Below are 72,089 nucleotides of genomic sequence, written 5' to 3'. Positions count from 1 at the left end.
CCTATTGGCTGTCCAAATCAGCCAATAGGATGAGAGCTACTGAAATTCTATTGGCTATTCAATTATGTCACAAGCCAGTGTACAAATAAATATTTTCACAGTCTCTGCTTAAAAGACTGATTTACATATTTGAGCAGGCTGCTTCAAAGCAGAGAGTTAATTACTCATAGCAGTAAATCTTCTAGGGACAGAACATCCTCAGCCAGACTGACTACAATCTCCGCAGGTGATCCGGGGGTGGGACTGACAGCTGTTAACAGTGATGCCCCTCTCTCTGTGTGCTGGGTTATGATTGGTTGCTAAAATCATTGCTAGGGGGTGTGTTGTGAGGTGACAAGAGAGATGGGCAGTTTTCAAAACCACTTGGCGTGGGAAAAAAGGGAGAGTTATTCCAAGTTGCTTGAACTATACAGGGGTCGATTACCCAAGAGCTCTCTAAGGGACTATAACAAGACTGTGCAAGAGGACTATTTGTATTTATCTGAATAGTACTGACTGTGGCTGATAGAACAGGGTAGTTTTTCTCCTAGCCCCAAAGTGAGTGTGTTCTTTCTGTATTTTGTGTACTTCTGTGTGTGTTTGCCTATTTTTAGTGAATAAAGTACAATTTATTTCACCATTCGTTTTGCTCATTGAAATTATCCCAGTTAAACAACGGTATAGAATGCTGGTCTCCCGTGACAGCATCTAAAAGGAAATTGGTGGCAGTGGCGGGATCATTGAGCTTTTATGTTTAAAATACTGTGGGGTCTAACATAAAAGAGAGCTTGCAGATTGCAAGCCCTCAAAATGAATAGTGACTTACACACGTTACACAGATTGGGAAAGGCATCGGTTCTTTCTGTCACTTAGCTTAGTGCCAGCAGGCGAACATGGACCAGAATTGTGGACCGGTGTAGCAGCTTTGGGCTACCAATGGACGATCGGTCCAAGACAGTGCTGGAGCAGGACTTGGAAGCTCATGAAGTAGAATTTGCTTTTCCGAAGAGTAAGGGCCACTCAGCTGCAGTGGCAGCAGCCAGCAGACAACCTGGGGTGCAGGAGATTAATCCAGCCCCGGTGGTGGAAGGACAGTGAGGAGGGTGAGGGTGACCATCTGGATACTGATGGACTTGTTTTGGGGAGTGCTACTGTGGTTACTGGACTCACCACCCCTGGACTCACCGCACTCTGGGCCTCTTGGGGAGAGGGGGTAACAACCGATAAGCAAATTTGGATGTTGGCAGCCATTCATGGAACAGCACCCCACTCCCACCTTGTCAATGGGGAGCAGTCAGCCCCCCTAGTGGACCACCACAGAGATTTTGAGATCCAGTGTTGAAGATACCGTGTGCCACCCTGGGATTGGGTTTTGAGACTAAGTCCATTGTTATCCGGGAAGGCTAAAAAGACTTTGCAGTCCATCCCTGGTGAGGATGGGGATGATTATGGCCATGTGAAAGCTATGACCTTGACTCAGTATGCACTCACCCCAAAAGCTTACAGGGGAAAGTTCAGGACTGAGGAAAAGTTACCCCAAGAGTCCTACGTGGAATATGGGGCTCGCATGGCCTTGTATGGGACTCAGTGGGTGGAGGGATGTGGGGTTGATAAATACCACACCCTGCTGGACTTAATGTTCCAAGAACAACTTTTGTAGCAGTGCCCCTCGGATGTGAGGGCATGGGTTTTTGACTGTAGACCTAAAACCCATGTGGAAGTTGCTAAGCTGGCGGATGAGTTTGTGGTCAGTCGGCAGTAATTCACAAAAAACTGACTCCTAAACATGTGGCTGTGCTAGCTAAAGGAATTACAAATACCGCTCCGTGGGCACCAAAGCCAGCTGAAGCGGGTTCCCCCAAAGCTGCAGAATTTAAGCACGAGCAGCGGTGTTACCATTGCAACAAAGTGGGTCACATCCGACCAGATTGTCCAGATCAGGACAACTACAGGGTACCCCGTCAGGGGCAAAGCACCCCAGCTGCAAGGCCGGTCGCCCATGTGCAGCTGGCACACACAGAGGAACCAAGTACAACCGTAGCACCAACCCTGAGGGAGACGGCAGCAGAGAGATCTGTACTTGGCCCTCTGGGCCCCACAGCAGAGACGGAAGGGCATCAGGTTGAACCAGTAGGGATACAGCCCAACAATGTCCGACAGAAGCATCTGCAAACGGTGACTATTGGGGACCGACAGGCAGACAGTTTGTTGGACTTTGGTGCCACCGTGACCCTGGTCCGACCTGATATGGTCAAGCAAGAGGATTTAATCCCGGGACCTGAGATGCAAGTGACCATGCTGGATTTAGGACTACGGTCCCTTCAAATTGCCAGGGTCTTTTTATATTGGGGAGCTGGAAGCGGCATGAGGGAGGTGGGTGTATTACCTGGATTGGATGCAGAGGTACTACTTGGCAATGATCTGGGGCATGTGACATGTGTGTTTACCACAGAGCTGGCTCCTGTTGCAGCGATCACCAGGAGCCAGTCAGCAAGGATTACCAATACAGAACCCGTCGTCCCCCTGCATTTGGGACCAACAGTTCAAGAGGTCTCTGCAGACCAGGCAGGTAAGCCAGACTGAGTCATTAGAGCCCCCTGACTTATCTTCCTCTTTACCTGTCCCTGGGTCCCCCAACTTAGAGACTAAGGGTGGGTGGCCAGAATTAGGGACACAGTTTAGGGATGTGGTGTGGTCTGATCCCAGTTTGAAGGGCATGAGACTTCGGGCATCCCAGTCTGCCTCTGCCGGGGGGTCAGACCATTTCTTATGGCACCGTGGGCTTCTTTATAGGGAGCAGACAGATGTGGGTCTAGATAGAGTCTGGACTGGTAGTCGACAGTTAGTGGTCCTCATGAAGTATAGGCAACAGTTGTTACAAGTAGCCCACTCCATACTACTAGCAGGGCATCAGGGGGTAACTCACACAAGAGCCCGACTGTTGCAGCGGTACTACTGTCCGGGGACATCCAGGGCTGTGGCAGAGTCTTGCCGGTCTTGTGATGCCTGCCAGCGAGTGGGTAAGGCAGGTGATCATATAAAGGCACTCCTGGTCCCATTACCGGTAATTGGGGAACCATTTTAGCGGGTAGCTATGGATTTAGTGGGACCCCTTATGATTCCCAGTTGGTCGGGCAAACGATATATCCTCACGGTGGTGGATTTTGCCACCCGGTACCCTGAGGCTGTAGCGCTTGCCTCTATAGATGCTAAGGCAGTGGCTAAGGCACTGTTAGGGATTTTTACTAGAGTAGGTTTCCCTAGTGAGATCCTAACTGACCAAGGGCCGCAATTCATGAGTGATTTTCTACAGTGTCTCTGGGAAGCGTGCGGGGTGAAGCACCATCGCACAACCTCTTACCACCCCCAAACTAACGGGTTGTGTGAGCGGTTCAATGGTACCCTGAAGCAGATGCTGCAATCTTTTATGGAGGCTGAAGGGAAGGGCAGGGAGATTCACCTGCAGAATTTGTTGTTCGCGTACCGAGAGGTACCGCAAGAATCTACCGGGTTCTCTCAGTTTGAGCTGCTATATGGGCACAGGGTGCGGGGACCTCTCGACTTATACCGTGAGGGATGGGAAGGGGAGACTACCACTACTGATGTGTCTGTGCTCCAGCATGTGGTAGATCTCAGAGACTGGTTGGAATTGCTTATGGGGTTAGCACAGGCTAATCTCAGGGAGGCTCAGACCAAGCAGAAAGCTTGGTATGACCAGCATGCCCGTAGCCGGACATTCATTTCCAGTCAAAAAGTGCTTGTTCTAAAACCCACTCGGCAGAACAAACTAATGGTGGCCTGGTCTGGACCGTACCCAGTCCTCAGAGCGATGAATGAGTACAACTATGTTGTACAGTTAGATAGCGAGACAGGAAGGACAGGGACCTATTACATAAATATGCTTAAGGAGTATTTTGCACCAAGTGTGGCATCAGTGATGGCTATCTGTAGCCCACCAATGCTCTACCTGACCTCCTAAGGGAAGCTAGGCAGGGGGAGGCACAGTCCATCCAGGTAGAGATAGGGACCCAGCTTAGTGCGCAGCAGCGTGAGCAAGCGCAGGCTATGTTAGAGCAGTATAGAGCAGTATAGTGCCCTAGCCAAACCCCTGACAGTTCTGACCCAAAAGCGATGTCCCAGTCTGGTAGCCTGGTCTCCCGTCTGTGAAAACTCCTTTTAGGAGCTGAAGACCGCGCTGGCTAGCGCTCCAGTTATAGCCGCACCGGACTACAGCAAGAAATTCTTGGTGCAGACTGATGCCTCGGACTATGGCATAGGGGCTGTGCTCAGCCAGGTGGGGGAGTGTGGCAACTGGCTCATTGGGGCTGTCCTGTCTGGAGAGTCCATCCGCAATGAAGATCTGGCCCTATTTGTCAGCCAGATCTTCATTGTGATCACGGATCACAACCCCCTGAGCTGGCTGCAAAGGGTGCCTGGGGAGAGCGGTAAATTGCTGTGCTGGAGTTTGGCATTACAATAATTTAATTTTTCTATTCAGCACAAAAAAGGCAGTGAGTATGGAAATGCGGATGGACTCTCCAGACAGGACAGCCCCAATGAGCCAGTTGCCACACGCAGGGTCGGGCGAGTTAAATCGCGTGGATGAGGCAGTCGTAACATTGCCCTTATCTTATGGGGGAGGTGTGACGGAAGAGTGGGTGCCCAGGCTCACTGATGGGGGGTTGGGCCCACATGGTTTCCCTTATTCTGTGTTTTGGGGCTCGCCTCTCATGCATGTATGTCAATAACAGTGGTGTATTGCTATTTGTACAAATTATGTCACAAGCCAGTGTACAAAGAAAGAGTTTCACAGTCTCTGCTTAAAAGACTGATTTACATATCTGAGCAGGCTGCTTTAAAGCAGAGAGTTAATTACTCATGGCAGTAAATCTTCTAGGGACAAAACTAGTATCTGGTCCATCTATTACCCTCAGATCTGGCACTTCAAAAGGCTGCATTTGTACACCCTCAGCCAGACTGAATACAATCTCAGCAGGTGACCAGGGGGTGGGACTGTCAGCTGTTAACAGTGATGCTCCTCTGTGTGCTGGGTTATGATTGGTTGCTAAGATCATCGCTAGGGGGCGTGTTGTGAGCTGACAAGAGAGGTGGGCAGTTTTCAAAACCACTTGGCATGGGAAAAAAGGGAGAGTTATTCCAAGTTGCTTGAACTATACAGGGGTTGATTACCCAAGAGCTCTCTAAGGGACTATAACAAGACTGTGCAAGAGGACTATTTATAATTACCTGGATTCTACTGACTGTGGCTGATAGAACAGGGTAGTTTTTCTCCTAGCCCCAAAGTGAATGTGTTCTTTCTGTATTGTGTGTACTTCTGTGTGTTTGCCTATTTTTAGTGAATAAAGTACAATTTATTTCACCATTTGTTGTGCTCATTGAAATGATCCCAGTTAAACAACAGTATAAAGTGCTGGTCTCCCATGACAAGTAATTAAAAAGAGAATCAGATGTTGCTTCATATTATTAACAGAAATGTAACTTATTTTCAAACTTTTTCCCTTAAACTCTTTTTCTTAAAGGGACATGATAAACAAATGTTAAAGCACTTTAAAGTGATACAGCATAGCTGTAAAAAAGAAAACTATTTACCTCAAAATTTCCTCAGTAGCCTCATCCTTTTATAAAGGGACTTTAGGAAGCCAATAAGGATGCTAGTCCTGAGACTTGGACTTGGATTATCAAATTTGCTTCTTCTTATCCTTTGCTAAAGGAGCAGCATTGCACTACTGACAGCTAGCTGACCACTTCTAGTTAGCTAATTACAAGAGACAAATGTGTGCAGGAACCAATCAGCAATTAGCTCCCACTAGTGTAGGATACGTGCATAGTATTTCTCTTGTAAAGGTGTATCCAGTCCACGGGTTCATCCATTACTTGTGGGATATTCTCCTTCCCAACAGGAAGCTGCAAGAGGACACCCACAGCAGAGCTGTCTATATGGCTCCTCCCCTAACTGCCACCCCCAGTCATTCTCTTGCAGCTCTCGACAAGAAAGGAAGTATCAAGAGAGATGTTGTGACTTAGTGTAGTTTTTACCTTCAATCAAAAGTTTGTTATTTTTAAACGGTACCGGCGTCGTACTGTTTTACTCTCAGGCAGAAATTAAAAGAAGAATCTGCCTGGAGGTTTGATGATCTTAGCGGTTTGTAACTAAGGTCCATTGCTGTTCTCACACATAACTGAAGAGTATGGAAAGAAAACTTCAGTTGGGGGGACGGTCTGCAGATTGCCTGCTTTGAGGTATGTTCAGTATATTTTTTTCTAGAGAGATGATAAGGTCTAGAAAATGCTGACAGTGCCTGGTATATTTAAGGTAAGCCTGATACAGTGATTTAACAACTGGGATCATGCTTGCAAAAAGGGATAATATTCATATTAATTCTTATATTACTTAGTGTAAAAAACGTTTGCATGATTTATAAAAATAAAAACGTTTTTTCTCTGAGGGTGATAAATCTTTATTTGGGGCCTAGTTTCCACATGGCTTGTTAGATTACTCCTAGCAGTACTTTTTTTAAGGCCCTCTGACTTTGAGTGCATGGTGGGAGGGGCCTATTTTTGTTTTCAGTCTGAGACATCCAGCTTCCCTGAAGGAGTCCTCTGGCTTATTGGACCTCTATAGAGGGTTTTGTTCCTGCAAAAATCGTTTTTAAGGGCAGGTAGGAGCCACAGCAGAGCTGTGGCAGTGTGTTTGACTGTTTGTTAACAGGTTTAATGTTTTTCTAATTCGTTTTTGGGCCTGAGGGGTTAATCATCCATTTGCAAGTGGGTGCAATGCTGTTTTAGTCCCTTATACACACTGTAAAAATTTCGTAGAGTTTACTACTTTTTTTTCACTGTTTTGCAGTTTATGTGTTATTTTTTTTTCTCTTAAAGGCACAGTACCGTTTTTTATTATTGCTTTTTTCACATTTATTAAAGTGTTTTCCAAGCTTGCTGGTCTCATTACTAGTCTGTTAAACATGTCTGACATAGAGGAAACTCCTTGTTCATTATGTTTAGAAGCCATTGTGGAACCCCCTCTTAGAATGTGTACCAAATGCAATGACCTTTCTATAAGTTTTAAAGATTTATCACCTGAGGTTTCTGAGACTGACAAAAGGGAGGTTATGCCACCTAGCTCTCCCCACGTGTCAGAACCTATAACTCCCGCTCAAGGGACGCCAAGTACATCTAGCGTGTCCAATGCGTTTACTTTACAAGACATGTCAGCAGTTATTAATCATACCCTCACAGAGGTATTGTCCAAACTGCCAGGGTTACAAGGAAAGCGAGACAGCTCTAGGGCTAGAACAAATACAGAGCTTTCTGACGCTTTAGTAGCTATGTCTGATGTACCCTCACAATGTACAGAAGCCGAAGCAGGAGAGCTTCTATCTGTGGGTGACATTTCTGATTCAGGGAAGGCGTTACTTCAGTCGGACTCTGAAATGTCAGCATTTAATTTTAAGCGTGAACACCTCCGCGTGTTGCTCAGGGAGGTTTTAGCGACTCTGGATGACTGTGACACCATTGTAGTCCCAGAGAAATTGTGTAAAATGGACAAATACTTTGCAGTGCCTGTTTACACTGATGTTTTTCCAATCCCTAAGAGGTTTTCAGAAATTATTACTAAGGAATGGGATAGACCAGGTGTGCCGTTCTCTCCCCCTCCTGCTTTTAAGAAAATGTTTCCTATAGATGCCGCTACACGGGACTTGTGGCAGATGGTCCCTAAGGGGGAGGGAGCAGTCTCTACCCTAGCTAAGCGTACAACTATTCTTGTCAAGGACAGTTGTGCTTTCCTAGATCCTATGGATAAGAAATTAGAGGGTTTCCTTAAGAAAATCTTTATACAACAAGGTTTTATTCTCCAGCCTCTTGCATGCATTGCCCCAGTCACTGCTGCAGCGGCTTTCTGGTTCGAGTCTCTGGAGGAGGCTTTACAGGTAGAGACACCGTTGGATGATATCCTTGACAGGCTCTTAAGTTAGCCAATTAATTTATTTCTGACGCCGTTTTTCATTTAACCAAGCTAACGGCTAAAAATTCAGGTTTTGCCATTCAGGCACGTAGGGCGCTATGGCTTAAATCCTGGTCAGCTGATGTCACTTCAAAGTCTAAACTTCTCAAGATCCCCTTCAAAGGGCAGACCCTATTTGGGCCTGGACTGAAGGAGATTATTTCTGATATTACTGGAGGAAAAGGCCACGCCCTTCCCCAGGATAGGTCCAACAAGTTAAGGACCAAAAAGACTAATTTTCGTTCCTTTCGAAACTTCAAGAGTGGCGCAGCTTCATCTTCCTCTTCTACAAAACAAGAGGGAAATTTTGCCCAGTCCAAGCCAGTCTGGAGACCTAACCAGGCTTGGAACAAGGGGAAACAGGCCAAAAAGCCTGCTGCTGCCTCTAAGACAGCATGAAGGAATAGCCCCCGATCCAGGACCGGATCTAGTGGGGGGCAGACTTTCTCTCTTCGCCCAGGCTTGGGCAAGAGACGTCCAGGATCCCTGGGCTCTGGAGATTGTTTCCCAGGGATATCTTCTGGATTTCAAAGCTTCATCTCCTAAGGGGAGATTTCATCTCTCACAATTATCTGCAAACAAGATAAAGAGAGAGGCATTCTTACATTGCGTTCAAGACCTACTAGTTATGGGAGTGATCCACCCAGTTCCAAAGGAGGAACAGGGGCAAGGCTTCTATTCAAATCTGTTTATAGTTCCCAAGAAAGAGGGAACTTTCAGACCAATCTTGGATCTCAAGATCCTAAACAAATTTCTCAGGGTCCCATCCTTCAAGATGGAGACTATTCGAACCATCCTACCTATGATCCAGGAGGGTCAATATATGACTACTGTGGATTTAAAGGATGCTTATCTACATATTCCGATACACAGGGATCATCATCAGTTTCTCGGGTTCGACTTCCTAGACAGGCATTACCAGTTTGTGGCTCTTCCCTTCGGGTTAGCCACAGCACCAAGAATCTTTACGAAGGTTCTAGGGTCCCTTCTGGTGGTTCTAAGACCGCGGGCTATAGCAGTAGCCCCTTACTTAGATGATATCCTGATACAGGCGTCAACTTTTCAAATCGCCAGGTCCCATACGGACATTGTTCTGGCATTCCTAAGGTCTCACGGGTGGAAGGTGAATGAAGGAAAAAGTTCTCTCTCACCTCTCACAAGAGTTTCCTTCCTAGGAACTCTGATAGATTCAGTAGAAATGAAGATTTATCTGACAGAGGTCAGGTTGTCAAAACTTCTAACTTCCTGCCGTGCTCTTTATTCCATTTCTCGTCCGTCAGTGGCTCAGTGTATGGAGGTAATCGGATTAATGGTAGCGGCAATGGACATAGTTCTGTTTGCCCGCCTACATCTCAGACCACTGCAACTTTGACATGCTCAATCAGTGGAATGGGGATTACACAGATTTGTCCCCTCTACTAAATCTGGATCAAGAGACCAGGGATTCTCTTCTCTGGTGGCTATCTCGGGTCCATCTGTCCAAGGGAATGAGTTTCCGCAGGCCAGAATGGACTATAGTAACGACAGATGCCAGCCTTCTGGGTTGGGGTGCAGTCTGGAACTCCCTGAAGGCTCAGGGTTCGTAGACTCAGGAGGAGGCCCCCCTTCCGATAAAATTCTGGAACTAAGAGTGATATTCAATGCTCTTCAGGCTTGGCCTCAGCTAGCTGTGGTCAAGTTCATCAGATTTCAGTCGAACAACATCACGACTGTAGCCTATATCAACCATCAGGGGGGAACAAGGAGCCCCCTGGCAATGTTGGAGGTTTCAAAGATAATTCTATGGGCAGAGGTTCACTCTTGCCATCTCTCAGCTATCCATATCCCAGGAGTAGAGAACTGGGAGGCGGATTTTCTAAGTCGGCAGACTTTTCATCCGTGGGATTGGGAGCTCCATCCAGAGGTATTTGCCCAGTTGATCCAACTTTGGGGCAAACTAGAACTGGATCTCATGGCGTCTCGTCAGAATGCCAAGCTTCCTTGTTACGGGTCCAGGTCCAGGGATCCCAAGGCAGCGCTGATAGATGCTCTAGCAGCGCCCTGGTCCTTCAGCCTGGCTTATGTGTTTCCACCATTTCCTCTGCTCCCTCATCTGATTGCCAAGATCAAGCAGGAGAGAGCTTCGGTGATCTTGATAGCCCCTGCATGGCCACGCAGGACTTGGTATGCAGATCTGGTGGACATGTCATCCTTTCCACCATGGACTCTGCCGCTAAGGCAGGACCTTCGACTTCAAGGTCCCTTCAAACATTCAAATCTAATTTCTCTACATCTGACTGCTTGGAGATTGTACGCTTGATTCTATCAAAGCGTGGTTTTTCCGAATCGGTCATTGATACCTTAATTCAGGCTCGAAAGCCTGTCACCAGGAAAATCTATCATAAGATATGGTGTAAATATCCTCATTGGTGTGAATCCAAGGGTTACTCATGGAGTAAGGTCAGGATTCCTAGGATATTATCTTTTCTCCAAGAAGGATTGGAGAAGGGTTTGTCAGCTAGTTCCTTAAAGGGACAGATTTCTGCTCTGTCTATTCTTTTGCACAAAAGTCTGGCTGAGGTTCCAAACGTTCAGGCGTTTTGTCAGGCTTTAGTTAGTATCAAGCCTGTGTTTAAACCTGTTGCTCCGCCATGGAGTTTAAATTTAGTTCTTAAAGTTCTTCAAGGGGTTCCGTTTGAACCTTTGCGTTCCATAGATATTAGCTTTTATCTTGGAAAGTTCTGTTTTTAGTAGCTATCTCCTCCACTCAAAGAGTTTCGGAGTTATCTGCTTTACAATGTGATTCCCCTTATCTGATTTTCCATGCAGATAAGGTAGTGTTACGTACCAAACCTGGGTTTCTTCCTAAGGTGGTATCTAATAAGAATATCAATCAGGAGATTGTTGTTCCTTCTCTATGTCCTAATCCTTCTTCAAATAAGGAACGTCTATTACACAATCTTGATGTGGTTCGTGCTTTTATGTTTTATTTACAAGCTACGAAGGATTTTCGTCAAACATCTGCTCTGTTTGTTGTCTACTCTGGACAGAGGAGAGGCCAAAAGGCTTCGGCAACTTCTCTTTCTTTTTGGCTAAGAAGTATAATACGCTTAGCTTATGAGACTGCTGGCCAGCAGCCTCCTGAAAGAATTACAGCTCATTCTACTAGAGCAGTAGATTCCACATGGGCTTTTAAACATGGGCCTCTGTTGAACAGATTTGTAAGGCGGCGACTTGGTCTTCACTTCATACCTTTTCTAAATTCTATAAATTTGATACTTTTGCTTCTTCTGAGGCTATTTTTCGGAGAAAGGTCTTACAGGCAGTGGTGTCTTCCGTTTAAGTTCCTGCCTTGTCCCTCCCTTCATCCGTGTCCTAAAGCTTTGGTATTGGTATCCCACAAGTAATGGATGAACCCGTGGACTGGATACACCTTTACAAGAGAAAACAAAATTTATGCTTACCTGATAAATGTATTTCTCTTGTGGTGTATCCAGTCCACGGCCCGCCCTGTCATTTTAAGGCAGCTGTTTTTTATTTTTAAACTATAGTCACCACTGCACCCTATAGTTTCTCCTTTTTTTCTTGCTTGTCTTCGGTCGAATGACTGGGGGTGGCAGTTAGGGGAGGAGCCATATAGACAGCTCTGCTGTGGGTGTCCTCTTGCAGCTTCCTGTTGGGAAGGAGAATATCCCACAAGTAATGGATGAACCCGTGGGCTGGATACACCACAAGAGAAATAAATTTATCATGTAAGCATAAATTTTGTTTTTTCAACAAGGGATACCAAGAGAACAAAGCACATTTGAAAATAGAAATGAATTTAAAAGTGTCTTAAAATAAAATGTTCTACCTGAATCATGCAAGTTTAATTTTGACTTTCCTATCCCTTTAATTCCCTCCTCATTATAAGGAAGTTAACTATAAAATCTCATGAGACCACAGTAAATAAAAGTGTGATATCAGCACTGTTGAAGCTGATTTTCTGTGTTTTTTTAAAATATGCATCTGACAGTAGCTGATGGATAACTGTTGAGCACTTACTATTGTGAACTGAAGAAACTTTGAGGTAAAATATCTTCCTTATTTTACGCAGAAATGTTTATGTGATATTTTCTTGTCAGCTTTTTACAGTTATGGTGCATCAATTTAAAGGGATTTACCATATGGGTATTATGTACCTTTAAAGGGACATGAAACCCAAATTTTTTCTTTCATGATTTGGAAAGTGCACACCATTTTAAACAATTTTCTAATTTACTTCTATTATCTGATTTGCTTTATTTTCTTGATATCCTTTGCTTAAAAGCATATCTAGATAGGCTTAGTAGCTGCTCATTGGTGGCTGCTCATAGATGCCTTGTGTGATTGGCTCACCCATGTGCATTGCTATTTTTTCAACAGAGGATATCTAAAGAATGAAGCAAATTAGATGATAGAAGAAAATTGGAAAGTTGTTTAAAATTGTATTCTCCATCTGTATCATGAAATAGAAAATGTGGGTTTAATGTCCCTTTAAGTTTAAGAAAATTATCTACAAAAAATCCCATAGGCATCCATGGTGGTTATCTGTAGAAAAATATGATACATTTTTCTAAAGGATTGTGAGCAACCCCATAATTTATGCAAAATCATTTTTTTTCCCCTTCTTTATAACTACAAATATATTTGTCCTCATTTGCAGGAAATGTAGAAGACACCTTAGGGTCAGGGTAAATTAGGCTCCTAATGCAGGTCCTAATTTTGCTTTAACATACGGATTTATCAAAATATTATTTTGTGAACCATTCTTAGGTTCCAGGGACATTTACTATGGGGGGGGGGAACATTTTCTCAAGGATTTTCTTCTGTATTATACTTTTTTTTTTACATTTGTGTTATCACAATAATTTCGTCCTTTCAAAAAAAATATATATTTTCATAAAAGTATGACATTTAAACAACCGTCTACCTTTATAGCTCATTAAACCAACCCCTGCTAATGTTACCTAATGAGCTCTTAGTTAGGGGATACGACTTGAGGCCTCAAGGGAGCTAACTAAATATCCATCTTAACTAAAAAAATGTTTTTTCCTAAATGGGGCCCTAGTCAGGTGGCTATGCTGCTTTGTGGTTAGTCCCATGCTGTCATTAGCGTTACATAAAGTGTAAAATAGCTTTCAATATAACAAAGCTTTTAGTAATGTCTCAAATTGTTTAAAGCGTTGCAAAGTATTATAAAATAAACATTCATGTCACAATATAAAGACAATTTTATTGCCAATAAGCTCTTAGAAACTCAAATCATTCTTATTTATCAATGTGTTTCAGTAGGAAACCTTTTTTTTTTTCTACCTGATGAAAAAAGAAAATCCGGTCATAAGCATCTTTCATTAAAAATAAAATTATTTGAAATAAATAAATATATAAAATAAATATCATATACATTTCATAAATAGTTTTCATCCTTATGCACAGTATCCTTGTTTCCATCTTAATAACATTCCTGTAAAACAGGAGCATCGTACATTGGGGAGGGGAAATAGCATCAGTTCCGTAGAGAAAGTTTAATCAGAAAGTCAGTTTTCCACAGGGCGATGTCAGTTTCATTGACAAAACTGATTGAATTGAAATTCCAAATTGTGTCCAATTTGTCGTTTGATATCCTCTTAGATGTGGAATCTAATCATAGTTATTTCCAGTTGAACTAAAATTTTCAAAATCACGTATATTCTAATATACATTTAAAAAAAAAAAATTTGCACTGATGGTAAACATCTAGATTTCTACAAATTGGATAATAAAATAAGACCTTTTCCTTTCTATAAAAAAACTATGCACAAATAAGGAGTCACACACACACAAATAAAAATATTACTTGCTGTTTGTGATGCAGTGAATGATATTCTATTCTTCAGCGTGTGGTGATTAGTACAGAGGCTATTAAGAAAGCTGTTACCTATAAACAGATCCAGAAACGTTCTTTCTGAATATTCAAAATACTTTTTTATTTTGAATATTCGTTGACCGCTCTATTGGTATTCGGCTCGTTTTAAAGGAAGTAAATACCAACCATTCGTGGAACATTTACATTCTTTCTAATTAAACAAATGTACATGTTCCTTTGCTATAGGTGTCATGTAAAAAACGTACCTTTAGCGTGCTGGAGAACCGCGCTAAAGAGTCCCGGGTTGTGCTAAATAGCAGGCTTAGTGCAGCTTTAGTGCAGGCCCTGGGAGCCACAGCGCTAAGCCACCTATGAGCACAGCCAGGGCTCTGTGAAGAAGATGACATGATTAGTGTGGCTCTCCAGCACGCTAAAGGTAACTATTTTAACTATTTAAAGGAAACAAATACTGACAAATTTGTCATTATTCATTCGTTATCATTAAATTACCTGCTGCATTCGCTTGGATATTGGTTTTGTGAAAACAAGACAAATATCCGTGTTTTGTTAACAAATGTGTATTCGTAACGAAAGAAATGCACATAACTAATATTTTTTATGTTTCTTTTGATTTGTCTAAACTATAATATTTAAACTGCTGGTGACTTTTTGGCCTATCCAGTGTTCTTACTTTATTCTATGCAGCTGATTCACTAAAGAACAGATAAATGAATAAGCTTTAAAGGGAAATGAAACCCAAAATTTTTCTTTCGTGATTTAGGTAGAACATACAATTTTAAACAACTTTCCAGTTTACTTCTATTAGCAAATTTGTTTCATTCTCTTTGTATCATTTGTTGAAGGAGCAGCACTACTGGTTTCTAACTAAAACACATGGATGAGCCAATGACAATCTGTATATATATATATATATATATATATATATATATATAGATAGATAGATAGATAGATAGATAGATAGATAGATAGATAGATAGATAGATAGATATAAAGCCATCTAGGTTCTTTGCTGCTCCTGAGCTTACCTAGATAAATCTTTCAGCAAAGGATAACAAGAAAAGGAATCAAATGAAATAATAGAAGTAAATTGTAAAGTTGTTTAAAATTGTATGTTCTGAATCATGAATGTAAATTTGAAAACTGAGCTCACCGAATACTCGGTCCCATTTAAATGTTAACAAATTCCAATTGCCTCTAGTCAAGTTTAAGTAATTGAGAAAAAAAAAGTTCAGTGATAAAAAATGTTTTACTTTCTAGTGGTAAGTTTCCCATTTTGAGCTTATTCTTGCAAAGGCTTAGTAATCTTTCCTAACCCTCCTATCTGCTGTAGTTTTATACTTCTAGCTGTATACGTTATCTGAGAAAAAAACCAACCCTTTTTTTCTTTTTGGAATGAACATATTTAGGTCCCCTTATAATGATGCTCTCTTACATTCAAGCACAGTACCATTACTCTCTCATTTCCAAAATCTTCAGTTGCTAGAGGGGTCAGAATGACAAAGCACAGATCGCCCCCCTTCACTAAAGACGTCAACTCAATCAATGACAGGAATGGCTTTTCATACAGGGCTCCAGTAAAAGGCAGCCTATGGTAATTAGTCATTGTATTGAACAGTACAGAGTACGTATGTCATAAATATTTACAAACTTAACTGAAAGTGGTTTATATTTAAAAGGTCCTCTCCCTTTTTTTATAGAGCATCAATCTTTTAAAATGTCCTCAGACCATTACTTAAAAGGATTGTGCTTCCATACAGTTAGTAGCATATTTTTTCCTTAACAGCACCTCGACCACTGCACGAAAACCAATTATAATGCATCAGAGTCGCTAGGTCGAGGATTGACACCTATCACCTATAGTGAAAAAGGTCTCTGTACATGACTGGTATTTTGGAAGGTTCCACAGGCCTTGGTAGGAAGTGAGTTAGTTTTTGGTGTCTCTTAGTCCTAAATCCATCTCTTGGGGATCCGTCTTTATTTAAAGCCACATAAACTTGTCTTTCTGAGTCCGAATGTTTGTACAAAGTTGAGGCATAGGTGTTATACCAATTTTCTTCAAATTGCTCACGGAAAACACATTCCCTGTTCAGCTTCTTCTGTGAAATAAAGAGAGAAAATATAATAATTCTGTTATACATACAATAATGTAACCAAATAAAATGATCAGGATTAAAAAAAATGCTGTAATTTTTTAATTATCAGTGTATTATAATACATATATTTGTGTCTCTAATATCTAGGTAAGTATGTCACATGTGTAAGAAAAAACAAACATAATTTGGCTGTAAAAGAAATTACACATGAACTGCACATTCCCCTAATTAAAGGAATATGAAACCCACAATGTTTATTTTATGTTTCAGATAGAACACACAATTTTAAACAACTTTCCAATTTACTTCTATTATCAATTTTGCTTCATTCTCTTGGTATCCTTTTTTAAAGGAGCAGCAATGCACTACTGGGTAATAGCTGAACACATCAGTAAGCCAATGATAAGAGGTATAGATGTGCAGCCACCAATCAGCAGCTAGCTCCCAGCTACTGAGCCTACCTAGGTATTCTTTTCAACAAAGCAAATTAAATAATAAACGCAAATTGGAAAGTTGTTTAAAATTGTATGTTCTATCTGAATAATGAAAGAAAATTTTAGAATTTAATGTCCCTTTAAGAGTCTTGAAAGTGACATTAGTATCATAAGTATTCTAAGAGGCTCTTTTATTTAGGAAAACAAAGAGGACATTAAAGTCCACAAAGAAAATGTTCCAGTGTTAGATCATTTTATTTGTGCTCGATTGCTTACATATAACTATGTGTTTAACACCTTCCAGAGCAGTAACACTACTGGGAGCTAACTGAACTAATCTAGTGAGCCAGTGAATAGAGGCATATCACCATCTAGCTCTCTGTAGTACATTGCTGCTCCTGAGCCGATCTACATATGCTTTTTTTACTAAGTATACCAAGAGAGCAAAGTAACTGATAATATTAATGAACTGAAAAGTGGTTTAATTTTGTTTCCATTACATCAATAAATGACACTTATTCTTTTTCAGTGTCTGACAGCTCTGCTAAACCTGACCTGTCTCATCCCCATTACCAATGAAAATAATTTGTTTGTGTGGAATATGAATGACAAACTTAAAGGAACTGTAAAGTCAAAATTCAACTTAAAGGGACAATCTACTTGAAATTGTTTAAAGAGATAGATCATCTCTTTATTATCCATTTCCCAGTTTTGCATAACCAACACGGTTATATTAATACACTTTTTACCTCTGTGATTACCTTGTATCTAGGCCTTTGCAGACTGCTCCCTTATCTCAGTGCTTTTGACAGATTTGCATTTTAGCCAATCAGTGCTTACTCATAGATAGCTATATGGGAGTGAACACACTGATATCTATGTGGCACACATGAACTAGCACTGTCTATCTGTGAAAAGCTGTCAAAATGCACTGAGCTAAGAGGCTGCCTTAACAGTTTAAAATAAGTTTGAGCTTACCTAGGTTTAGTTTTCAAAACTGAATACTAAGGGGTAAATTTATTAAAGTCTGGCGGACATGATACACTGTGCAATACAGCCCCCTGCAGATTCGTGGCCAATCGGCCGCTAGCAGGGGGTGTCAATACAGCTTGTGCAATACTGCCCCCTACAGATTAGTGGCCAACCAGCCCCTAGCAGGGGGTGTCAATCAGCCCAATCGTATAGGAATGGGCGGATTGCTGTACGCAGCCTCAGAGGTGGCGCATGAGTTAAGGAGCAGCGGTCTATAGACCGCTGCTTCTTAACTCCTGTTTCCGGCGAGCCTAAAGGCTCTTGTGGAAACAGGGTAAATTGGCTCAATTCTGCCAATAATAAATTGACCCCTAAGACAACAAAGCGAATTTGATGATAAAAGTAAATTGGTTGTTTAAAATTGCATGCCCTATCTGAATCATGAAAATTATTTTTTTAATTGACTGTCACTTTAATTAGCATTATATTTACAGTATTCTTAATTATTATAGTAAAGACAACATATGATTTACTTAAAGAGACATTTTAACCAAAATTGAAATTCACCTCAGTGCACATTTCAGTTTTGAACAGAAGAATTTTTTCAATACTTATTAGCAAGAATGTTTCTAGTAAAACTTATTGCTGTTTCAGTGAAAGGCCCCTATTTAACAAAGGTCTGTCGGACCTGATCCGACAGTGCGGATCAGGTCCGACAGACCTCGCTGAATGCGGAGAGCAATTCTTGTGAACTGCTGGTGCAATGCCGCCCCATGCAGATTCTCAACCCGTTCGTCCGCCTCCTCAGAGCAGACGGACAGGTTATGGAGCAGCGGTCTTTAGACTGCTGCTTCATAACTGGTGTTTCTGGTGAGCCTGCAGGCTCGCCAGAAACACGGGCCCTCAAGCTCCATCCTGAGCTTGATAAAGCCTCTACCGTGCAAAGGCACATGAAGCATATCAAGATATCCTTTATAAACCTGCAAAATGGAAGGTATGGTCACCCTAACATAGTACAAAACTAGAAAATACTTTTTTTCTGTTCCCCCCCTGCAAAATATCCCAGTCTTGAGTTTTATTTCTCTTTTATCTCTACCAAGTAACCAATTTTTACTTTACTCTCTTCCAAGTGTCAGAGTTCTGATTGGCACTGTATAAGTTAAAACCCTGTATATTTTTTTGGTTTCTTTTTTTTTCCCCAGCTGGAGCCCTGGTCAAAAAAAAATCAAATTTTTTTCCTTTGGACTGAGAATGTTTTCCTTTTAGCATTGCTAATTGTGTCTTTGATCATTTTAATAGGAAAATCTCCACCTGTACATAGAATTCTGGAAGATTGTTCCCTTATGCCTTGGCACAGACAATATATGTTTTCAACATGAATTTTACAGCTTTGACATAAAAGAAGCTGGCTTGCAAGTGACACATTGCAGGGCCAGCTTAAATCCGCAGAGGGAAGAGAGCCTGCTATTGTAGAAACACATTTTTAATCACGAAATGACTACCATATGTATATATGTTTAAAAACTAAAAAAGTAAGACACTACAGTAGAAAAATCTATGATTTTTTTTCAACTTTTTTTTGCATTAAAAAAAAATCTTTTATACAACTATCTGCAAATGTCGAAAATACAAGATAAAAAAAAAAGAATGCTTTTAGGTATAGGATTCTGGCAGAAAAACTGCTTAGCTGCTTAGTATAGACATTGTAATATAATGCGTTATTTGGCTAGGAGTACTGAAAGGTAGACAGAATCAGGCAGAAATATTTCACTTTCCTTTAGCAATTCAGTCTGTTCCAGGCTAAACACTTTCATAGCCCCCAATAAATTTCCTATTTATTAACCCATTATTCAGCAAAAATAATTTGCAATAATAATATTTAAAAAACAAACAAACAAAACAACGTGCGTTGTCTGTGTCCACATGCGGCTAAATAAAATAAATATTTTCTAAAATATACAATCAATGTATTACCTTTGTCTGTTCCTTATTATTAATGATACTGGGGTAGGGTGGGGGGACTAAAAGTAGTTAAAGGGATATTCTAATGTAAAATGATATGATCTCAATTGGTAGAAAGTGTAATATTTACATTTTTGACCCCAGCTAACTAAGCCCTAGTTTCCTTTGTAAACTGAGTGAACGGTGGTAACAACAGGTATCTCCATTAAAGTCTATGGAGATGTTTTAGCTTAGAAAAGTTTATTAAAATTGTATGTTCTCTTTGAATTGTGAAATAAAAATGTGGGGGTTTCATATCCCTATTACCCATGCAAAAGAGGTTACACACATAGTAGCTAAAGTATCATAAGGAAACCATAAGTATTGCAGCTCCAGAGCAGATCAGAAAAAGCACAGCCTTTGTGTGTTTGTGTGTGTGTATGTGTATGTGTTAGAGTGCTTGTGTTAGAGTGCTTGTCTGTGTGTATGTGTGTATAGTGTGTGTGCATGTGTATGTGTGTATAGTGTGTGTGCATGTGTATGTGTTAGAGTGCTTGTGTATGTGTTAGAGTGCTTGTCTGTGTGCATGTGTATGTGTTAGAGTGCTTTTGTGTGTATGTGTGTGTAGTGTGTGCTCATGTGTATGTGTTAGAGTGCTTGTGTGTGTGTGTAGTGTGTGTGTGTGTGTATATATGTGTTAGAGTGCGTGTGTATGTTTTAGAGTGCTTGTGTGTGTATGTGTGTGCATGCATGTGTATGTGTTATTGTGCGTGTGTGTGTGTATTTGTTAGAGTGCTTGTGTGTGTAGTGTGTGTGCATGTGTATGTGTATGTGTTAGAGTGCTTGTGTGTGCATGTCTTAGAGGGCTTGTGTATGTATGTGTTATAGTGCTTGTGTCTAGTGCATGTGTATGTGTTAGAGTACTTGTGCGTGTGTATGTTTTAGAGTGCTTGTGTGTGTCTACGTGTTATAGTGCTTGTGTGTAGTGTGTGTGTATGTGTTAGAGTACTTGTGCGTGTCTATGTGTTAGAGTGCTTGTGTCTGTGTATGTGTTAGAGTGCTTGTGTGTGTGTGTATGTGGTGTGTGTGTGTATGTGTGTAGTGCGTGTGTGTGTTTAACCTCTTAATTGACAGAAATGGACATGGCTACAACAAGTATGCATAAAATCAACAGTGTGTATGTGTGTGTGTGTCTTTTTGTGTGTTTTAGTGTTTGTGTGTGTTAGTATGAGTGTTTAAAGTCTTAAAGGGCTATTTTCGAAAAAACTGAAAACTAAATTACATGCTCTAATTTGCAGGGTTTAAACTCATAGTAATGACCCAATCAGTAGCAGCAGTCTAATTACCCAGAGGCTGATGGATCAGCATCAGTTTCTCGTATCCGTGCCCCTGTTCTCATGTTATTATACTATGAAAAGTGATCAGTGTGAAGGGACCTTTTGTAATATGTAAAAGAGGGTATTTTAACATTTGCATTATAGTTTTAGTTTCTGAAAAATATACGTTTCTCTTGCTTTTATGTTTGTGGACAAGTGTCCTTGTCTACCAATAAAGCTTTAGAAGTTGTCCTTATTTGCAAGTTTGAATCTATGGACCAAAGCCCAGATTGGCTCCCCCAATTGAGGCAAATGTTGCATGGAGTTCGGCTAGTGACAAATAATTGCATTAAAAAGGATGTTAATCTGTTTAAATAACATTTACATGTGTGCTGTATGTACTCATAAGTAACTATCTCCCCTATGACAACATTTACAAGAGGACCACCAATTTAATAGATGTTCATTTTTTTCTCCTGAAAGAAAATTGTATTATTTAATTTTAGTTTTAATTTGAGGGATGTAAACCTGATGTAGGATTCACACAGACATGTCAAGAGCTCAACCAAAAGAGTGTTTCCCTCACGTTTCAATTTGCACTTTGTTGCTCCTGTGTTAAAGTTACTGATCAAGACAACAAAGAAGCAATTTTGACCTTGGTGAATTTCTTACACTTTGCCCTATTCCACCACAACATGGCAGGAGTCAGTGTCGGCCCCTAAAACCCCTAAAACCTGTTCTCTTTTAGCCAATCAGCTGCTGCTTGTAGTTTCCATAAGTAGAAAGTGTCATTGCTCCAGCGCCTCCCCTTATATGCTCTAGCGCCTACTGGGGAGACCCACCTCTCACTTTCAGTATTACTGTCTTATAGCTACTGCAGCACCATTCTCTGTGAGTACCACTCCAAATCACCTGCAAATGCCATCACTGGAAACAGCATTACATTTTATTTCAGGTGCACCATATGGAATGGCACACTGTTAAAGGAATAAAAGGGAAACATTTACCTTTAGCACATACATATTTATATAAATTATACATAAAGATCAACACAAATGTTTCCTCTTAGGGACAGTTATCCCATTAAATAAAGTGCACTCCAGCAAGCTGTATACTAGTTTGGCACTGTTGTGACCGACGTTGCCCCTCCTGACAAATTAAGGCTTTTCTTGTGGTCACGTGACACCAACCTCAAGGTACACATCCCACATATTTTAGGAGGAGTCACTGTGAATTCATAACCTTAGCTGGGACAGCACGTGGCTGAGTGCACTGAAACTCCCAAAAACCATTCTGTTTGAGAGAAACAGTTCCTAATATTAGGGACACTAAACCATTAATTCCTAAAATGTATTTTCATTATTTATTTTACCTGCCTTTCATATAATCTTCCCTCAACTGCTTGATCAGTGCAGCTCATTTGTATATGTCCATAGTAAGGGGATCGAATAAACATATTTAAGGGAGAGCAACACCTTGTAATTGAAACAATCTCCCAATAGATTGACATATCAGAACCTTGTTTGCTAACATTGTTTTTCAATATCCAAACCCACCACCACCACCACCGTAGGCTTAAGTTCTGTGTCTGTTAGCTTTTTCAGTTTTCGGGTCTGGAAAATCCATACGTTTCAGACTTAAATTACTGGCAAAGGGGGCAAAATAAACAATGTAAGCATATTGCAAAGTTCTTTTACTATGTATGATCAAGTATTTTATAATACAATTTTAAAGTGTTTGAGAGAAACAGTTCCTAATATTAGGGACACAAGAGGTTTTCAATGGGCAATTGGATATGTTTATGGACTGAAAAACAATGTACATTTTGCTATACAGTGCATTTAGTTTAGGTGTGTTACTTTATATGTAGGGCCTGACAAATTCTATACATTGCTCTTCATTTTGGAGTCTTCCATATTCATTTCACATACAAAGTTATATACAATATCTATCTTACTCTTCTTTATTTGATCTCATTTAGAGTATATGCAGGGAAAAGACTGCTTCTGTGTATCTAGAGTAAAAAGCTAAAAGAGAACATTTCCTGGCTGATGTTGCTGACTTCTTGATATTGTGTCTCCCTTTCCACTGATTCCATAAACTGGCAGAGTAGTGGTGGGAAGACGATGGACAGTTGTGGGACATATGGTGGGCAGCCATTATACTGGGGGTGGGGGTGAGGAGGGCTAGTGCCACTGCTCCAAATGCATGTCACCTTAAAGGTGCATGAAACCCAAAATTTCATTGATCATTTCATGATTCAGACAGAGCATACAATTTTAAACAACTTTCTAATTTACTTCTATTATCTAATCTGTTTTATTCTCTTGGTATAATTTAAGGAGCAGCAGTGCACTACTAGTTTCTAACTGAACACATGGGTGAGCCAATCACATTCAATATATATATGCAGCCACCAATCAACAGCTAGAACCTAGTTTCTCTGCTTTGCATGAACTTGCCTAGATAAACCTTTCAGCAAATGATAACAAGAGAAGGAAGCAAATTAAATAATAGAAGTAAATTGGAAAGTTGTTTAAAATTGTATTCTCTATTTGAATCATGAAAGAAAATGTTTGGGTTTCATGTCCCTTTAAATTAAGAACATACCAGCTCAGTATTTGCTGCAGACATTCTCACAGCCAGTCAAAAGCTGATATGGTTGTAATGTGTGGGGTAGCATATTTGGAGGGCATTGAAAAGCACGTTTGTGCCTTCAACCGTTTACAAAAGGAGTAAAGGTGCCTTATTGAGAAGAGGGACAAAAATGCCCTTTCAAATAAAAAATGCTTCACGTTACAGTGAAATAAATGTATTTCTTTACACTGTTTTAAGAAGTGTTTAAGAATCAGTGTTACATAACATGAGAGGGTGTTGCACCTCTGGGAGCAAACATATCGCAGTAGCTTGTTCTATGGGATGGTGCCCAGTTTTCTAAACAGCCATTCCTCTAGGCGCAAAGGGCAGGATATCCATATCCAGTAGCCCCATTTCTCTTGGAATCTGCATTCCATCTGCTTATATGAACAACAAGAGGTGAAGATGTTCACCTAGGAACAAACATCAGACGCTTGTACCATGTGACAGTGTCTAACCCTGGTGCAGCCTCTTATTTATATTATTTCTATTTGTTACCCTCACAAAGATTCTACCTCACTATACAGGAGGTACTATAAATAAATACTAGAGAAGCTGAGACAGAAGGATTAGAACGTTTTACTCCCTAGAGAGCTATCTACTTTGAAGGGAAAATAAAGTCCAAATTAAACTTTCATGATTCAGATGGGGCATGTAATTTTAAACGTTATAATTTACTTTTATAAGCAAATGTGTGTTGTTCTCCTGTTATTCTTAGTTGAAAGCTAAACCTAGGTAGGCTCATATGCTAATTTCTAAACCCTTGAAGGCCGCCGCTAATCTGAATGCATTTGACATTTTCACAGCTAGAGGGCGCTAGTTCATGTGTTTCATATAGATAACACTGTGCTTATGCACGTGAAGTTATTTAAGAGTCAGCACTTATTGCCTGAAATGCAAGTCTGTCAATAGATCTGAGATAAGGAGGCAGTCTGCAGAAGCTTAGATACAAGGTAATTACAGAGGCAAAAAGTATATTTTTATAACAGTGTTGGTTATGCAAAAATGGAGAATGGTAAATAAAGGGATTATCTATCTTTTTAAACAGTAACATTTTTTGGTGTTTACTATCCCTTTAATGCGCATTTAAGAACCTAAAGTGTTTCAGTATATAAAATGAATCTGTGAGTTTGTTATTTAAACTGAAAATATCTGAGGTATCACATACAATAAATTCCTTTCATTATTCTTATAGCCGCACTTTTGAAGCCTACAACTAAAGAACTCTCGGTTCTCAAGCATCATTCCTGCATAAGTCTCCTTTTTCTTGCAAGCGTTAAACTGTTAATGGGAAGTACGTTTAACCAGCTGCAGCGCCAGTCACCTCTCATCTACTTTGTAAATCCCCTCAACTAAGGATCATAACAAGCCTTGGGCATTGCAGAGGTGGATCTTCCAACAACCTAATTACTAACTTCTTATCAGCTCAGCAGATCAAGGTTTATTCAAATTAAAGAATGTGATTGGCACAAGACAACACAGTCTTATGTAAAAGAAAAAAATGGGTGAGGCTGTACTAGGGTACTAACAGCTGAGAGACATAACATTGCTTCTGAAAATATTATACTGGAAAAATAATTATGTCACAAATGATATGCTGGTATATAATATTATACTGGTAAAATTATTATGTCACAAATGATATACTGGTATATAATATTATACTGGTAAAATAATTATGTCACAAATGATATGCTGGTATATAATATTATACTGGTAAAATAATTATGTCACAAATGATATGCTGGTATATAATATTATACTGGTAAAATAATTATGTCACAAATGATATACTGGTATATAATATTATACTGGTAAAATAATTATGTCACAAATGATATGCTGGTATATAATATTATACTGGTAAAATTATTATGTCACAAATGATATGCTGGTATATAATATTATACTGGTAAAATAATTATGTCACAAATTATATAGTTTATGATAACCTACTGTCTGATTAACTACAGTTATGATTTCCTATATGATTTCAGAATGTGATACTTTGGTGAAGCTGTCTAGATGTAGATCTCTTTCCAGCTATTGTGTCATACTGTATGTTTTAATTTTATTCACCTAAGTTGTCCTCTGTGTTTTTAAAGAGGTAAAATGTACAGCCAATAACCAGCAATACCACGCACCAGGAGCCAATTACAAGCCATAATAATACCTCCCACCAGGAGCAATATCGGCTTTCTTCAAATAGCCCAGTCACTAACAATATCCTTATCTGGAGGAAAATAGGGGTGTCTGGGGAGCGCAACTTTAAATATGGGTTTAAACCCTTTTCAGGGCTCAACACATAGTAAAATAACGATATTCATTTACAAATAAAATGCTCAAACAAAATAGAATATTTTATAGGGATATTAAACTCAAATTGTTTAATTATTCTTAATTAAAAAAAACTTTGTTATGCATTATGTATTATTTATTTTGCCTGCTTTCCTCTAATTTAACTCTGAAAATTGTAGTATCCCCAACCGCACTGCATTCCATGCCCATGGAATGCAGAATTTCTATTTGTTACTAATTGGCTACTGTAAATGAAGTAAGATAAACAACATTTAAGAGGCTTTCCTATTTTAATAGAACTACTGTATGTCACATTATTATTATAATTATTAATATTAATAATAATTAGTGAGGAATGGTTGCCATCTGTGACGTTTGTACTAAAGGCAAGGGATATTCTATATTTTAATAATAGTTAATCTAAAAAAATTCAAACTTACCGACCCATACAGTTCGCCTCTCTCATTCATCCCCAGGTATAATCCAGAGTCCACACCACGAATACTAACCAGACCAACAGCCAGGCTTATAAACTCCAAGATACCTAAAGAACAAACATAAAGATAAGAAACTTAATAAAAGAAACATAGAATTACATATTGCTATAAATATATTTTTTCCGTTATAGGATAGTATCATGTAAGATAATTGTAGTGTTGTGCTTTTTTTGGAATGCTCTGCTATGTTTTTAACAATGAGTCTGTGAAACATTTATTATATATATATATATATATATTGGCATGTACAAAATCACTGTCATAAGATATTATAAAAATATGTCACAGTTGTGTGTCTGTGAGGGGGTGGGGGAGGTGCATCCCTGACAATTAATAGAGCTATAGGAGTTGTCTCATTCAGCCAGTGGGCAAATTGACCCTAGGGATGAAGTATGCACAAACATATATGTCTTGTTAATTTCAATAATCAGTTTAATAAAGTTTAAATTGCTCTTTATTATTTTCAAGCAACACTTTTAATATATATTTAATTGCTGCACTGTATTTTTTAAATTTTAATGTCCTTTAAAAATTTTAATTAACAGAAATATTATTGCGTTGCAATATACATCTATTATTTACTGTGTTTGCTTTTGCAGTAGATAGCTCTGAAATGTATGCTTATTCTACAGAATGGGTGCTTTTCATACACAAAAATAAACCTAAAGGAGCAATCTCCAATACATTTTATATTCTGCAGCTGTAAAACTGTCTACTTGCCTAATTACATCTATCTCGCTATACATTAATTAAGGCCTTATCTTACATATTTGTCTGTACACAATCGTCAATACGTAGAGCAATTGAATTTTATTTTTTTATTACCTATTTCACTCCACTAAGAACTTGATTACTGCTTGCTGCATATTGTTTTCATAGTATATACTGTATATATATATATATATATATATAAAAATATATATATATATATATATATATATATACATATATATATATATATATTCATTCATTCATTCATTCAGGATCTGTTGTGGTTTTAACAGGCAAAAACAACAATTCTAAATTGAAAAATGGAGGTAAAGGAAATATTTATAAAACAAGTTGATATGCTCCAGCATATAAAACAGAGAATTGGAAACACATTAAGGGGTCGATCCGATATAGATCGTAGTTTGCGGCGCAAGCGAGGGAACCCGCATCGCCCGCAGTTTCAGCTCGCAACTCGAGCTATCCCATATACTACGCCGTCAGATGCTAAAGTGCCGTAAGTCTGATAAACCAGCGATGTCCAGAAATCTGCGCAAGTACAAATTTCTGGCGTCGCCAGTGACTTACGGCATGTTAGAAACTGCCGGCGCCTACACAACCTGACTAAAGTCTAAATCACCCGCACTGTCTAACACGCCTCCCTAACATAGCCCGACAAGTCTAACACGCCTCCCTAACATAGCCCGACACGTCTAACCCTCTATCCGCTATCCCCCCTCACTAGCCTAACAATAAAATATGTATTAACCCCTAAACCGCCACTCCCAAACCCCGCCGCAACTTAATAAAATTATTAACCCCTAAACCGCCGCTCCCGGAGCCCGCCGCAACCTAATAAAATTATTAACCCCTAAACCGCCGCCAGCTATATTAAATCTATAACCCCCTAAAGTGAGCCCCTAACACCGCCGCCATCTACCTTACCTACCTCCTAAAGTGAGCCCCTACACCGCCGCTATCTATTGTAAAATTATTAACCCCTAATCTAATCCCCCTATACCGCCGCCAGCTATATTAAATTATTTAACCCCTGAAATACTAAACTATCCCTACCACTAAACCTAAGTCTAACCCTACAAATAGCCCTTAAAAGGGCTTTTTGCGGGGCATGCCCCAAAGAATTCAGCTCTTTTGCCAGGGCTTTTGGCGGGGCTTAAAAGGGCTTTTGGCGGGGCTTTGTCACAAAGTAAACTGCTCTTTCGCCTACAATCTACATCCCCCTACACCGCGGCCACCTATAATAAATGTATTAACCCCTAATCTAATCCCCTTACACCGCCGCCAGCTATATTAACTATATTAACCCTAATTATATTTGGGTTAATATAGTTAATATAGTTATTATATTATATATATTAACTATATTAACCCTAATTATATTAGGGTTAATATAGTTAATATCGTTATTATATTATATATATATATATAAAGTATAATAACCCTATCTAACTCTAACATCCCTAACTAAACTCTTATTAAAATAAATCTAATATTAATATTGTTAATTAAAATATTCCTATTTAAATCTAAATACTTACCTATAAAATAAACCCTAAGATAGCTACAATATAATTAATAATTACATTATAGCTATGTTAGGGTTTATATTTATTTTACAGGTAAATTGTTAATTATTTTAACTAGGTATAATAGCTATTAAATAGCTATTAACTATTTAATAGCTACCTAGTTAAAATAATTACCCAATTACCTGTAAAATAAATCCTAACCTAAGTTACAAATACACCTACACTATCAATAAATTAAAGAAACTACAAATATCTATCTAAAAATACAATTAAATAAACTAAACTAAATTACAAAAACAAACAAACACTAAATTACAAAAAATAAAAAAAAAGATTACAAGATTTTTAAGCTAATTATACCTATTCTAAGCCCCCTAAGAAAATAATAAAGCCCCCCAAAATAAAAAAATTCCCTACCCTATTCTAAATTAAAAAAAGTTCAAAGCTCTTTTACCTTACCAGCCCTTAAAAGGGCCTTTTGTGGGGGCATGCCCCAAAGAAAACTGCTCTTTTGCCTGCAAAAAAACACACAATACCACCCCCCAACATTACAACCCACCACCCACATACCCCTAATCTAACCCAAACCCCCCTTAAATAAACCTAACACTACCCCCCCCTGAAGATCTCCCTACCTTGTATTCACCCAGCCGGGCCGAACTCCTCATCCGATCCGAGCGATGTGTTCCAGCAAGCGGCAGTGAAGTCTTCTTCCATCCGGGCGATGTGTTCCAGCAAGCGGCAGAGAGTCTTCTTCCATCGGCGATGTCTTCAAGCAAATCGGCATCTTCAATCTTCTTTCTTCGCTCCTCCGTCGCGGAGCATCCTTCCGGCACGACGACTTCCCGACGAATGAGGTTCCTTTAAATGACGTCATCCAAGATGGCGTCCGTCGAATTCCGATTGGCTGATAGGATTCTATCAGCCAATCGGAATTAAGGTAGAAAAATCTGATTGGCTGATTGAATCAGCCAATCAGATTCAAGTTCAATCCGATTGGCTGATTGGTTCAGCCAATCGGATTGAACTTGAATCTGATTGGCTGATTCAATCAGCCAATCAGATTTTTCTACCTTAATTCCGATTGGCTGATAGAATCCTATCAGTCAATCGGAATTCGACGGACGCCATCTTGGATGATGTCATTTAAAGGAACCTCATTCGTCGGGAAGTCGTCGTGCCGGAAGGATGCTCCGCGGCGGAGGAGCGAAGAAAGAAGATTGAAGATTTGCCGATTTGCTTGAAGACATCGCCGATGGAAGAAGACTCTCTGCCACTTGCTGGAACACATCGCCCGGATGGAAGAAGACTTCACTGCCGCTTGCTGGAACACATCGCCCGGATCGGATGAGGAGTTCGGCCCGGCTGGGTGAATACAAGGTAGGGAGATCTTCAGGGGGGTAGTGTTAGGTTTATTTAAGGGGGGTTTGGGTTAGATTAGGGGTATGTGGGTGGTGGGTTGTAATGTTGGGGGGTGGTATTGTGTGTTTTTTTGCAGGCAAAAGAGCAGTTTTCTTTGGGGCATGCCCCCACAAAAGGCCCTTTTAAGGGCTGGTAAGGTAAAAGAGCTTTGAACTTTTTTTAATTTAGAATAGGGTAGGGAATTTTTTTATTTTGGGGGGCTTTATTATTTTATTAGGGGGCTTAGAATAGGTGTAATTAGCTTAAAAATCTTGTAATCTTTTTTTTATTTTTTGTAATTTAGTGTCTTTTTTTTTTAGTAATTTAGTTTAGTTTATTTAATTGTATTTTTAGATAGATATTTGTAGTTTCTTTAATTTATTGATAGTGTAGGTGTATTTGTAACTTAGGTTAGGATTTATTTTACAGGTAATTGGGTAATTATTTTAACTAGGTAGCTATTAAATAGTTAATAACTATTTAATAGCTATTATACCTAGTTAAAATAATTAACAATTTACCTGTAAAATAAATATAAACCCTAACATAGCTATAATGTAATTATTAATTACATTGTTGCTATCTTAGAGTTTATTTTATAGGTAAGTATTTAGATTTAAATAGGAATATTTTAGTTTATAATATAAATTAGATTTATTTAATAAGAATTTAGTTAGGGGTGTTAGGGTTAGATAGAGTTAATATAGTTTATATAAATACTATAGTAACTATATTAACCCTAATATAATTAGGGTTAATATAGTTAATATATATAATGTAATAACTATATTAACTATAATATACTTAGGGTTAATATAGATAATATAGCTGGCGGCGGGGTAGGTAGATTAAATTAGGGGTTAATAATTTTAATATAGATGGCGGCGGTGTAAGGGGTTCACATTAGGGGATAGATCAGTTAGATGGTGGCGATTTTAGGGGCTCACAGTAGGGGGGTTAGTTTATGTAGATGGCGGCGGTTTAGGGGTTAAATACTTTATTAGGGATTGCGGCGGGGGATCGCGGTTGACAGGGAGATAGACATTGCGCATGCGTTAGGTGTTAGGTTTTATTTAGCAGATCGAGGTTGACAGGGAGATAGACATTGCGCATGCGTTAGGTGTTAGGTTTATTTTAGCAGCCAGTTTAGGGAGTTACGGGGCTCCAATAGTCAGCGTAAGGCTTCTTACGGCTGCTTTTTGTGGCGAGGTGAAAATGGAGTAAGATTTCTCCATTTTCGCCACGTAAGTCCTTACGCTGTATATTGGATACCAAACTGCGCGGGTTTGGTATACCTGCCTATGGCCCAAAAAACTACGGGCGACGGCAGAAATATACGCGCGTAACTTCTAGGTTACGCCGTATATAGGATACTAAACCCGCGCAAATATTGGCGTCGCCAGCTTTTGCGGGCGACGATTTTTATCGGATCGACCCCATCATTGGAGAACATTTTACGGTACAATGTCTCCTTATGCTCTCCTTACAGTATTCTAGTTATTTGACATTGCAAAAAGTTGTTTAACAAAACGTTATTCAATGGTTATTTCTAAGCCACTGTTACATGATAGAATACTTGGGTAAAAATTGAGTTTAGTATTTTATAGTATTTTCTTGTCCCTTCCACATTATTTCACTGTAGAAATTGGTTTATGGGTTCATTTCAGGGCTGTGACAAATATAGAAGACAAAAAAAATATTGCAGCTATTTTTGGGTGCAAAAACACCCTGGGCTAGATTATGAGTGGAACACTATTTATTGCTCCTGTATGTATTACAAGTTGAAAGTAAAAAAAAATACACACTAGAACTAACCCAACACGTGCAAAAAGACGTTTTTATAAGATTGTGCTGACAAGACCTTTTTCCTGCTGGTGAACTATTGGGAGGCTTCTAAAGCTTCTCCCGGACCACAGCCTGGGATCTGTTGTCAGTGTACTAGCCGCTCTCAAGCACCGGTCACAGCACGGTGCAACCAAATCTGGTGAGCCTTAATTTATCTGCACGTTCACATACCAATCTGTCCGTAATACACTATGAGGTGCCCTCTTCTTTTGTCTTCATTCTCACAGATTGCCCAACACACCGGGTTCTAAAACGGAGCAGCCACCTTTTTTCACCTTGTACCCAGAGGAGCACAGATCATTGTGTCAGCTGCTGGTGTTTATCAACTGCATCATAGGTGCTGCTGGTGTTTATGAACTGCATCATAGGTGCTGCTGGTGTTTATGAACTGCATCATAGGTGCTGCTGGTGTTTATGAACTGCATCATAGGTGCTGCTGGTGTTTATGAACTGCATCATAGGTGCTGCTGGTGTTTATGAACTGCATCATAGGTGCTGCTGGTGTTTATGAACTGCATCATAGGTGCTGCTAGTGTTTATGAACTGCATCATAGGTGCTGCTGGTGTTTATGAACTGCATCATAGGTGCTGCTGGTGTTTATGAACTGCATCATAGGTGCTGCTAGTGTTTATGAACTGCATCATAGGTGCTGCTGGTCTTTATGGACTACATCATAGGTGCTGCTGGTGTTTATGAACTGCATCATAGGTGCTGCTGGTGTTTATGAACTGCATCATAGGTGCTGCTGGTGTTTATGAACTGCATCATAGGTGCTGGCTGCTGGTGTTTATGAACTGCATCATAAGTGCTGCTGGTGTTTATGAACTGCACCGAGAATTGTTATACAAGGTTTCATTCTGACTCTAACATTTCATTGTTAACCTACATATATATTGTTTTATGCCATCACTGTTTATTTTTCATTCTATTACCATTATATATATATATTAGGGGTCTTATTCTGTATGCAAATTTTGTTTTGGATATTATACAAGTATTTGGTGCGCTCTCTCAGGATACCCTCTCGGGTTTCCATTTGCTGTTTGTTCCAGATATATATATTTGAGTATCTATTTATAAATACTTAGAACATATTCCCTTAAATACATATACTTTTACATGTTTTAAGCTACTTGACTGAAATATATACCTCAGAGATATTGCGGGTTCGTTTCTAGAGTTTTTTGTTTTCCAGTGCATATAAAATTTATATTTACACTATATTGTAGTCTATTAAGTTTGCAATAGCATTATGTCTAAAAACAATGCACATACCTTAATTTAAAAATACTTTATTGCTAAAAAATGCTAACCATAATCTGAGCCTTCAGTGAGTCGTAATATGTTTGCTGGTGGTGTGTTTATATGTTTATTTATGTATATGTGTATACATGTGTATTTATGTGTTTATATGTGTATATATGTTGGAAAAATAACAACAATATACTTGCTCAATACAGAGTTGCCACAAACCTTTAATTTTAAAAAGAGCAATTTCTGCGAAGTGCAATAAAGGGAATTGCAATAAAACGAGGTATGACTGTATATATACATATATATATATGTATACATATGTATTAATGTGTTTATATGTGTATTTATGTCTGTAAAATACATATGTACACACATTTATACACACACATACATATTTATATATATCTATATATCTATATATATAAATACATACATATACATGTTTAGACATGCATATGTATGTACAGTATCTCTATATTAAAGTCCTTTGCCTGCCTTTTTTTCCCCTAACACCTCATATATTTGAGCCCTTATAACTTTTTATTGCAATTTTTTAAAATAATTTTTATAAGATGGTGTTATGAGTGTAACTGTAATAGTGTGTTTTGTGCAACGTTTTAGTCTTGCGTCAGTTAACCAGAGCTCTGACGTCACAATATCCCGATGAGTGTTAAATAAAATTGTGCTTGCGTTTACGTTCAACATGTAATAGGCACGTTACATCTCATGTGTGCATAAAGCCGCGGTAAACCAGTTTTTGCTTGCATGCAACAGTTAGCATGCCACTTGTATTCTAGCCCTCTGTTCTCCCCATAGACTTTGCCCAGGCAGCAGCCTCACTCTGCAGACACATTGTTACAAATACTGATAGTTTGTATTTTGTAAACTACCATTTCACAAATGTTTTACCAAAAGTATGTGAGTGGTTTATTATTAAACTTAATATCTTTTTTTGTAATCAGATCTAGATAAAAATGCTCAGAAAACACCTGAAATTATTTCAAACTATATAAAATGTAAAAAGTATAAATGTTGTTTTTTCCTTCCAAAGCTGCAGGTTTATGTTTTTTATACTTTCTTTAAACCTTTATCTACCAGCAGGGGATGCATTGCTATCTAAAGTGTTTCAACATTAACATATGTATACATACATATAACTACATCCAAGCAAAGGCACTCTTCAGGTCCTTTTTACAATTCACTTTATATGCATGTGATGTTTTGGGGTTTACGCCCGTCTTCAGATATGAAAACTGATATATATATATAAATAGGTACATATTCCCAAATCTCAAATTCCAAAATCTAAACTTATTTCAATATCCAAATGTTTTCATTAATATTTTTAAAAAATAATATATATATATATATATATATATATATATATATAAAATTATTATTTTTCCTGCCTGTAAATCACAAAAGTTTTTTTAAAAAAGATATAAAACTACCTTTAGTGACATGTGTAAGCTATATTATGAAATTGAAATAGTACCTAAATGACATAAGATATTGTTGTTTACAGTTGGTTCCACGCCTCATCCCAATGGTCCCATTATAAAGTTGCAAGTATTCCAAAATCCAAACTATTCCATAATCCAAACTATTCCATAATTCAAACTTTTTCTGGTCCCAAGCAGTTTGGATAAAGTGTTTTCTACCTGTGTGCGTTTATATATATATATATATATATATATATATATATATATATATATATATATATATATATATATATATATATATATATATGTATATATATATATATATCATAAAAGACCTTTAAAATTGTTAGAAGCTTAAAACTAACAAATATATATTTTTTTAGCAAATGTACAGTATAGGAATAGTTATTCTTATCAAATTTGATTTATTATCTTGGTATCCTTTGTTGAAGAAGCACTGAAAGCTAGCTGAACATATAAGGTGAGTGAGTCCAATGACAAGAGACATGCAGGTGCAGTTGCAGCCACCAATCAGCGACTAGCTCTCAGTAGGGCACTGCTTCACTTGAGCCTACCTAGGTATGCTTTTTCAAAGTAAATAGGAAATTTGTTTAAAAGTGTATATTCTATCTGAACCATTGGCTTCATGCCCTTTTAACAGTAACACAGATATGCAACCAATACATGTTCACGGTCGGTATAAGACAGTACTCCTGATAGGGTTTGTATGCTCTGAGAACTTGTTTCTTGTAGTAGGACACAAACTCTAAAATATAATGCACATGAATGCATTTCAGTTTTGAAAATAATTTTTCCAATACACAAGTATTAATAAAAATGCTACTAGTAAAATGATCCCTGTTTCAATGGTAGCGTTTATCTAGTTTTTTTTTTACAAGCATCATGGTATTCAGGTCAATGTAGATAATAATAAAAAACAAATATAGAAATAAAGGTCATGTTTTAGTGAAACATCTAAGTGTGTTTAAAACTTAATGATAAATTATTATTAAAATTTTGTTTCTGAGTTAAAATCAGAATGCAAATTTATGCTAAGGAGTATTGCCTTTTTTTCCAAGAAAGGTGGCACTGGCAACCGTCCTTTTATTGTGCATGGATCATGTGTACATATGCTCTGCACACCCTCATTCAAACACCATGCCAACTTGTGAGTGGTGGCTCAGGCGGGAGGTGCCATGGCCTAGTCGTTGATAGGGCACAAGTCATGTTGTGGACATGACTGGGTAGAGCTAAGTGTGCTCAGAGCTATGAAGGGTATGTCCTAGGCCGAGCTGGGCAGATTAATGAAAACCAGGACACTGTGAAGCTGTGGCGGGAAGAGAGCTAGACATCTCAACATATGACAATCTCGCTGTATACGGGATGGTTGGGAAGTCTGGGTAATGAAAACTGTGCCATTACCAACACAACATATGCTCTCCAAGCAGACACATTGATTGTAATTACATAGAGCATGTGTTTATTGTTAAATTGATTATGTTCAAAATCTGATTGCATTCATGAGAATTGGATTTGTGTGTCCCTTTAAGTTACTCTGACCCAGGAACACTGTGTATCTAGACATCTGCATACTGTTCATAGTGGGAAATCCATCCATGTGAAGACTCGACTCTAGAACGAGAATATCCCATTAGGTCACATAGTTTATTCAGAACATACCCTTTACAATCTTTCACACTTCTGACTAAAAATATATTCATTTGTAGATATCCAGTGACATTTTGGCTCAGTGGGTTGAAGATGACTGGAAATGATTAGTTGTAATTAATGTCAGTTTTGAAAGGCAAGAACAAAGTGAGCTCATTAGAAGGGAAGGTACATCCTGCATATTACTGTGAAGCTCTGGCAATGTACCATCAGCACAAGGAGATAGCAGTAGAACTGAAAATGGATGCAGATGGGCTTGACAATATTGTGGATAAGAAGAAAAAATGGGGTTTATTTAGCAGCGCTAAAAAAAGCTAGGAAATGATGATACCAATCTAATTTATGTTTTATACAATCTATTTTATTTAAAAATTCTTATAACACATAAAAACAACAGCAAATGCTTTTCCTAATTAATAAAGGGACGTCTCCCTTATACAACACTTATAAAAACAGACTAGAACCATATAATCCTAGAATTTAAGGTATAAAGGAATTAATTCTATAGATAACATATGGCAAGCAACAAATTTCTAAGATAAATGGTGAATTAAATATTTAAAAGGCACAAATGTATCAATCCTAATAGCTTTACAGTTCTTCAGTAACAAATTCAGTTATAAAGTTACACAGTTACTTTCCTTGGACATATAATTGGCTCAGGTGTGCTGGATAGTTAAAAAGGCAAAAAACAGCCAATATTCTGATTTAGGTGCCAAAGCAATCGTGGTTAATGGAAATGGTTAATTTAACAGATGAATACCTTGATGTCTTTAAAGTTCAGTTTGCGTGTTTTAAAAAACGTAGTGCAAATTAGTGTAGAGGTACCTTAATCTGTCCTGGTTGCAACCGCTGATTATCTTCACTGTGAGGGATTCACAGACTGTTTGTTCCTGGTGTTTCTGATAAGTCACCTGACCTTCTCTTTGATTCAGAGGTCAGGGGTGATGATCCGTTCTGGTGATGTAGTTATCCTTTTTTTGTTTTCCTTTCTTCTTATAGCCCAAATATTGTTTTCATCTGGGTTCCCTCAGACTTCTTAAGGTTTGAAGAAATCTTTGGTCAGTGTTTAGCAGTAACACCGTATTCCCTGAAGTTACCAAAGGTAGATTTTAACTTGCAGGGTCAGGAGAAAAGTTTAAAGTTGCAGGGTCACACAGCTTTGTGACAGTAGTAAATGAAGTTTAGTAGAGTGTAGCAGGTCCCATTCAACGCGTTTCACCCTTCTGGGCTTTATCAAGAAGATTCTTGATAAAGCCCAGAAGGGTGAAACGCGTTGAATGGGACCTGCTACACTCTACTAAACTTCATTTACTACTGTCACAAAGCTGTGTGACCCTGCAACTTTAAACTTTTCTCCTGACCCTGCAAGTTAAAATCTACCTTTGGTAACTTCAGGGAATACGGTGTTACTGCTAAACACTGACCAAAGATTTCTTCAAACCTTAAGAAGTCTGAGGGAACCCAGATGAAAACAATATTTGGGCTATAAGAAGAAAGGAAAACAAAAAAAGGATAACTACATCACCAGAACGGATCATCACCCCTGACCTCTGAATCAAAGAGAAGGTCAGGTGACTTATCAGAAACACCAGGAACAAACAGTCTGTGAATCCCTCACAGTGAAGATAATCAGCGGTTGCAACCAGGACAGATTAAGGTACCTCTACACTAATTTGCACTACGTTTTTTAAAACACGCAAACTGAACTTTAAAGACATCAAGGTATTCATCTGTTAAATTAACCATTTCCATTAACCACGATTGCTTTGGCACCTAAATCAGAATATTGGCTGTTTTTTGCCTTTTTAACTATCCAGCACACCTGAGCCAATTATATGTCCAAGGAAAGTAACTGTGTAACTTTATAACTGAATTTGTTACTGAAGAACTGTAAAGCTATTAGGATTGATACATTTGTGCCTTTTAAATATTTAATTCACCATTTATCTTAGAAATTTGTTGCTTGCCATATGTTATCTATAGAATTAATTCCTTTATACCTTAAATTCTAGGATTATATGGTTCTAGTCTGTTTTTATAAGTGTTGTATAAGGGAGACGTCCCTTTATTAATTAGGAAAAGCATTTGCTGTTGTTTTTATGTGTTATAAGAATTTTTAAATAAAATAGATTGTATAAAATATAAATTAGATTGGTATCATCATTTCCTAGCTTTTTTTAGCGCTGCTAAATAAACCCCATTTTTTCTTCTTATCCACCATTTAGTTCTCTTTGAGGGAAGAACTTTTTTAGCAGCAGGAATCCACCTTTAGGCGCTCCTATCACACTACACATAAATACCTTGACAATATTGTGGACACACTTATTAAACAGCAAAAAAAGACCAAACAGCGGGGAGTTTGGGTCTAACCAGAAATGAAAGAACACGCAGTTCTTAGAAGACGCCCTCACCAAAGGATGAACTGGCCCTCTGGATGTGTTTAAGTGAGGATCTTTTTAATATACAATCCCAAATCCCTCTGCTGTACAGCCCCATATTACTTGGTCTTATTTGGCAGAAAAGACACAATCTCTGGGCCAGAGGTGGAATTTAATAAGGTCCCAACTGAACTTATTTTGGCTCATCAAGTGTTCCTGGAGTTACACCAACATTTTAGGGCTTCTACTATGTCTGTCTTTGATCTTCAGTTCTGATATTATCATCTTGTCTGCAAGGTCATAGGATTGCACACTATTTAACCTAAGGGTCAAACATGTAACCTAGAAGCCACCCAGGATACTGAGGAGACAGGCACACATTTGTTTAGGGGGCAGGTAGCGACTTTATAAAGGGATGCATGTAGGAGAATCCATAACTAGAATGTTAGATGTATGTCTCCTGGGATTTGTCACATCTTGCTATAGACACATCTGCTATACATTATTATGTTACAAGAACAATCAAGCAACCAAGATTTGTCATGAGTATTAAGTCTTTATGTTAGTGCTATGAGACTTTTTTTTTTAGAAACAACATTCTACAATTGTCTGCCAGTGTTTATTATATAAAAGGTATAGATGATCTTTTTGTTAAACCAAATATCTTAAAATTAGCAAAATAAAATGCTCTATTTTATTACAGCATGACATTTAAAACACTCTTCTTTTACTGTGTGTTTAATGCCTTTAGAGGGGTTAAACTTGTTGTCAAAGTTGCACTCTTGGAGCACTCTCATTTTACTTCAGATGAGCATATGGTCAGTGATTAGAACCTATGCATGTATGCCTGCTCCTTATTGGTTCAACAGCTTTCTATGGCCCAGGAGCACAACTTTGCTTATTTAGTTAAACCATTTGAAGGGTATAAACACAAAGTAAAATAACGTGATTTCTTTTTAAATAAATTATGCGACCAAAAGAAAACATTTTATTTTTACACCAAAATGTACCTTCAACCACCTGGGGGTCGATCCGATATAAATCGTCGCCCGCAAAAGCCGGCGACGCCAATATTTACGCTGATTTGGTATCCTATATACGGCGTAACCTAGAAGTTACGCGCGTATATTTCTGCCGTCGCCCGTAGTTTTTTGGGCCATAGGCAGGTATACCAAACCAGCGCAGTTTGGTATCCAATATGCAGCGTAAGGACTTACGTGGCGAAAATGGAGAAAACTTACTCCATTTTCACCTCGCCACAAAAAGCAGCCGTAAGAAGCCTTACGCTGACTATTGGAGCCCCGTAACTCCCTAAACTAACTAGAAAATAAACCTAACACCTAACGCATGCGCAATGTCTATCTCCCTGTCAACCGCGATCTGCTAAATAAAACCTAACACCTAACGCATGCGCAATGTCTATCTACCTGTCAACCGCGATCCCCCCCCCCCGAAATCCCTAATAAAGTTATTAACCCCTAAACCGCCGCTCCCGGACCCCGCCGCCATCTACATAAACTAACCCCCTACTGTGAGCCCCTAAAACAGCCGCCATCTACCTTATCTATCCCCTAATCTGACCCCTTACACCGCCGCCACCTATATAAAAATTATTAACCCCTAATCTAATCCCCCTATACCGCCGCCAGCTATATTAATATTATTAAGCCCTAATGTAAGCCCCTTACACCGCCGCCATCTCTATTAAAATGATTAACCCCTAATTTAATCTACCTACCCCGCCGCCAGCTATATTATCTATATTAACCCTAAGTATATTATAGTTAATATAGTTATTACATTATATATATTAACTATATTAACCCTAATTATATTAGGGTTAATATAGTTAATATAGTTACTATAGTATTTATATTAACTATATTAACTCTATCTAACCCTAACTAAATTTATATTAAATTAATCTAATTCATTTATAAACTAAAATATTCCTATTTAAATCTAAATTCTTACCTATAAAATAAACCCTAAGATAGCTACAATATAATTAATAATTACATTGTAGCTATGTTAGGGTTAATATTTATTTTACAGGTAAATTGTTAATTATTTTAACTAGGTATAATAGATATTAAATAGTTATTAACTATTTAATATCTACCTAGTTAAAATAATTACCCAATTACCTGTAAAATAAATCCTAACCTAAGTTATAAATACACCTACACTATCAATAAATTTAATAAACTACAAACATCTATCTAAAAATACAATTAAATTAACTAAACTAAATTACAAAAAAAAAAACACTAAATTACAAAAAATAAAAAAAAGATTACAAGATTTTTAAGCTAATTACACCTATTCTAAGCCCCCTAATAAAATAATAAACCCCCAAAATAAAAAAAATTCCCTGCCCTATTCTAAATTAAACAAATTTCAAAGCTCTTTACCTTACCAGCCCTTAAAAGGGCCTTTTGTGGGGCATGCCCCAAAGAATTCAGCTCTTTTGCATACAACAAATACAATCCCCCCCCCCATTACAACCCACCACCCACATACCCCTATTCTAAAACCACCCAAACCCCCCTTAAAAAAGCCTAACACTACCCCCCTGAAGATCTCCCTACCTTGTCTTCACCACACCGGGCCGAACTCCTGATCCGATCCGGGCGATGTCTTCCTCCAAGCGGCAAAGAAGAATTCTTCCTCCGGCGATGTCTTCCTCCAAGCGGCAAAGAAGAATTCTTCCTCCGGCGACGTCTTCCTCCAAGCGGCAGCAAAGTCTTCATTCTTCCGGCGGCATCTTCAATCTTCTTTCTTCGCTCCGCCGCCGCGGAGCATCCATCCCGGCCGACTGCTGTACTACGAATGAGGTACCTTTAAATGACGTCATCCAAGATGGCGTCCGCCGAATTCCGATTGGCTGATAGGATTCTATCAGCCAATCGGAATTAAGTTAGAAAAATCTGATTGGCTGATTGAATCAGCCAATCAGATTCAAGTTCAATCCGATTGACTGATCCAATCAGCCAATCAGATTGAGCTCGCATTCTATTGGCTGTTCCGATCAGCCAATAGAATGCGAGCTCAATCTGATTGGCTGATTGGATCAGCCAATCGGATTGAACTTGAATCTGATTGGCTGATTCAATCAGCCAATCAGATTTTTCTAACTTAATTCCGATTGGCTGATAGAATCCTATCAGCCAATCGGAATTCGGCGGACGCCATCTTGGATGACGTCATTTAAAGGTACCTCATTCGTAGTACAGCAGTCGGCCGGGATGGATGCTCCGCGGCGGCGGAACGAAGAAAGAAGATTGAAGATGCCGCCGGAAGAATGAAGACTTTGCTGCCGCTTGGAGGAAGACGTCGCCGGAGGAAGAATTCTTCTTTGCCGCTTGGAGGAAGACATCGCCGGAGGAAGAATTCTTCTTTGCCGCTTGGAGGAAGACATCGCCCGGATCGGATCAGGAGTTCGGCCCGGTGTGGTGAAGACAAGGTAGGGAGATCTTCAGGGGGGTAGTGTTAGGCTTTTTTAAGGGGGGTTTGGGTGGTTTTAGAATAGGGGTATGTGGGTGGTGGGTTGTAATGGGGGGGGGATTGTATTTGTTGTATGCAAAAGAGCTGAATTCTTTGGGGCATGCCCCACAAAAGGCCCTTTTAAGGGCTGGTAAGGTAAAGAGCTTTGAAATTTGTTTAATTTAGAATAGGGCAGGGAATTTTTTTTATTTTGGGGGTTTATTATTTTATTAGGGGGCTTAGAATAGGTGTAATTAGCTTAAAAATCTTGTAATCTTTTTTTTATTTTTTGTAATTTAGTGTTTTTTTTTTTTTTGTAATTTAGTTTAGTTAATTTAATTGTATTTTTAGATAGATGTTTGTAGTTTATTTAATTTATTGATAGTGTAGGTGTATTTATAACTTAGGTTAGGATTTATTTTACAGGTAATTGGGTAATTATTTTAACTAGGTAGATATTAAATAGTTAATAACTATTTAATATCTATTATACCTAGTTAAAATAATTAACAATTTACCTGTAAAATAAATATTAACCCTAACATAGCTACAATGTAATTATTAATTATATTGTAGCTATCTTAGGGTTTATTTTATAGGTAAGTATTTAGATTTAAATAGGAATATTTTAGTTTATAATATGAATTAGATTAATTTAATATAAATTTAGTTAGGGGTGTTAGGGTTAGATAGAGTTAATATAGTTAATATAAATACTATAGTAACTATATTAACCCTAATATAATTAGGGTTAATATAGTTAATATATATAATGTAATAACTATATTAACTATAATATACTTAGGGTTAATATAGATAATATAGCTGGCGGCGGGGTAGGTAGATTAAATTAGGGGTTAATCATTTTAATAGAGATGGCGGCGGTGTAAGGGGCTTACATTAGGGGTTAATAATTTTAATATAGATGGCGGCGGTGTTAGGGGCTCACTTTAGGGGGTTATAGATATAATATAGCTGGCGGCGGGGTACGGGAGCGGCGGTTTAGGGGTTAATAACTTTATTAGGTTGCGGCGGGGTACGGGAGCGGCGGTTTAGGGGTTAATAGCTTTTTTATTGTTAGGCTAGTGAGGGGGGATAGCGGATAGAGGGTTAGACGTGTCGGGCTATGTTAGGGAGGCGTGTTAGACAGTGCGGGCTATGTTAGGGAGGCGTGTTAGACAGTGCGGGTGTTTTAGACTTTAGTCAGGTTTTATAGGCGCCGGCAGTTTCTAACGTGGCGCAAGTCACTGGCGACGCCAGAAATTTGTACTTGCGCAGATTTCTGGACATCGCTGGTTTGTCAGACTTACGGCACGTTAGCATCTGACGGCGCCATATATGGGATAGCTCGAGTTGCGAGCTGAAACTGCGGGCGACGCCGGTTCCCTGTTTGCGCCGCAAACTGCGATCTATATCGGATCGCGCCCCTGATGCAAGAGAGATTTGCAAATCAGTGCATGTGAATGTATTGCAGCACCCTTTAAAATCTAAAGAGCAATTCAATGTGCCTGCTTTTTCCAGGTGATTGTTCTAACATCAGCTGCACTGATTCTAATGGTATGATTCAGAGGGACAGCTTGTAGCAGTTACTGCAGAGAGGAGTTGCATTGTGTACAGTGCAGAAAAGCAGAAGAAGTTGCTGGTATCCATATGGAAGCCGTCTATTGGTAGCAATTTCAGTCATAACACAGTAGTCCTGGTCATGCCCCTTTGTACTTGGTATCCACCAGATGCAGCAATTAGGCAGTGGTTTGGATGCAAATACATCTCCTGCCCTTAACTCAAGCACCAGCGCTGGGGCATGATAAAATCCAGCTGTCTGATGCTGAGATTCTATTACGCTTAGAATGTTCTGTTTATACTGTGCATACACATGTGAGCGCTAGACGAAATACAATAGATTACTGACTAATGTCATGTTTATTTATTATGATTATTCAGTACTCAGTATTAAATGCAGTGAGAAATATAAAAAGGCAGACATTTTTATATTTGTGTATATTATTTATAAGCAATTAAAGGGACATGAAGCCCAAATGATTTAGATAGAGCATGCTATTTAAAACAACTTTCGAATTTACTTCTATTATGACATTTTCTTTGTACTCCTGGTGTCTTTTGTTGAAAAGCAGGGACGTAAGCATGTGTCTGGAGCACTATATTGCAGCAGTTTTGCAAGAATGTTATCTATTTATAAGACCCCTAGAGGGCAGCACTATTTCCTGCCATGTAGTGAGCCAGATGCCTACCTAGGTATCTTTTCAACACAGAATATCATGGGAACAAAGCAAATTTGATAATCAAAGTAAATTGGAAACTTTTTAAAAATGATATGTTCTGTCTGAATCACAAAAGAAAATGTGTGGGTTCCATATCCCTTTAAGCACAACATTGCAAAATATCTTCATATAAAATAAACGTTTTGCAACATTTAAAACTGTCAATTTGCAGGCCAGTGACGCATGTCCTGTGAAGCATCTTGAGTGTTGTATAGTTTATCCCTTTAGCTGTGGCCAGATAGGGACGGATATGAATGTGGTCCAACACTAATCATCCAGTCACTATGTAGAATAGAGCAGATCCAGGCTTCTGAAATAAGCAGGTTATTACCCAGCCACTGAGGAGACAGTTGTAAAAAAACAATAACAAAGGTATCAGAGTTAAAGGACCACTCAATGCAGTTGAATTGTGTAATTAACAAGTGCATAGTAAAAAGACAATGCAATAACACTTACTCAGTGTCACCTCAGCTCCTGATGTCCTGAATCGCTGCAGTGAGCTGAGCTGTATACTCCCCTCCACTGATTAATGGGAAAGTGCCACTTTTGCAGGTCAAGGGTGAGTTCACACTCCAGCTATTACTGCTTTCATGTGTGTTGCTATCTCTTCAAACAGAGGTGAGTGAGGCTAGACAGGCAATTCATGCAATCTTTTTTGACCCTCTCTTCTCTCTCTCTTCATTTTCAAGTTGCTCTATAGCATTTGGCATCTATAGCTGCAGTTTTGTAATTTGTAATCAATGGAGATGCCTCAAATGATTTGTAATAGTAGATATTGCTAACTAAATGCTTACTAAATGATCACACATCCAACGGGATGTTCTTAAGCGTCTATTTTACTATGAATACATGTTTGTGTTTTATGTATGTGTTTGTGTGTGTATATGTGCATCTCTTTGTGTGTGTGCATGTGTTTATATACAGTATGTGTATATATGTGCATATGTGTATATATGTGTGAATGTGTGTATGTCAATATATGTGTATGTGTGCATGTGTTGTTTGTGTGTGTATATGTGTGTGCATATATGTGTTTGACAGTGTGTGTATAATATATATATATATATATATATATATATATATATATATATATGTATATATCATTAGCTTTGGAAGGGGTGATGTTCAAATGGGGAGAGGGAGCTGCCACAGTCTTTGCCCTGGGGTCCAGTGAGTTCTAGTCACACCTCTGTAATGTGTCTATTCAGAGAGCTGGCAGTGACTTGTATCATATAAACTGAGTCATTGCCAACGATATGCAAGGTACCGTCAGCTCTTTGAGCAGACACACTGTGCACAATGTTGATTTATATATACTTCCCATGCACATGCATAGTAAATGCTCTAACATAAAACTGTAATATATTTTGCTAATGCAAACATGCTTATATGCAAAAGTGGAATGCACTGATGTATATTTGAGTTTTAGTTGGAATGTCCTTTAAAAGTATATTGCAATGATGTTTTACTATATACAATTAACCATTTTAACTCAATTTTGAGTTTTATATCCCTTTAAATGTAAGTTATAATAGTAATACATCTTAGTCATAATTTGTCTGATCAAGCTAAGGCCAAGAAGCCTTCAGTGCTTTTATCCAACTTACTTAAAGTCTTCTTCTTTACGTTACTCTTTTGCCTCCCTCCATTTGAAATTTATACTGTGTTCCTGTTTTTGTTCAGCCGACGTAGCTATATGCTCTGTGTGGCTCAAATTTAACATTTTCAGTGTGTGTGTGTGTGGGTATGTATATATATATATATATATATATATATATATATAAATTTCAACAAAAGATTCCAAAAGAACAAAGCACATTAGTTAATAGAAGTAAAATTGGAATGTTGTTGAAAATTCTGAATCATGAAAGAAAAATATTAGGTTTCATGTCTCTTTAAACTTGCATGATTCAAATAGCATGTGATTTTAAGACACTTAAATTTACTTCTATTTTCAAATGTACTCTGTTCTCTTGGTGTCCGTTAGTGAAAAAGAATACACTCATATCCTCACTAGTGTTAGCTAGCTGTTGATTGGCGCCTGCACACATTTGTCTCTAGTGATTGGCTGACTAGATGTGTTTAACTATCTCTCAGTAGTTCATTGCTACTCCTTTAACAAATTATATCAAGGCAATGAAGCAAATTTGATAATAGAAGTAAAGTGAAAAATTGCTTACAAGTGCAAGTTCTATCTGAATCCTGAAATAAAAAAAATGGAATCCATGCCCCTTTAAAGGGATACGAAACACAAGCATTTTATTTTATGATTCAGAGCAGACCATACAATTTTAAAAAGTTTCCAGTTTATTTGTATTTGCTTTGTTCCCATGGTGGCCTTTGTTGAAAAGATACCTAGGTAGGTCTCTGGATCACTACATGGCAGGACTACCATCTAGCGCTCTTGCAAATGGATAACATTCTTGCAAAACAGCTGCCATATAGTGCTCCAGACACGTGTACGCTCCTGAGCTTACATACCTGCTTTTCAACAAAATATACCAAGAGAACAAAGAAAATTGGTTCATTGGTATTAGACCTGTATTTGGCAACATTCGGCTGTTTTCTGAGCTGGATTGGGAAAGGGAGGGAAGGGGTACAACACTACAGAAATAAATAAATAAAACACCATTAGGAGGAAGGAGGGTTAGAGAGCTGTTTGGGAGGGATCAGGATCCTACACTGCAGAAAATAAATAAATATATAAAATGAATTTATGCAAAAATAAAAAAAAGCCCTAAAACTTAATACTGGCAGACTATCTGCCAGTACCTAAGATGGTGATGAGTAGAATGGGTGGTTGGGGGGAAAGAGTTTTTGGGAGGGATCAGGGAGGTGGGAGGGTAATCCTTACACTAGAACACTACAATCCTAGCCAGCTAACTAATTAACCTCTTCACTGCCAGGAATTTCATAAGTATGGTGCGTAGCTACATTTAGCGGCATTCTAATTACCAAAAAGCATTGGCAAAGCCATGCATGTCTGCTATTTCTGAACAAAAGGGATCTCCGAGAAGCTTTTACATCCATTTGTGTTATAATTGCACAAGTGGTTTGTAAATAATTTCAGTGAAAAACACAAAGTTAGTGAAAAAGTTAACAATTTTTTTTATATGATCGTATTTGGCGGTGAAACAGTTGCAAAAATAGCCCTAACTCAATACCTTGGGTCATCTAATAAAAATGTATAGTTTTGATAGGTAAATAAAAATATTTTTGTTTAAATGGAGTAATAGCTAATATTAGTTTTTCTCTGAAATTCCTGGTAGTGAAGGGGTTAATATGAACTATAGCAAAAAAAAAAATGATTGTCGTGGTGACAAACTGAAACTGTTAGGCAGGGGTTTTCAAACCTGTTCGCAGGCCTCCCTAACAGACCAGATTTTCAGGATATTTCAATAGCACAGGTGACATAATCAGCTGATGTTAAACATAAATATTAACCTGCTCTCACCCTAAGTAATCCTGAAAATGTGGCCTGTTAGGGAGGCCTGAGTACAGGTTTGAAAACCTGTGCCCTAAGGATTTCCCCATCAGAAGAACAACAAACACGTGTCTCAGTGCACGCTTGAAAGCAAAATAGTAAATGCTGATCATAACAAATCTGCAGCAGTGCATCAGGGTATAATGACATAAACATTAGTAATCTTTGTTTATACTTTACATAACCTAATTAGAGGCTGAGCGCAAGTTGTTAATTATGTATATTTATCAGTTTCCTCTACAGCCTAACGGCTGTAGCTAAACAGAAATAAATAATCGATTATGGGCTAGATTACAAGTGGTGCACTATTTTTAGCACTAGATGAGATAAGCTATATGGCGACTGCACTAACATGCATATTACAAGCAAACACAAATTGCGCTCAAAGTGCAACTTCAGACCTTGCGTAAACTTTAAGGGTTAAAAAAAAGTTGCACAAAACATATCACATTAAAATAAACTATTACATACATATATATACTTTATAATAAAAAAATATCATGTAAATATTAATAACATTTTTTTATTACTGTTAAAATGGATATGGAATTTGAAAAGGCATTTGACTGAGAAGGGTTATTATGTGTGTGTGTGTGTATATATATATATATATATATATATATATATATATATATATATATATAAAATCAAATATAGACCAGCACTCTCCAAACAATCATGCAGTTTCCAGGGTGCTCTTGAACAATAGTATGTAAATCCAAAAGAAATCAGGCACTCTCCGGTATTAAGATCCACAGTTTCTTTATTGTGACGTTTTCGGGTCTTTAGCCCCTTCCTCAGACCATAAAAAGGCAGATGAGCCCAGCACACTTTAACAATAACAACCACAGTGGTGCTCCTCAAATAATATCACAATGCTGCAGGTTAAGGAAAAGCACTCCTCCGGATTTACTCAATAACATTTATTGTATGAACGTTTTTGGGGTTGCCCCCGTCCTTAGATACAGTATCTGAGGACGGGGGCAACCCCGAAAACGTTCATACAATAAATGTTATTGTTTGAGTAAATCCGGAGGAGTGCTTTTCCTTAACCTGCAGCATTATATATATATATATATATATATATATATATATAAAAATTAAAATGTTCTTCTATGTGAAGAACATTGGAATGTAAAGTATTCATAACTACGGTCAACTTTAGTGTTGCTGGTCTAAGGCGGTGTCGGGTTATCACGCAAACGATAAGTCTTATGGTTTTTTTAACAGCCTGCCTCATTGAAGTCTATGAGGAGAAGAAGTTAACGCTCGTGTGCTGTTTACTTTCAACTTGTTATAAGCGTGCTAACCTGGCCACACTAAAATTTTACTTTGAGCACAGTTAGAGTGTGCACAAAAAAAGTTATTTAGTACGTCACTTGTAATCTGACCCTATGGGCCACTGATTTATTAGCTGCCGAATGCAGCCAAATACATCTGTTTCCGCGCAAGCCTTTAGGCTCGCCAGAAACAGGAGTTAAGAAGCAGCGGTCTTAAGACCGTTGCTCCTTAACTCGTCCGCCACCTCTGAGCAATCAGCCCGATCGCATATGATCCAGTTGATTGACACCCCCTGCTAGCAGCCAATCTGCAGGGGGCGGCATTGCAGAAGCATTTCTAGTGAAATGCTTGTGCAATGGTAAATGCCGACAGCGTATGCTGTCAGCATTTATTGATGTGCAGCGGACATGATCTGCTTCAGCGTATCATGTCCGTCCGCACATTAATAAATCGGCCCCTATATGTTCCAATATATTTATATGGCCATTTTAAATATTTGCTACTGAAGTAATCTTTCTGCAGCTTTCTTCAAACATAAAGGTGAAAAGTAATATATTACTATGTATAAATTGTCTTTATATTTCTAAAAGTATGGGTTTGCAATTTGTTTCTATCACGCTAACAAACTAACAAAAACAGAGCCATTGCTGACATGACACACGCTAGCAATGGCTCTCTAAACAGGCGTAGCTTTAGAATGCAATTGCAGTAGACCTGTGTAACATATGTACGTTTGCCCTTGAGACATTCATAACATTTACTAGAAGCATTTTTGATAATATAGGAATATTGCAAAAATTGTTCAATTTAATGCTACACTGATGCACATTTCCAATTTGACTATTATGTCACTTTAACATTTTTCTTAATTGTTTACTGTTAAAGATTTCATATGAAAAAAATAAGAATATGTTGCCTCCCTGTCTGCCAGCCAAGGGATTAACAAGAAATAGCATGCGAAGCTTGATAAATCTACCTTTCAAATCACTTAATATTCACTTCTCCCAACCCAGGTAGGTGGCACTGCCAATATCCCCCCACAATAAAATTTAACCCCCCCATCTGAATGTTCCTTTTGCAACCCCTTTTAATATTTCTAGACAAATCTGCTTTGTAGATGTATAACAATGTTATTGTTTATTTAAAGGGACACTGAACCCAAATTTATTATTTCGTGATTTAGATAGAGCATGACATTTTAAGAAACTTTCTAATTTACTCCTATTATCAAATTTTTTTTATTCTCTTGGTATCTTTATTTGAAATGCAAGAATGTAAGTTTAGATGCCGGCCCATTTTTGGTGAACAACCTAGGTTGTCCTTGCTGATCGGTGGATAAATTCATCCACCAATCAAAAACTGCTGTCCAGAGTTCTGAACCAAGAAAAAAAAAGCTTAGATGCCTTTCAAATAAAGATAGCAAGAGAATGAAGAAACATTGATAATAGGAGTAAATTAGAAAGTTGCTTAAAATTGCATGCTCTATCTGAATCACAAAATTTTTTTGGGTTCAGTGTCCCTTTAATATTGAAGTGATGGTGCTAGACCAAGGTGCCAATACTTTAGTGATACAAGTCTACTTTTTATGATGTATGACAGTGTGATCTACTAATGTATTGGCTGAGGTTGCACATAGAAACATAGATATTGACGGCAGATAAGAGCCATAGGCCCAGCAAGTCTGCCTGATATTACCTAACAGTATAAACTTAACTACTTTGTAGGATAGCCTTATGCTTGTCCCATGCATTTTTAAAGTCCCCCACAGTGTTTGTCGCTACTACCTCTTGAGGAAGTTTATTCCATAAATCAATCTGTAAAGAAATGCTTCCTCAAATTACTCCTGAATCTACTACCCTTTAGCTTGAGATCATGACCCCTTGTTCTTGAATTTTCCATTTTATGTAAAATAACCACAGCCTCAGTTTTACTAAGCCCTTTAACGTACTTGAAAGTTGCTATCATATCACCTCTTTCCCTTCTCTCCTCTAAGCTATACATATTTAGGTCATTGAGCCTATCCTGGTAAGTTTTATTTTTTAGACCATGTACCATTTTTGTAGCCCTCCTTTGCACAGATTCAAGTTTGTTAATATCCTTCTGAAGATATGGACTCCAGAACTGCACACAATACTCAAGATGAGGCCTAACTAATGATCTATAAAGTGGCATAAGAACCTTACTATTTCTGCTGCAAATACCTCTACCAATACATCCAAGCATTCTGCTAGCCTTACTCGCTGCATTACTACATTGTTTACTAAGTTTTAAATCATCTGAAATAATAATTCCCAAGTCCTGTTCCTCATCTGTAACAGTCAGTAAAGTGTCATTGAGTCTGTAATTAACATTTGGATTTTTCTTCCCTAGATGCATTATTTTACACTTTGCTGTGTTAAACTTTAGATCCCAGTCATTTGTCCAATCCTCCAATTGTTGTAAATCACTTCTCATTTTGTCTACCCCCCCTGGAACATCCACTCTGTTACAAATTTTTATATCATCTGCAAACAGACATACTTTCCCCTGTAGTCCTTTGCTGATATCACAGATACATATGTTAAACAAAACAGGCCCCAGAACTGACCCCTGAGGAACACCACTAGTAACAGCCCCCTCTGGTGAATGAACTCCATTTACTAAGACACATGAATCTGACCTCTTTATAAAACAGGGACTACTATTTCTGCTGAATCACATTTTTATTAAATTCAGGCTGCTGTTGTGGTTCAGAATATACTTGTACAAAACACTTTTATACATTTAACCTGGGGACATGCAATCACTACTGTGTGAGAAACGTGAACTCCTTGTGGTCTGGTCAGCACTTACATATACTTAGATCATAAAGGCTGGGTTGTGCCAACAACGTTTTGCCATAAAGCTCCATATCAAACGTAGGGAGCGGTTCTGGTGGTGGTGGGGAGTGTCATCATTTTGAATGACCAATTCCTGTTTTTTTTTAATATAAAGACCTCCCTTTCCCCCAGTCACCTCTCTTCTGTCCCGGGCAGTGCAAAGGATGTGTCACAATGCATGTATGTTAACACCTTTGAGACATGGGGGTCAATTTATTAATGTGCGGACGGCATGATCCGATATAGCGGATCTTGTCTGCCGCACATCGATAGGACTGCTCAGAGGTGGCGGACGAGTTAAGGAGCAGCGGTCTTAGGAACTGAAGCAGAGTGGGTCTGAGGCAGCATCCGCTGCTTCATAAATAGAGGCAGTTCATTAAAGAGATATGAACCCCAATTTTTTTCTTTCATGATTCAGATAGAGCATGCAATTCTAAGCAATTTTCTAATTTACTCATATTATCAATTTTTCTTCGTTCTCTTGCTATCTTTATTTTAAAAGCAGGAATGTAAAGCTTAAGAGCCGGTCCATTTTAGGTTCAGCACCCTGGATAATGTTTGTTTATTGATGGCTACATTTAGCCACCAATAAGCAAGCATCACCCAGGTCCTGAACAAAAAATGGTCTGGCTCCTAAGCTTTAAATTCATGCTTTTTAAATAAAGATAGCAAGAGAACAAAGAAAATGTGTTAATAAAAGTAAATTAGAATGTTGCTTAAAATTGCATGCTCTATCTGAATCATGAAAGAAAATGTTTGGGGTTTTATTTCCCTTTAATGAGTGAGGTGCACAGCACATCCCCAGCATTACCACTACAGGCCCAGCTGAAGGCTTCTAGTGTCGGCTTCATAAATGTAAAGAGGTTGAGCACTGACATCACAATCTTAAAAAACCTGTGACCAGTAAAGGGACTCTGCTGTTAGGCTGTGCACCTGTCCGCCTTCCATTATAACTAATCGTAGCCTGATGGCGGAACGGCCACATTAACCCTCAGTCTGAAAAATCAGTTGTAACTGAAACTCAATCCGATATCTGCCAGAGGAGTTTAAGAGCATGTGAAAGTAGCAAGAATAAATAATATAATAGGCTTGTGGTGTATGATTCAACTGCGCTTTATGCAGACACGAGTTTCCAATAAATGCTATGGTGCTTCACTTTCAATTCCAGCACAAAAACGAATCCTTTTACACTGCCTTGGGGAGAGCTGTAATGTACAAATCCATAGCCTCTGATATTGGATGTCTAGACACGTTCACTCACATGCATTATGGGAATGGAACACTTGTGGAATGCTGCAAGGCAAAAAAACAGAGCTACAAACCCACAGAGGATACCAAGAAAAAAAAAAAAATGACCAGATGTGCCACTGAGACAGATGTTACAACCTTCCTGCTACACTATAGGTGAGATATCTGCCTGCTGGGGAGAGTAAGGTAATCTGAGGACATGATAATTGACTTATATGGTTGTTGATACATGGAAAAGCCTAGCAGCAGAGATGGAATAATAACATGATGTTAAAATATGTATAAAATGTAAAACAAGCATTTGAACATTTGATAGTCAGATATACTCTTAAGTTTCCAAATGTATGAATGAATGGTTAACTTATTTTCAATTTTATTATTTGACTTAGTAGAACTTTTTTTAATGATGATAGTCATGTGACTTTACAGCCTGCCCATGTCACGCTAAATAAGGATTTTTGTTTTCTTATAAAAGAACTTGGACAGGAACCTGTTGCTCACACTTAAAGGGACCTTTAACATCTAAATATATTTTATGCACCGCTCTCTAATTATGGGTTATAAGGTTTAACTGCAGGTATTTGAAGGAGAGTTTCTGCATATGTGCAAACACATCAGCACTGGAAAGCATTGAAAGATAGATTTCAACATGGATGCACCCATTACTAGAGGAAGGCAGGGGATAACTTCAATACTAGGCCTATAAAAATGTATTTAGTGTTTAAAGGGGCTTCAAACAGTGCTCCTTTAGAAGAAAAAATATGTTAAATCAAAGTAAAAAGAAAATGATACAGATTGTGTTCAAAAAAGGATTGTTTTCTTGCTAAATGAGCCACTGCCTACAGCTAGATAAACTGAGATTCCAAAACTTGTTTCATTGTCACAGCAAAAGTCCCCTGCTGAGCATGTAACAAATACAATGCATATTTTACTTCACATTTTCCCTGCCAAATATATACATACTGTATATGTATACAGGTATACCTCACTTTACAGCGCTTCACTTTACAGCGATTCGCTAATACAGCGCTTTGTGGAGCTCAACCTCCAAATATTTGAAACAGTGCTGTAATCTTCGTGAGATTGCGAGAAAAGTGACTGGCACCATGTTGTTATGTGCAGTTCACTTTGTTTACAGCATTACAGTGCAATCTGTGTCTCAGTGCTATAGTCTGGCAAATTTTACTACAGTAATTGTCACTATTTTACAGGTACAGTATTTATTGAATATTGTGCAGAGCTAGTGTTAAACTAAACATAGCAATATTGCACCTCTAATATATGTTAGTTTAAACAAGTTTTTAAACATACTGGCAAGTGAAAAGATAGCTAAAACTGCCTTGTTTCACTTTAAGGCGGTTTTCACTTTACAGCGGGGCTCCGGTCCCTAACCCGCTGTATGAGCGGGGTATACCTGTATATATATATTTATATATATATATATATATATATTTATATATATTAACATATTTAAATAGCTTTTTCATAAGCCTATACTTAGGGCTAGATTTATCAAAGCTGAGGTGGACAGGGGTGCGTATACGCGCCCCTGTACGCCTCAGCTCATCTGTGGCGGGGCAAAATTACCCGCAGGTAATCACCATTGCACACGAGCGCAATTTTGCGCTTGCATGCAATCCCGCCCCTGCCCGCGCACAGCCAATCACGCGCGGGCAGGAGCTGTCAATCTCCTCGGTTGGACTCGACCGCGGAGATTGAATTTCGCAACCTTAGAGGTGGCAAAGAGGTTAGGGAAGCGGCGGTCTGGTGACCGCTGCTTGTTAAATTGCGGCGAGCAAGTTCTTGTGAGAATTTATAGCCGTAGGGCTTTGATAAATCGAGCCCATAGTTTAATGTCCTTTTAATGAATTTATTACTACAACCACACAGGGGGAGTGACAACAGCATGCTATTTGCCAATAAGAACTCATCTTTAACTACAGTGTCACCCTGCAAGAGAGGTAGTAAAACATGTTTATTTTTATTCATGGCATATTACTAAAGGACCATTAAATGCAGTAAAATTACATAATTAGCAAGTGCATAATCAAAAGACAATGCAACAACACCTACTCTGAATTTTAAATAAGCAGTAGATTTCTTTTCTGGCAAATTATTTTTTCCCCCCATTTTCTGTCCCCCCTATACCACGTGACAGACATCAGCCAATCACAGACTACCCTGTGAGCCTGGGCACATGCTCAGTAGGATCTTGTTCTGCAGAAAGTGTGTATATAAAAAAGACTGCAAAATTTGATAAAGAAAGTAAATTGGAAAGCGTCTTAAAGCTTTATGCTCTTTCTGAATCATAAAAGTTTATTTTGACTTGAGTGTCCCTTTAATATGAAATGCTCCTTTTTTATAAAGTTAATCATTGTATTAATTGCAAACAATGCAAATGTAAACAGATGAGATATAAATATTTCTATTAATGACAGGGTCAGAAACAGGATTTCTAAGAATATTTCTTTTTTTTCTTTTTTTTGTGCTACATCAGGATCTTCTGGCCCACTACATAATTTGTATTACTCACTGTTTTTAGGTTACATAAGGGCAGGCAAGTTGTTTATGTGAGAGAACAAGCACAAAAATGAAATGTTGCAATTGGGAACAAAAGGAAGGACCATAAAATATAACTGCATGCAGGTCCGGCTAAACCATGGGACTAAGTGGGTCCAATGGAGCCAGGCAACACTTGACAAGGGGCAGCACTTCAGTGACTGAGTCAATCACTGTCAGATCCAGACCAGTCCTGTTCTGTGCATAAACATTGGCTGCAATCAGATAGGAAGGCAGGCTTAGTAAGGTCAGAAGCCAGGCTAGGTTGATATAGTGAACAGTAATGTCATTGCATTCTCGGACCCAGGCAGCGCAATATCTTGAGCTGGTCCTGGCTGCATGCATTCAAGTATATAGAATCTGTTAACCAACTACCAAAGTCTAAGTCAGATCAAGTCAGTAAAAAAAACAACATGCTAGTAGATGTATAGTAACTCATCTATCCCAGACTTCCCAACTGTTCCAGATCCTGTAGGATTATCACAGGTTGCCTACTTCCCACACACAGCTTCTTGGCAGTGCAAATGCCCCAGTATTGTCCCTGCTCTGTCCATGACAACATCTGTCCCACCCACGATTAATGTATAGTTTAAATGGACATGAAACCCCCAAAAGAACATACAATCAAACTTATATTATCAAAAAGTTATTTTGTTCTCTTGGTATTCTTTGTTTAAAAGTAGGTAGGAAGGCTCAGGAGTGTGCAGATGTCTAGAGAACTACAGGGAGTGCAGAATTATTAGGCAAATGAGTATTTTGACCACATATGCATGTTGTCTTACTCCAAGCTGTATAGGCTCGAAAGCCTACTACCAATTAAGCATATTAGGTGATGTGCATCTCTGTAATGAGAAGGGGTGTGGTCTAATGACATCAACACCCTATATCAGGTGTGCATAATTATTAGGCAACTTCCTTTCCTTTGGCAAAATGGGTCAAAAGAAGGACTTGACAGGCTCAGAAAAATCAAAAATAGTGAGATATCTTGCAGAGGGATGCAGCACTCTTAAAATTGCAAAGCTTCTGAAGCGTGATCATCGAACAATCAAGCGTTTCATTCAAAATAGTCAACAGGGTCGCAAGAAGTGTGTGGAAAAACCAAGGCGCAAAATAACTGCCCATGAACTGAGAAAAGTCAAGCGTGCAGCTGCCAAGATGCCACTTGCCACCAGTTTGGCCATATTTCAGAGCTGCAACATCACTGGAGTGCCCAAAAGCACAAGGTGTGCAATACTCAGAGACATGGCCAAGGTAAGAAAGGCTGAAAGACGACCACCACTGAACAAGACACACAAGCTTAAACGTCAAGACTGGGCCAAGAAATATCTCAAGACTGATTTTTCTAAGGTTTTATGGACTGATGAAATGAGAGTGAGTCTTGATGGGCCAGATGGATGGGCCCGTGGCTGGATTGGTAAAGGGCAGAGAGCTCCAGTCCAACTCAGACGCCAGCAAGGTGGAGGTGGAGTACTGGTTTGGGCTGGTATCATCAAAGATGAGCTTGTGGGGCCTTTTCGGGTTGAGGATGGAGTCAAGCTCAACTCCCAGTCCTACTGCCAGTTTCTGGAAGACACCTTCTTCAAGCAGTGGTACAGGAAGAAGTCTGCATCCTTCAAGAAAAACATGATTTTCATGCAGGACAATGCTCCATCACAAGCGTCCAAGTACTCCACAGCGTGGCTGGCAAGAAAGGGTATAAAAGAAGAAAATCTAATGACATGGCCTCCTTGTTCACCTGATCTGAACCCCATTGAGAACCTGTGGTCCATCATCAAATGTGAGATTTACAAGGAGGGAAAACAGTACACCTCTCTGAACAGTGTCTGGAAGGCTGTGGTTGCTGCTGCACGCAATGTTGATGGTGAACAGATCAAAACACTGACAGAATCCATGGATGGCAGGCTTTTGAGTGTCCTTGCAAAGAAAGGTGGCTATATTGGTCACTGATTTGTTTTTGTTTTGTTTTTGAATGTCAGAAATGTATATTTGTGAATGTTGAGATGTTATATTGGTTTCACTGGTAAAAATAAATAATTGAAATGGGTATATATTTGTTTTTTGTTAAGTTGCCTAATAATTATGCACAGTAATAGTCACCTGCACACACAGATATCCCCCTAAAATAGCTATAACTAAAAACAAACTAAAAACTACTTCCAAAACTATTCAGCTTTGATATTAATGAGTTTTTTGGGTTCATTGAGAACATGGTTGTTGTTCAATAATAAAATTAATCCTCAAAAATACAACTTGCCTAATAATTCTGCACTCCCTGTATATGACAGCAGTTTTAACAATGTTTTACATTTGCAAGAACACTAGGGTAGCAGTGTTTGCTGCTATGTAGTGCTCAAGCACATGCGTGCTACTTACCTAGGTATGCTCTTCAACAATGTATACCATGAGAAAGAAGCAAAGTTGATCATAAAAGTAAATTTGGAACATCTTTTTTTTTTTTATTGTATGCTCTGTCATTGTCAAGAAATAAATAATGTAAAAATGTTTTTTTTTTTTGTAATATCATTACAAAGTTTTTAGTAGCCTATAATTGTATTTCAGTCTAACACATGTATTTGGGTTTTTGGGCTTCAGCTGTGTGCTGGCTACTTAGTCCATATACAAATTTGAAAATAAGGAAATGCATTACAGACTATCAGAATACAGTTAATAAAAGCAAACTGACAGGTTAAAAAAAAAAAAAATGTGATATGTTTTAAAATATGCTAAAGTAGGTTTCAGTTTTTGTCAGCTCAAATATATGTGGCCAGCTAGACTTTTTTTTGTCAACTTACATTAAACTCCAAAACTTTGTAGTATGCATTATTATGCAGTATTATTTACATGTTAAAATATTTTTTCTTATAAAAAAAATGTAAGTTAAAGCTGTTTATTTCGATTAGTAAACTAACATGAAGTACTTGTTTGGGCTATACTGGTGTATGGGGAAACAAGCTCACTGGTTGATAAGAAAAACTGTGACAGTTGGATTGGTTTACAGTGACATGTCCCACAAGCTTAAAGGGACACTCAAGTCAAAATTAAACTTTCATGGTTCAGATAGAGATACAATTTTAAACAACTTTTCAATTTACGTCCATCAACAAAATACCCACAGTATTTTTATATTTACACCTTTTGAGTCACCAGCTCCTACTGAGCATGTGCAAGAATTCTCAGACTATACATATATGCGTTTGTGATTGGCTGATGGCTGTCACATGATATAGGAGGAGTGGAAATAGACATTACTTTGAAATTTGTCAGAAGAAAAATCTACTCATTTGAAGTTCAGACTAAGTGCTATTGCATTGTCTTTTTATCCTGCATGTGTTGATTATGCAAATATACTATATTTACTGGTCCTCTAAAAACCCAGTACAGGAACATCCATTTTACAAAAAAACAAAAGTCTAATACATAAAAAATGTTCTCTTTTAGACAAACCAAAGGAAAACAAAACAAATGAATGTCTCTTTAACTGATCTCACTAGACGTTTTGCAGCACGTAAGTCGGATGGCAAGTTGCTACTAGTGTGTACATACACTTCCCAACATTTTCCAGAGGATTTCTGGGATGTGAGGGAACTAGTTGGCGTTGACCTGTAGGTGTTTTGTAGGTGGAGACACAATATGGGGTGGGGCCACTGGGAGGATGGCCAGAGTAGGGGGGGCAAAGCAAGGTCGGAGCTTGGGCAGTCCCTATAATTCTGGAAACTGGGACATTTGCCCTGAAAGTTAAACAGCGAGGAGGCACTGCAGGACGATGTTTCCAACCCATGACTAGCCTGGAATATGTGGTGCGGTAGGGACAGTGGAAGATAGAGTGTGAGGGAATATATATATATATTTTTTGTAAAAAATATATATTTATAGAACAAAAATTGTCAGTGTGTTTGTTTAAAGGGACAGTAAATATCAATAATGTTACTGTTTAAAAAGATAGATAATCCCTTTATTTACCATTCCCTAGTTTTGTATAACCAACACAGTTATAATAATATACTTTTTACCTCTGTAATTACCTTGTATCTAAGCCTCTGCAGACTGCCCCCTTATCAGACTTGCATTTCAGGCAAGAGTGCTGACTCTTAAATAACTCCACGTGCGTGAGCACAATGATATTTATATGAAACACATGAACTAACGCCCTCTAGCTGTGAAAAACGGTCAAATGCATTCAGATAAGAGGCAGCCTTCAAGGGCTTAGAAATTAGCATATGAGCCTATGAGTGTTTGCACTCGTTATCTGGACCATAGCTGTATTCAAGCCATAGTGCCATAATAAAATGCTCTAGCGTTTTTATATTGCTGATTTATATCCTCAAATGTTTATGAATAGGATCTACTTTTCTATCATTTTGACAGTGATGTATTAAACTGAAGACTTTGCAAATGTGCGGAAAATCAATGTTACTGTGACTGTAACAGTTAGATCATCACACTTTCAAAGCTAACCCTTATTTCACTTATCCAAAAAGGGAAATACTTTGAACAATACAATGAAACCACAGCGTAAAAACATAGAAAGCTCATGAATGTAAACTGCTGAAAATATATAACCTCTTCAGTGTTTTAAATGCCTATTGTTCAGAAATGAAAGAATCTATCAATAATGAATATTAGTCAAAGCTATATGCACAGTAACATAATTGTACTCACATGTCACAGATTGCTTATAACAGCTCCTGTCCTGAATAAAACCACTTTCATTTTTAACAGAGCATTCCTGTAAATGTCAATTTAAAATGAAACCGCTTTAAAAAACATGAAACCGATTCAGATTGTTTCATGATTCAGATAGAGGGCAGTGTTCTCCAGTGAACATTTTTAGCGGGTGCACCACCCAGCTGATTTTACAGACTACCCGATTTTAGCCAATAAAGTCAAAATTAAACTTGCAGGATTCAGATAGTGCATGTAATTTTTAGAAACTTTTAAATTCACTTATTTTTTCAAATGTGCTTTGTTCTCTTGGTATCCCTTGCTGAAAAAGAATGCACACATATCCTACAATAGTGGGTGCTAGCTGCTGATTGGTGCCTGCATAAATGTATCTTTTGTGATTGGTTAACTATTCAGCTATCTGCCAGTAGTACAATTATGTTCCTTCCGCAAAGGATATCAAGAGAATGAAGAAATGTTGATAAAAGAAGTAAATTGGAAAGTTGTTTAAAATAGTATGTTCTATCTGAATCATGAAAGGTTGGGGGTTTTCTGGCCATTTAAAAATGTTCAATTTTTATTGCACAAATTATCATTAAATACATTTATGTTAAAATATGCAATTAATTTGTGCTTTGCATAGCAGAAAATAGTATAATATTAGAAAACATTACACTGCCCAACCCGGCTACTTTATAATGCCACCCGACTGGCAACATTTAATGTGGAGAACACTGGAGCCTACCAATAATATATATAAAGGCTCAGGAATGTGTACGTGTCCGGACCAATATATGGCAGCAGTTTTATAAGAATGTTTTTTGTTATACACTGTGCAAACACTGCTGCCACCTAGTGTTCAAAAGAATAGATAAAGGAAGTGAATTGAAAACATTTTTAAAAAATGGTATGGTTTATCACAAAAACATTGAATGCTCTTTTGGAATCATGAGAGTTTAATTTTGACTTCCTTGTTCCTTTCATGCATTTCCTGTTTCTTTATCAATTTAAAGGGACAGTGTACACCACAACAAATATTGGCTACTTGAATAAAGCTTTTGATGTAGATAAAGTTTTTTACCAGCTAAAGCTGGTAAAAATGTTAACATTTTCTATAACGCATATCAAAAAGCATCATGCTATATATTTATTTATAGCTTTGTATGAACAAAGTTAAAGTGATGGTATAGTTTAGCTAACATGACATAGTTTGCAACATTTCAAAAAAAATTCCAGGGACACTTTGCAGCAGAGCAAGCAAGCGGGTTACTGGAGTATTTACTACCTACTGTTCAACTGCTCCGCCCACTCAGTTCTGCAATCAAAACACACCCATTTGAAAGTACAGATGGCCCTCGTTTTACAACGGTTCAATTTACACCGTTTCAGAATAACAACCTTTTTTTCCAGCCATGTGACTGCTATTGAAAATTATTGAGAAGCAGTGCATTTTTTAAAATAGCCAATAGGTGGAGCTGTCCACTTGTGTTGCAACAAAGCCAAGCAAGCTGAAATTAATCAGTTTATCCAAACCTGAGCTATTGAGCAGATTTCAAAGGAACAAGATCTTCCTGTCTATAAATCAGTCCAGATTGGAATGCCTAGAAAGAACTGTTTGAAGAAAAATGCAAGTGAAGTCTGTGTTGTGTGATCATTTTATTAGGTTTATAATGCTGTTTAGCAAATATTTTTGTTCATTTAATATAGTTTCATTATATATTATGTGTTGTGTGATTATTTTATTAGGTTTATAATGCTGTTTAACATTTAACGTCTTCATTTCAAAGCTTTAAAAATAATGTATTAGGTGTTACTTATGACAATTTTGAGAGGGGCCTGGAACCTAACTCCCTAACTTCCCATTGACTTACATTATAAACTGGGTTTCAATTTACAACAGTTTCGATTTACAACCATTCCTTCTGGAACCTAACCCCGGCGTAAACTGAGGGCTACCTGTAATAGTATAATTTAGACTTATCCATAGTTTATTACACATATTACAGCACCAAGCTCTTACACCTACCCAGTCTCTGGAACACATTCTGGGCATATGGTTATTTTTACAACACAGCATCAAAATTAGAAAGACAAATAATATGTGAACCCACTCAATAATAATAATATTCCATTAGGAATGAATTATATTTAAATAATACACTATATCTATTTATCATCTATCTATCTGTATATATGTATGTATGTATGTATGTGTGTATGTATATATATATATATATATGCGCAAACAACAAATATTGTGCAAAAGAGATTTTCAGGGACATTTCCAGGGAGAAAAAAAATCCAGGGACATACAACAAAATTCAGGGACTGTCCCTGGAAATCAGGGACTGTTGGCAACTATGACATGATTTTAGATAGGTAATACTTGTACACGTGTAGAGTTAACATTAGCTAGCTTTTATTCCCTTTAAATGAATGTTAAACGGTTAAATTCCGTTCCTTTAATAATTCTTTGTGCACTCTCCTCTGCCGGCCCACTGGAAAATGTGCTATACGGTTCACGTTAAGGCAAGCTGTATGGCATACATGGGAATTGGCCGAGCAGTGACAATTTCACCGAAAAAAATTGTAGTTTCCAGTGGGCTGGCATAGGAGAGTGCATGGAGAATTATTATCAGAATGGAATTTAACCGCTTGACCTACGCATAAAGGAAAAGGAAAAAAATAATAATAACAAGTATTACATACAGTATATGGAATCTTTTTAGCTAAAGTTTACCATCACCTTAAAATGACATTAAACCTCACATCATTTATATTATGCATATGCAAGAGCATTATTTTAACATGTTACATATTTGCATGTAAAAATGTTAAACCTGTTTAAATTGATTTTGAAACTAACAGTAAATATACAACTAGTCAATGTGATTGAATCTCATTGGTTGATAAGGAACATCCCCTCAGCTCTATTGGTTGTCAGTGACATGCACCACAGGCATAAGAACAGTATTAATTGTTTTGTAATGCTAGAACATCAATTGTTAAACCAATACTGTAATATACTCTAAAATGTTTTTTCAGTAAAAATAACTTTAATGCCCATTTGAGTTAGAGGTGTCTAAAATGATATTAAAGCATATGGGGAATGGGAAATAACTGATGCTCTTAAATACAAAAAGTGAATTACACAAATGGGCATATAGGATGTTGGGGCTGTATTTGCACACTATACTACATCAGTCAAGCATGTGCCCAGTGCAAACCTCTGTCTGGTAGGTATGCTTCCCGCACACTACACAGAGCATACTTACACACAGCTTCTATGTAAGTAAGAGAGAAACTCTATCACATGCTGTGCCAAACTTTTGTTAAAAATTGGCTAAAGCCGTTTGCAGAGTTCCTTGCAATACCACAGCCCCAGCAGCATATTATTGATATTAATGTCCATTTGGCTAATACAACATATGTTACACACAGAACAAGACTGTTAAAGGGAAAGTAAACATAATTGTACAATATATGCACAATTAATAAGCTTGTGGGTGACAATGTATAATGAAGTGTTTTAAAGGTAAGTAGCTGACTAAGCTGTCCACATACTGTTAACAAGGTTTACTGTTTCTTTAAAACAGAGCTTGGAAGACATTTAAAAGTGTCCAGAAACAATATTTATTTTAAAATAACTTTTTTTTACTGACCCTACTGCATGGCATAGAAAGGGGTGCAGGAGTCTATTTGCAGATTAATCTAAGGTAAGACTTTAAGGTGACTAAAGTGCAGACTGTCCTTTTAAATGTTCATCTTTTTAAAATTTAACACCATTTTTGTATATGTATTTATCTTTGTAACATAAAAAGTAGCTAAATGCTAGATTAAATTATGCATTCAATGCAAAGAATAGTATGCAATGCATCTATAAAGTAATTTATTTTTTAATAAAGTAATGAGCACTGCCATGTTGGAACCTAGGTTTTCCCCTTATTTATCTCTTCTGTTGAGGAAAATTAGGGACAGATATAAAACAGGTAATAAAAGAAAGTGTGCAAACAAGGCTCTGTGGAATATATGATTGTTAAAGTAACTATCTACTACGTTTTCCATAAAGCTTTATTTGCATACTCTCTTTTACTACCTGTTTTATATATGTCCCTAATTCTCCTCAGAAGAAGAAATCAATCGAAGGGAAAAATGTAGGATCCATCATGGCGACGCCCATGACTTGATAGATACTCAGTGGAACTAACAAAAACAACAATTGTCAAAGTTAAATTACATGAAAAGGGGACAAAATAAATAATAAAAGTATATTGCAAAGTAGTTTACTAAACATAATTAAACACTTTATTTTACAATCTCAAACTTTATAAATGGACATGAAACACAATTTTTTCCTTTTTATGATTCAGATACAGCATGCAATTAGAATCAACTTTCCAATTTACTTCTATTATCAAAATTTCTACGTTCTCTAGGTGTCCTTTGTTGAAAAAAGCTTGGGAGCGTGCACGTGTCTGGAGCACTATATGGCAGCAGTTTTGCAAGAATGTTATCCATTTACAAGAGTATTAGATGGCACTTTTTTCCGCCATGTAGTGTGCCAGACACTTAGATACCTCTTTAACAAAGAATAACAAGAGAACAAAACACATTTTATACTAGAAGTAAATTGAAAACTTTTTAAAAATAGTATGTTCTGTCTGAATAACAAAAGAAATGTTTGGGTTTCATGTCCCTTCCCTTTAAAGACCTTTTATTTTTCTGCTTGTCCCATGCTTCCTAGAGAGGCTGAAAAGCAAATTATGTAACCTAGGTTTTCAAAATGTTGCAAATGAAACAGCTGGTTTCGGCAATTTGCAGTATTCCAGAATACAGGTTGGGCATAACGTGCAAGACAATTGCTATTTTCAATGTATATCCTGACCAAAATGTCCCAGGAAGGTTAATTATAATATAGTAAATAAGATTTGAGTAGCAACAGGGCGCTGAACCCTGTTATGTTATTTTGAAGCAGGGACTTATGTTGGCTGATGCAAAACATAACGAAAAAATGTGCACCTGCAGAAAAAAAAAGGAATCTGGAAAAAAAATCTGACATTTCTTTAAAATGAGCACATTTGTTTAGCATTTTTGTTCTACTCAAGTGAAACCCAGAGGAGAGAGGTGATTTATATTAATTTCTATAATTAGTTTTGTATGTGGCACTGGCGGAATACGTTTCTTAGATGGTATGTGGGCTGGCATTGAAGGGGTTAACCCCTTGGCTACCAGAGAGGCCTGTTAGGCAAAAGTTAAAGATGAATGGAGCATCCTGTATTGTGACAGTCTGCAAAGGAAGAACACCTGTTTCCTTCTGGGTGGGAAGCACACTATGGGAGCATGGGAGAGGGTCACTCCGAATACACTGAGCAGAGGCACACCTGGAATATTTTCACTGGGAAATGATACTTAACTCTTTAGAAACTGGAAAAAAGTACATTTTTTAGCAGTGTGTACAGGGAAAATGGTCTATTCAAGGGAAGTCTTGTCTGCCTTGGTTTCTTGTGACTTTTGTTAAACCTATTGTGTGTTTGGTATGTTTATGTGTGTCTGTTTGTGTGTATGTGCTGTGTGTGTGTTTGTGAGTGGTGTGTGTGTGTGGTATGTTTATGTGTGTCTGTGTGTATGTGCTGTGTGTGTTTGTGAGGGGTGTGTGTGTGGTATGTTTATGTGTAACTGTGTGTGTGTTTGTGTGTATGTGCTGTGTGTGTTTGTGAGTGGTGTGTGTGTCTGTGTATGTGTTTTTGTGTGGATATTTTTGAATGCGTGGTGTGTTTGTGGTGGTGTGTATGTTTGTGTGAGTGTCTCTGTGTGTGTGGAGTGTGCGTCTTAATGTGTGCTGTGTGTGTCTATGTATATGAGTGGGTCTGTGTGCGTGCTGTGTTTGTGGTAGTGTGTATATTTGTGTATGTGTGTGTGTCTGTGATTGGGTCTGTGTGTGCGCTGTGGTGTGTTTGTGTGTATGTTTGCGTATGTGTGTGTGTGTTACTAGTTTTCTGTATATCTAAAGATGATGTGTGTACTTCCATTGTCAATCTAAAAGTCATGTTTTCTTCATATAATATGTATTGACTCATTTTGGGTAAAAAATGATTTTACATTATCAACAATAGATTAATTGGCAACTGCGGTTCATAAAATAAGTCTGGGTTGCCAAATTTGCTGCAATATCAAAATTCAACTATGATGTAGAACTAATGCAAGAATGCATGTGTATAAAAAATATATAGAATAATTGCTAATATAGAAGCCAGGGCTAAGATTCCAAACAGGGACACTGAACCCAATTTTTTTCTTTTGTGATTCAAATAGAGCATGCAATTTTAAGCAGCTTTCTAATTTACTCCTATTGTCAATTTTTCTTTGTTCTCTTGCTATCTTTATTTAAAAAAGAAGGCATCTAAGCTTTATTTTTTTGTTTAGAACTCTGGACAGCACTTTTTTATTGGTGGATGAATTTATCCACCAATCAGCAAAGACAACCCAGTTTGTTCACCAAAAATGGGCCGGCATCTAAACTTACATTCTTGCAATTCAAATAAAGATACCAAGAGAATGAAGAAAATTTGATAATAGGAGTGAATTAGAAAGTTGCTTAAAATTGCATGCTCTATCTGAATCATGGAAAAAAAAAATTGGGTTCAGTGTCCCTTTAACTTATTTGGTTTAGTTGATTTATAGTTCTGAGCACTATTTGTCTTGGGATTCATCATACACTTTCTAAATATCTGTGTACCATGCAGTGTTTTATAAAAAAGAAAGAAAGTGTATTATCTTTACAAGTTATACATTATTACCCATTTAAATGACAAAGTTGTTGAACCATTTGGCCAGAAACTGTCAAACAAATGACATAATTGCATTAAATAAATCTAGCTTAAAAGGAATGCTGTTTATTGCATATGTTTTTATTTAAATGTATATGTTTCAAACAAAAAGAGTTCTAAAAATACATTTAGTTTAGTTGTGTGAGTTATTTTTCCCCACACCCTTTCTAATTTAAATAGCAAACAGGTACTCTATTGCATACACATAATTTCTTGAAAGGTATAATTACTGTACATACTTTCAAAAATGAAACAATTTATATTTTCAAAGTAATATGCACTTAATATTAGACACAGCATGTGTTTGATGGGGAAAGTAGTATGTAGCAAAAAACACTAGGGTTTAAAGATATGAAAAAGTAAATGTATGATAAAAAATAAATATATAAGTATTTAGTAAAAAAATTGGAAAATACTGGAAGTAATTTAAAAACTGTTGTTACAAAAAAAATGTATTTTAAATCATTGTGCAATTAATATTATATATCATATCCTTTTCCAGACAAACAGGTTCTTGATACTAGTCTATACCAAAGCTGGAAATAATTGTATCAGCTTAGAGACCAATCAGAAATTTGGAGGCAGGAGCACAACTGTATGCACTATGCATGAATGTTAATATAGATATATGTATATAGAATCATTTTAAAAATAGCACAATTGGGTAAAACAAGACCCGGTCTATATAGCATATGTACATCAGCAAGATTGCTTTTTTATTATTATTATTTATTTATTTTTGCAAAGACCTTCAGAAACTAGATTCATCACAATTGTGTGCCACTTGAATGTGAAAATATTATTATAATTAATAATAGGATAATACTAAAAATACCTCAAACCCTATACTTTATACAGAGTATGGCACTTGTTCACTTGTTATGGGAATCAGCATTTTTGTTTAAGGGAATGTGTTGAAATTATTATTGCTGAATATGTTTTATTCTGATAATCACTTTCACTGCAAACTAATATTGTATAATATACAGGTTCCCATGCCATGTGTTTCTTATGTAAAATCGTTTGGAAAGTCATCTGGCACCTGCAAAACTCTCTGTATATATAGCAATTGTCCCTTAACCGTACATATGTATGGGGGGGGGGGGGGGACATCAATGTCCTGCTCTGGGATTTTTCATTGCGTTAAGTTTTCTCTCATCATATTGTGAATCTATATATTTCTGCTGCATTTTAGGTCATGTAGACAAGACACTTTTTAGATTGTTTAGCAATTACAAAGAGGGAAGTGCGCAAAATACAGTGGTACAGTGAGTAAGGAGGAATTCCAGTGAAATTGTACTTTAAATAGAGTACAAATGATTCAGTGAACGGGAAGCAAAGGGTTACAGTGGAAAAAATATGTTGGAAGAAAAATCGTTACAACATTTAGGTGACTAATATTTATGTTCATAAGATGGGCATTAGTTACTATTCAAAAGCCCTATTTGTATCTATTGATGACGGGTAGGCAGACCAGACAGATACATTATAGATAGATTAAATGGATGATTGATAGATAGATTAGATTAGATAGATGGATGATAGATAGATCTATAGATAGATAGATAGATAGAAAGAAAGATAGGTGATAGATAGATGACAGATTAGATAGATAGATACATAGATAGATTGATCGATACATAGATAGATAGATAGATGGATGACAGATTAGATAGATAGATACATAGATAGATAGATAGATAGATAGATAGATAGATAGATAGATAGATAGATAGAAACATATTTTGGGCTTCGGAACTACTGACAAAATCCCATGACCTTAAAACTACTAGCTAACACCCTAACATGCCCTCTTTCACACTCAACATAAGTGATAATCTCCCACAATCTCAAAAACCCTTCCAAAAACAAACAAAAAACTAAAACAGCATAATTCTGCAAAGACAATAAAAAATACATTTGGATCCTTCTTGTTCCCTCTACGTCAATTACTAACAGATGATAGACAGATAGATAGGCAGACAATTACATAAATAGATATAGACAGACATAGAAATCCATTTTACAGTGGAAGTTGTTGAAGCAACTAAGTCAAGCTAACAATCTACTATCATATAAAGTAATTAATAATTTCCCTGGGCTATATATATATATATAAGCTAAACCGTGACAATGATCAAGAAACGTGTTGGACAAGAGTTAGATTGCATTCGCTATAAATTGAGCAGGATCCACAAGCACCGGGTAGTTTGTCTGCATTTACTAACAGATGTCACAAACACAACAAAAACACGTGATACCTCGGGAACAAGCGCTCAGTTCTAAACCCAAAGCTTTGTAATCACAGCAATAATTAAATATAACTCTATAAAGCCTGGTTCATATTACTACAGGATCTAGCTGTCAAGATGAACCCTTAACCATTCATTAGCAGAGGGCTGAGCAAGGTAAGTGCCACCTGCTTACTGAGAGCAAAACCATCTGAATCCAACAAAAAGTTTCTCACAAACCTACCTATAGTTTCTATAGCAGAATGCAAACTTCAGTAAAAAAAATGACTTGATATTCTGCTTAGAACCGAAAACATTACAGCATATCACACAAACAAGAGAAATAGCCAGGTGTCCTTACCGAACCTGCTGTGGTCTTGTCTAGTTCCATGCACGGTGCCATTGGCGAAGATCTCCAGATGGAACCCTGTCCTGCAGTAGAGTTGTCTCCTTCTCAGGATACCTTTCAGATGTGCAAAATCAGTTGGAGATCCTCTCTGCAGCCTCCCCTCTATCTGCCCCAGTCTCTCATTCAGAAAGCCAGGAGAGTCAGCTAAAGCCACATTCCCAACAGAGGAGGAAAATCCATGGAGATCTAAATCCAATGAAGACACGAAGCCACCAACTTCAGCCATGACAACAGAATGGCAAAGATGTGGTTAATATCAGATTTGTTTTTTTAATTAAAAAAATTATATATATATCAAAACGTGTAGTATGTTAGTTGTAGAAAGAAATCAAATGATGAATTTGCTGTTGATGTCCATCAACTTGTCTATGTGTCTGTGTTGCAGCAGTCCCCTCTGTGTCCCTGTGTCCACCGGTGACCTTGTTCTCATGCAGAGTTGCAGACTTCTGCCTCTTCATTAATCTGTTCTTGCTTTTCATAGCTGGGTCTGTCTAGTTAAGAGATGAAAACTGCACTTTATATACATACACACTCCCCTCAACATTGAGTTACTGGGTATTTAAATACAAGCCACACCTCATTACTACCCCTTTAGTAAAAGCTTTTTTTTTCACCCTCTGATCGATTTGGTTCTCTTGGAGAGAAAAAAAAACAACAAAAAAAACACCCTCCCTTTTATTATAAAAAGGCAGGAAAATGCTACACATGGCAGTGAGGCAGAACAGTTTTTGGCAGTTCTTTATAAAACTACTGACTATCTGTATAACCTAACTGAAGTATACTGATAGCATCTAATGTGCACATTCTATTAACTGGCTAATATGTAGAGCTTTCATGCTTACTCCAACGATTAGCAAAATTTGAATTTCCCATATAGGAAATGATCTAATATAAGTCACAAACATGCCCCCCTCTCCCAAAATGTGCAGTTATCAAGTAGGTTCATAGTAATGAATACACCAAAGAAAACCAGTTCAGCAAGACAGGGGCACTGCACAGTGTATGTCAAGGGGGAAAGTGATCTTTTGAAAAATGATACTGCATATTTTATGACTTTATTTTACAAGCCACTGGAGAGAGGGATATATGTGAGAAGGTTTGAAGTCTGTCTTGGGCTATATTCCCACCTTTTTCATGCTATGAACAGGTGTTTCCCCCCTCCCACATCAATATTTCTTCTTTTTTCTTTGCCCTGTGATATTGTGACTGGGATTGCAGCTGCTAGGAAAAAAAAAACCTGGAAAGAATGGATCTGATCAAATACTTAGATCAGTTAGGATTACTGGGCACAGATATAATTTCACTGTGCACACATTAAAATCTTTTTTTTTTTTTTTTTTTACAAACACAAGCACTTTAAATATAGATTTTTTTAAGCTATTACTTTTTTTCATTCTTTTTTTTAATAATCTGGCCTTTAACGTTATTAAGATAAACAAAAAATTCCAAATATGCACTTATTGCAGAACTTTGTTGAGATAAACTACTTCCAAGAAACCTGCTTGTCAGTGGCTGACTAGTTGATATCTAAGAGAGAGAATGCAACGTACCATTGAGGCTTTCCATTTAGTATATATCCCAGCTGTATCCGCTAGACGGTGCTGTTGGTTATTTTGTTGGGATCAGCTCACGACTATTTAAGCAACGCAGCTCACCTGCACAGTGTCCTCCTAGTTCTTAAATCCCTGTCTGGGGAAGCTTTGCTTTCTCTGAGCCCAGCTTCTCTCCTTTCTACTCAGAGTTTATGGGAGCTCATGAGATTTGTTTGCAATCAGGTGTCAGCCCATATGCAAAGCTCATTCTACAGGGCTGGCACTTTTAACAGGGGAGGGTCACAGCACATTCCAGACTGTAGGAAAAATGCAATTTACATACTAAGGGTGTCAAGAAACAATCAAAACACATTGCATTGCAACACCCAAGAACATCTTAACACGCAGACTTATGTTTAATCTTGGAACAGAGCACAAAGGGGGATGGAAGAGAAGGCACTGATTGGACAATCATATTAATGTATGCATATTTATCATTATAGTAAAATCCTTGTTTTACAGACAAACGTTAAGTGAAGTTTAACAGAACAAGTGCATTGATATAAATCCAGTTATCACTGATCTCAAGAGCTTGCAATTCAAGTAGGTATAGGGAAGATTTTGAGAAACAATGTTTTAAAGTAAATAATGCAGTTACATGTATTTGGGAAATCTGACCTTATTTATCAGAATTGTTCCATTTAATTAATCCTGATAATATCTGATAATCTGTGGTGTTTACTGTATTTTCCCCTATTATTTTTGCTTGACAACTATGCAATGTATACACTTTTTAGATTATTTTTGAATTGGAAAAAGTGCTAAAATCCATTTTTTAAAAAAAAATATTATTAAAACATTTAACGTTTGAGATGATCTCCAGAGTGGTGAGGAAGTTAAAAATAAATAAATAAAATATATATTTAT

The 72,089-nt window shown here is 37.7% G+C and overlaps 1 protein-coding gene across 1 annotated transcript; it reads right to left on the bottom strand.

Annotated features, from left to right (window-relative positions):
- Window positions 1-14,988: 14,988 nt before the first annotated feature.
- FGF16 (fibroblast growth factor 16) lies at window positions 14,989-69,856 on the bottom strand. Its single transcript, XM_053691628.1, has 3 exons — window positions 69,583-69,856; window positions 26,000-26,103; window positions 14,989-15,964 (listed from the first exon to the last, which is right to left on the bottom strand). The coding sequence occupies exons 1-3, from the start codon at window positions 69,854-69,856 to the stop codon at window positions 15,719-15,721; spliced, it is 624 nt and encodes a 207-aa protein (XP_053547603.1). The 3' UTR covers window positions 14,989-15,718.
- Window positions 69,857-72,089: the final 2,233 nt, after the last annotated feature.

This window comes from Bombina bombina, chromosome 1 (assembly GCF_027579735.1).
Source record: "Bombina bombina isolate aBomBom1 chromosome 1, aBomBom1.pri, whole genome shotgun sequence".
NCBI lineage: Eukaryota > Metazoa > Chordata > Amphibia > Anura > Bombinatoridae > Bombina > Bombina bombina.
Note: the sequence above shows the minus strand (reverse complement) of the source record. Positions and strands in the feature narration are given on the sequence as shown.

What these genes read in the sequence shown, in the direction of transcription:
- FGF16 (XM_053691628.1), bottom strand. Translation starts at nt 69,856, where the DNA reads ATGGCTGAAGTTGGTGGCTTCGTGTCTTCATTGGATTTAGATCTCCAT. An exon ending in ACAAGACCACAGCAGGTTCG is followed by an intron (nt 26,104 to 69,582) that starts GTAAGGACACCT and finishes TTTGTTCTTTAG; the next exon opens with GTATCTTGGAGTTTATAAGC. An exon ending in GAGGCGAACTGTATGGGTCG is followed by an intron (nt 15,965 to 25,999) that starts GTAAGTTTGAAT and finishes TTTATTTCACAG; the next exon opens with AAGAAGCTGAACAGGGAATG.